This window comes from Nicotiana tabacum, chromosome 11, assembly GCF_000715075.1.
Source record: "Nicotiana tabacum cultivar K326 chromosome 11, ASM71507v2, whole genome shotgun sequence".
Lineage (NCBI taxonomy): Eukaryota > Viridiplantae > Streptophyta > Magnoliopsida > Solanales > Solanaceae > Nicotiana > Nicotiana tabacum.
The window spans coordinates 158820761-158892849 of NC_134090.1; the positions used below are offsets into that span (position 1 = coordinate 158820761).

Genomic DNA, 72089 nt, shown 5'->3' on the forward strand with positions numbered 1-72089 from the left:
CAGGTGTAATAAGGGTGGATTGATATGGTGGAATAAAAGTGAATTCATATTGCACGGTGAGATCGGGCTGCACGCCACAACAAGTAGAATAAGGGTGAATTAATATGGTGAAATAAGGGTGAATTATGATTCTGATATTGACATATGGTGGGATCGGGTTGCGCCGCGCAACATATTTATATTATTTGCTGTTGTTGATATTATTACGGTAAAATAAGAAAGGATGTGTGTTGTCTGGTGGGATTGGGTTGTGCGCCGCAACAATCTATATGTTTACATTACTTGAGTTGTGTTGGCTTATGTTATTTGTTTGAACTCTTAAGAGATTGGTGATTCTGGTCGGTGCTGGTTTATTCTTGAGGCTGTGATTATTATTTCAGTTAGTTGTTTAAATTCTGTTCCGTATTCCTATTTCCTATCATTTTTATATACTGTGTGCAGGTTATAGTAGAGGTGATCCGCCTTAGCCTCGTCACTACTTCGTTGAGGTTAGGCTCGGCACTTACCAATATATGGGGTCAGTTGTACTGATACTACACTCTGCACATTGTGCAGATTTTGGAGTCGATCCCAGCGGCGGTTATTAGCTTGCCTCGATTGGACATCGGCAGAGACTTGATGAGGTACGGCTGCTCCGTGCCCGCAGCTTCTGGAGTCCCTAGCCTCTTTCTTTTTAGATGTATAACTTCATTTAGACAGCTTTGTACTTATTTCAGACATTTATATGTATTACTTTAGAAGCTCGTGCACTCGTGACATCAGATTTAGGGATTTGTAATTGGTATTGATTGGTTTAGCTTCCGCAAGTTTTTCCTAGTATATTTCAATACAATATTTAAGAAAAATTAGGTTCTCTATATTTTTTATTGGAACATAAGTTACTAACAAGACCAAAAGACTCCTATTGACCGATGGAAAAATTAGGTTGATGATTTCCCATTTTGCCTTTTAAGTATAGTCTTAACTCACGGTATTTTTCTCTATGCTTTGAATATTATGTATTCTTCATAGAAAAAAGAAGAATTACTTTTTAATCTAATTAAAAATAACTAAAGTGCTCGACTTTGAGTTAATTAAAAGGGAAAAGATTGTAGTACACAATACTAACAAAATAACATAGGAAAAAGACTTTTTGGACCCAAAAAAAAACATGAATAGAGTTTGTGGCAGACGAAGAAAACAATTGATTAGGCCAAGAAAAAGAGAGAATAAAACAGGAAAATTACATGTAATACTAACATTCTACGTTAAACCTGAATTGCAGCACAACCAAGAAATTAAGGAAAACTTTCTTCCACTAATATTCTGAGATCATTCACATCCTCAAATTCTCAAACAGAAAACTATCAATAATGTCATTCATTTCACTATAAATAGATGCTTTCATTTTTTGCAAAATTTCAAGCCAAAGAGGATCAACAGCCTCTTAAATAATTAGCCCCAAAAAATCATTAATTTCAAATAAAAGAGATAAAAATAATGGGGGTGAAGAAACTAGCTATTGCTAGTGTTGCTTCAATTCTTCTAGTGGCTTGTGTGGTGGCTGCAGCCATCTCATTTACCAAGAAGAATGAAGATAAGTCATCAAATTCTACTGATTCTCGTCTTTCAACTTCTACTAAGTCTGTCCAAGCTATTTGCCAACCCACTGATTACAAAGAAACTTGTGAAAAAAGTCTTGCCAATGCTAAAAACATCAACGATCCGAAAGAACTTATTAAAGTGGCGTTTAACGCCACAATCAACGATCTCTCTGACGTTATAAAAAATTCTGCCTCATTAATCGATGAAGCTAAAAAAGATCCTAGGACAAAAGACGCGTTACAAACGTGCCAAGGTCTTGTTGATGTTGCAATTGATGATCTTACGAGGTCTTTTGACAAATTCGACAAATTTGAGGTCAGTAAAATCAAGGATTATACCGATGACCTAAAAACGTGGCTCAGTAGCGCCATTACTTATCAAGAAACATGTTTGGACGCTTTTGAGAACACGACTGGTGATACTGGTGAGAAAATGAAAAAACTTTTGAAAAATGCAGGGGAACTCACGAGCAATGGTTTAGCTATGGTTTCGAGTTTTGGTGAAGTTGTAGCCAACTTGAATATCCCTGGTGTAAACCGACGATTATTAGACGCCCACGAAAGGATGCTCTCTGATTCCCTTAAGCCAAATGTTGTAGTTGCAATTGATGGAAGTGGACAATATAAGAGTATAAATGAGGCACTTAATGCTGTTCCTAAAATGAATACTCAAAGATATGTCATTTTTATCAAGGCTGGTGTATACAATGAGCATGTTGAAATTCCAAGGAAAATGAACAACATTGTATTTATTGGTGAAGGCCCAACCAAGACTAAAATTACTGGTAGCTTGAACTATGCTGATGGCACTGGCACTTTTAAAACCGCCACATTTGGTAAGTCGTTTCGTTCGTATTAATCTCTCCGTTTCAATTTATATAAAACTTTTTTCCTTTTATGATGCTCTAAAGAGTTTATCATTGTCCCTACATCCGGCCACAAAGTTTCACATTTTCTTCAAATGTTAGTAAGCATGATGCATGAGTCAAACTAACGCATTGAATTCTTTATTCACTCAAATACAATCACATAAAAAGTTTAACATTGTTCCTATATTCGGCCACAAAGTTTTACATTTTCTTCAAATGTTAGTAAATATGATGCATGAGTCGAACTAACGCATTAAATTCTTTATTCAGTCAAACACATCACATAAGACAGGACGATGATAGTACACATATTTGTTCATTCTTGACATTATATTTCATGCAGCTGTCAATGGAGATTATTTCATGGCTAAAGATATCGGATTCGAGAACACAGCAGGACCAGTGAAGCACCAAGCCGTAGCACTTCGTGTCTCAGGCGATATGGCCATTTTCCACAACTGTCAAATCGATGGTTATCAAGACACACTATACGTCCACTCCTATCGCCAATTCTTCCGCGACTGCACCATTACAGGAACCATAGATTTCATCTTTGGTGACGCTGCAGCCGTTTTCCAAAACTGCAAAATGATAGTAAGAAAACCAATGGATAATCAAGCTTGCATGGTAACAGCACAAGGCAGAAAAGATCATCGGGGAGTCGGTGGAATAGTCATGCAAAATTGTCAAATAAAGGCCGAACAAGGTTTTCTTGCTGCTCAACCACCAATTAAAGCATATTTAGGACGACCATGGAAAGAATTTTCAAGAACAATAATTATGCAATCTGAAATTGATGGGTTTATTGCACCAGAAGGATGGTCACCTTGGGTTGGTAATTTTGCACTTGACACTTTGTTTTATGCTGAGTATCAAAATAGAGGTCCAGGATCAATTACATATAGTAGGGTTAATTGGAAAGGTTACCAAAAGACAATTGCACCTCAGGTTGCTGCACAATTTACTCCTGGTGTGTTTATTATGGGTGATGAATGGGTTAAGTTGAGTGGGGTACCATATGAACCTGGCATGATTAGGGTTTAATTTAATTCTATTTTGGATATGATTTGTAATATTTAAGAAAAATTTCTTCTCCAATAAAACATTCATTTTGTTGGACTATTGGACTACCTTTTTGATAGAGTTTTTACTTTTATGTTCGTTTACACTATCATATTACCTAAAATAATAATGCGAGTAATAGTCCATAAATTGCATTTTTGGTAGACAAATTGACAAACTTCCGAAAAGAAAAGGAAAAAAAATTAAACTTTTAGGCAAACTTTTGAAACGTCTGCCTCAATGTGTTGGTGTATATATATATATATATATATATATATATATATATATAATTGAGGGACTGGAGAATCTATAGCAATGAATTTCATTGCTATAGATATTTGATTTTGAACTCAATTACAATTATTATTGTAATATTTACTTGAGGTCACTATAAAAATCATAAGCTTCAAAATTTGGATCCACCTCCGCTTACCCTAATTCTAAATCCAATTATTGTTTAAAGATAGAAGCTTTTAAATTTGGATGGCGAAAACTTCAGAATCTAGGGAAATTGAGTCCTGAAAATTAATAAGTTTAGTTCCAGTAATGGATAGTGCTATTAATTCTCCCAACTTATGAGCAACAACAATGACTGAAACAAGCAACAACATAGATGATAAGTGGGGTTAATTTCATATGGGAACTAGTTGTACCAATAAAATCACAAAAATGACTAAAACAAGCACGTTTTGACTTTTCACGCTCCTTAAGAAATAATAAATGAAGTGCATAATTTATTATGATACTCATATTAATTGATGCATATTTTATTGGATTTGAGAAAATGATTTGAAATGAGTAATAAATATTGTGGGTATAACAGGAAAAAAAATTTGTCTTCTCTTGATATGCGTAAATTGACAAGTAAAATGAAAATCTATTTTTAGTATACATGTCAAGTAAAAGTGAACGGAGGGAATATCAAGTTTACACCGTTAGAATTTTAAAAAGTCCTTCCCCGTTATCTTCTTGTCTATCTTTTGATCGGATCGTCTCGCTTATTTCTAAACTAGCTTGAAAGGCTTGCTTTCATAAAAGATACTTTCTTTATTAAGAGTCCTTTAAGAAGCTAAGCTACTTCATATATTAAAATTCGCTTAACTTCATACTTTTAAACGCTCCTGAGTCGTGACTATCATCCAAAAGTCACTTTGCTTTCCTTTTAGACTGAAAAAGGAAAACAGAAAAATTTCCGGCAAACATGTAATCACCTAAGTTCTGGCTTTTATATCATTTTCTCTTTAACTCAATCACGTGAATGATCCAAAGATGGAAATTACAGTGAAGCTTTTGTAAGTTAACTACAAAAAGCTCTGCAATTGTCTCTTGTGAAAGTCCTCGTCAGTGAACCCAAAAACATTCAAAAATCCAATCATCCAACCACTTCCCCTGTATTATTATTTTTGTTTTGGCCTCTCTAATCATTTATAAGGACCATATATTTATTTTGTACATTATTACAAATCATGTGAACCTCTGGCAGATGAGGCAGAGGCGGATCTGGGATTGTAAAAACATGGGTGTACCACTATAAAAAAACAAGGAAAAAAAGAATTTAGCAGGAATTGAACCATCTTCCTTTGGTAAAATAATTCTAACATTTAACAGCTTAAATAACTCAATATTTAACCAAGCGTACAATTTAGCCTTTTTGGAATGCACGAGCCATCAAATAATATTAGATCAGTTCTAGGAAATATGTACATAAGATACTTAGTTTGATAGAAAGATCATGAATTCACGCGCACCGTAGTTTGGGTCTAAATCTGCCCCTGAGATGAGGAACACCATTTCATACTCTTTGAATTGTACAAGAAAAAAGAACATTCATCTTTTTATTCTTCTTCTATTGTATAATGCAAATGTTAAAATTGATATACAGTTATATAAGATTAAATATAACCACATTCAATAGAAAATGCAAGTAGTGAGATGACCCGATAGGTCATTTAGAGTTTTAAACCAAAATTCCGTATTTCAAAGCCTTCAATAGTTTCTTTAAGCCTTTCTCGGGTTTCGTGCGCAGTTTGCGTATTTTTCGGAAAGCTTTTATATTAAAAATTGATAAAATATAAAATTTTGCCTTAAAAATTCAATTGAGTTGGCTTGGATCAACGTTTTGAACAAACAAACCCAAATCTGTATTTTGACGTTCCCGATAAATCCGTATCGTAATTTGGGGCTTGACCGTATGCCCGAAATCGAATTCGGAGGTCCCTAGCTCGAGTTATCGCCTTTTGTCGAAATTTGAAGTTTAAAGGTTTAATGAATTTAATGATTTGACCAATGTTTGACTTTGTTGATATCGGGTCCGTATTTTGGTTCCGAAATTCGGTATAGGTCCATTACTATATATATGACTTGTCTGCCAAATTTGGTGAGAAACGGAGTTGGTTTGACGTGATTCGGATGTCTAGTTATTAAAATGGCAATTCTAAAGTTTCTTTGAAAATTTCATTTGATTTGGTGTCCGATTCGTAGTTCTAGATGTTATTTTGGCGATTTGATCGCGCAAATGAGTCTGTATGATGTTTTTGGACTTGGGTGCATGTTTGGTTTGGAGCCTCGAGGGCTCGGATGAGTTTTGGATAGGCCGTAGAATGAATTTAGACTTAAAAGAAATGCTGGTGTTCATCTATTCTGGTGCAGGTCTCTGATCTCGCAATTGTAAGGTAAGTATTCGCAATTGCGAAGGTCCCAAATTCCTGTCATGATCGCAATTGCGAAGTGGGACTGGGTCAACAGAGTTCGCAGTTGCGATCATGACGGTCACAATTGCGAGAAGTCCAAGTTCGCATTTGCGAACAAACCATTGCAATTGCGATGACAGCAGAAGTGTGAAGACTTCGCATTGTAATTGCGACATCTGCGCCTGGACTTAAGCTGAGTTAGATGAGATTTCTCTCATTCTTTCAAATTTTCTAACTTAGAAACCGTAGAGGTGATTTTCCCAAGAGCTCTTCTTCCCTAATTCATTGGTAAGTGATTTTAACATACTTTCTTTCAATTTTCTATTACATTTCATAAGATTTCAACCTAAAATCTAGGAATTTCATAGTAAAAATTGAGGGTTTGGGTAGAACGAGGGATTTTTGGTAAAATTTGAATTTAAACCTCAAATTGAGGTCGGATTTGGAAACAAATTACATAACCGGGCTCGGGGTGAGTGGTTAATTGGGTTTTGGTCCGAATTTCGGGTCTGGATCAAGCGGGTCCGTGAGTTGACTTTTGTTTACTTTTTTAATAATGACCTAAATTGAACCTTTTTCATTCGTGGGTAGTTCCTAAGGCTTATTTTGAATTGTTTGGTTGATAATTTGCTAGATTTGGTTGGTTTGAAGGCTTGTTTGAAAGGAAAAGTCGTGGTTGAGCTTTAAGTTGATCTTTGGAGCGAGGTAAATATCGTGGTTAGCCTTAACTTGAGGGATTAGGACTTGTTTGCCTATTTTCTACTTGATTAAATGTTAGATACGACGTATATGTAAGGTGACGAGTACTTATGTGTTATTTTTGGGTCAAGCATGCGGGTGAGACTTGTTTCTTATAATTTACTTCTTTGTTTGATCGTGATATCCATACTTAGACTAGTTAATTATCAAATTGATCGTTCCTTCTGCATTTATGGGCTATATGTGATAATTGAGTATTGTTTTTGAAGTTGAGGTTGGAATTGTGGAACAATTATTGACGTAAGGTTTGTTCTTGTTTGTTCTATCTTCTTATTGTTATATGTTCATTGTTACATAGTAAGGGGGAGTGTTAAAGCAGGAAGGGTGATGTCGTGCCGTTGTCACACCTCCTTTTTCCGTGCCCGAGGGGCGCAGGGGAGTTTTTTCCAATTAAAGGACAATCGAAACGGGATTTATTTGTTTATTTCAGAGTCGCCACTTGGGAGTTTTAGGGTGTCCCAAGTCACCAATTTTAATCCCGAATCGAGGAAAAGAATGACTCTATATTACAGTCTGCGTACCAGAAATCCGGATAAGGAATTCTGTTAACCCGGGAGAAGGTGTTAGGCATTCCCGAGTTCCGTGGTTCTAGCACGGTCTCTCAACTGTTATATTCGGCTTATTTATCTGATTTTAAATACAATATGAACTTATGTGCAAAAATTAATTTTAAACCGCTTTTATCATTTACTGTTATTTTATAAGACTTGCAACGTTGTGAAAGCATATCTCGAACCACGTTGCATCAATGCACCCGTGATTGTTGACATATTTCGACTTGGTTGGGATTTGGATTTGGGTCACATCAATGTGCACCCGAGTTTAAGGAAATTAAATTATTAAAGGCGCGCCTAAAGCGACTAGCGTATTTATTTTGGGTAGGACCGTGGAATTTTACTAAACGGTCCATCCCGAAGTCTAAGCAATTTTTAAGGCAAATATTTACTGAGGGCCCCGCAATTTGTATTTTATTTGGCGAGGCTCATCTCATTCCCTTTTTTTTTTTAATGAAATTGCAACGTCATGGACACGCATCTCGAACCACGTCACAATCAATGTACCCATGATTAGAAATACATTTCGAATCCGTCGAGATTTGGATTTGGGTCACATAAATGTGCACCCGAGTTTAAGAAGGTAAGGTTTATTAAAGCGTGTCCTAAAGAGACTAACGTGTTGTTATTTTAGGAGGGTTGTGAGATTTGCAAAACAACCCGTCCTGGAAACTAAATGCTTCAATAATATACATTTAACAAGGGCCCCGCATCTGCGTGTTTTGTTTATTTTCATCGAGGCTCATCTCGTTCTTATTTTAAAAGGATATCCTATAGCAACTACGTTTCTTGTCGTGTTCGTCTCTATCAATTGAAAACGGTAGATAGTCCTAATTAATTACATGCTTGCAAGTTGTTTGTAATGGAATTCGGAAATGCTTAACAACAAAAAAAAAAGTCGGGACCGAAGCTGCGTGCACAGTCGGCCAAACAAATAATCCTGGGCCCAAATCCAGCCCACGCGCGGTTGGCCAGACCTGGGCCACTGCTCGCTCGATGCGGGCCTGCCTGATCTGTCCTCGACCTGGGCTCGACCCTTGTGAGGTTGAGGCCGTGAACTTGTTCTGGGTTCTATTGGCGTGGTTTATCAGTTATAAAAGGATCGCCTATTAAAGGGAAAGAAATTAACTAGTAGTGGATAGTTTTCATGTTTGGCCTACATTAAAGAATATACTGCACAGTTAAACTAAGTCTAAGATACAACCTATTACATTGGGAATATTTTCACCTAACAACATACATATATAAACTAACATTCAGCTAATCTACATTGATATATACTGGGCATACAGGCTACTTCCATTATCAAAACAGGAATGAAAATTATTATACAGTACATGATATCTAATGTAACAATCTATGTATAAAAGTCACTTTTCAGGTCTTTTCTTTTGTATTCATGCTCAACTTTCCAATTACATTTGACAGAGTATTAGTCATGTACCTGGTATAGAGAAACAAAAGAAGAAGGAAATGATCAGCTGAGTGGTACGTAGCAAGCACAGCAGCAGCAGATAAATGGCACAACACAGCAACAACCAACAGCCACAAAGATGAAGTTCACACGTTGGTCGAGCAACAGACTAATAATCCCAGGAAGACAGGATAGGAAACAAAACCAGTCGAGAAAGGAAACAGAATATTTTGTGCTATAGCCACAGAAGTTCAATAACCACCAAGGCTCAGCAAATAACCAGCACAGTTTCGACAATCAAGGAGACTAAAACTCAAACCAACAGCACACAGAAAGCTCAGTGTAGCAACAATCACAGCAGAAGAAACACAGACTTCTCTTAATGGAACAAAGAACAATCCCAGTTAGGATAACCAACTTGGTTTCTTTGTGCAATTCTTGGACAGTGTTCAGTTACAGTATTTCTGGAAATTTCTTTCTGTTTTTTTTTCAGTTTTCTTCAACTCACAAGACCTCTCTTCAAGACTAAAATTTCCAGCCTTTTCTCTCTTTTTCTGAAGACTAAAAGTCCAGCCTAAGACTCAAAACTCCAGCCCTCCCTTATGTTCTAAAACAGCTTATTTATAAGCTAATCGACCTAGTGCAGCTAAGCTTCCTGCATCCTCAACTTTGCAGTCTGCCCATCCCTATTAAGCCCATCCTAAGCATCTTTTGATGCCAGCCCTTTTGTTCCCCACGCCTGGCTTTCTTTAATCAAGAGTTATGGGTTCATTTTAGTATTCATTTTAAATTCCCATGCTCTTATGTCTTGTTCCCCATTGGCATTAATTTAATCCCAAATTAGTACCCTACTTGTCAGCTCGTTTAAACTAATCATTTTTGTTCTTTTCAAACCCCAGACTACCCTTGCTAGCCCTTGATTATCACTGCCCTGCCCATTGCAGTATCAGGGCACTTTGGGCTTTAACCATTCGATTTCAGAATTGCCCCAGCCTGGCTTTTTTAATTGTTTACAAGGTAGTTACAAACTAATATTCATAGGCAATGCCCAATTCAAACCACAATACAGGCTCATTAGTCATGCGACATTATTAGTTCGTTCGTTTCATTAGTTATAGAAAACTAATCGACGACATTTATCGAGTCGACTATACTAATTATAGCAGGTAATAATCAACCGCTCACATAAACAATACATTTAGGGACCTAAAGGGCATCAGACAATTTTTGTTCAATTACTGGGGCCTATATGAGTTAACTTATCTGACGATTAAACTAATCGACGATCATGTTTGTCACAGAGTACATTCAGAATCATACACAGAACACAATCGACCAAATAAAAAGGTCTTTACAGAGATGAAAGAAATCCGAATGAAAAAATAACAAAAAATAACAAACAAACATAATGACACATGCTGACCACTTAATCAAAACTATCACAAAAGAAAGGAAAACTTACCGAAAATGTTTAAATCAAACAGACCCCAATCTGATTCAACTTCGAACTTTTGAGGCCGAACAAACTTTAACCAGGGTGTTCTCACATGAGAACACCTTGATTAAGGTCTATTAGACCTCAAACCCTTGTCAAGACTGGCCGGGTTCCCCAGGTGTATGTGTTTCAAGTTCTGGATTTTCAGATCTGGATTTTTAGGAGTTGTGGGTAGATTCGGACCAAACCAAGCTTGGTTTGGTCACGAGGAAGGTCAGGGGGTGTCTGGTATGAAGATGGGGTAACTTGGCATAGGTACGGGTTCGACTCAAATCTTCAAATGAAGATTCGAGACGAACGAAAGTGATTCGAGGCAAATGGATAGTAGATCCATGTTCAGGAGAGGGAGGGGGTCTTAGGGTGTTCAGGAGGCGGTCACCGGCGTTCGTGCCGCCGGGTTCTGGTGAAAGGGAAGCTAGGGCGGCTGCTAGGGTTTGGGGGGCTTCAGTGTTTGGATGAAGACGATGAGTGGGGGGTTAGAATAGGGGGCGTGGGGTATGATAGGAGGCTTATATACGGGGAGGCTGATTCAATCCTGGCCGTTGGATTGATTAAAATTGATGGCCAGGATTGGGGAGGCTAGACCATACGGTGCCGTTTGGTTAATCAAGGGGTCGGTCAAAAACGGGAATGGGTCGGGTCATGAGGGCTAATAAGGGCCATCAGATCACTGGAAATGAACGGCTCAGATTAATCATCCCTGAAACGACGTAGTTTTGGTGTTGAACTACGTCGTTTTGATGGCCTGGGGAATGGGTCGCTTGGGCTGCTGATTTGGGCTGCTTTTGGGCTTAGAATATTCAAAACAAATAGGCCCAAGTCCGGTTAATCTTGCACTATTTTCTTTTTGTTCCTTTTTCCTAATTTTAAAATTAAATAAATAGAAATTAAAACAATTATTAATTTAAACCTTTAACACAGTTATCACTCGCATATTGAAATATTCAAGTAGGTTTAAATCACCACCTAGATGCATTTCATATTTTTTGTGGATTTTCTTTTAACGACCGAATTTAATTACCCTGACATACACGCTTTGTATTTTGATCGGTAAGACTAAATGCAAAATGGACAGACCCGCAAATGATTAACAACACATGTAACGGAAAACTTGAAACATTGTATAGCGCAGTCATTTGTCGCTATTTTTTATTTTCTTTTTGGAGCGATTGCCGGTAAAGCAAAAATCACGTGCTTACAGCTGCCCCTCTTTGCCCGAAGACACGAAGGGTATTCGTGCAAAGATAAAGCGAGCGATTTTTGCCCGTCCGAATACTCCGTGTGAAGCATTTTTTTTTTGAGAAAGATTTGACCGAACCTTTGCTTCAGAGGTTTTATGGTGAGGTTGAGAGTAAAAGTACGAAAAATAATGCCATGCAATTTTATTCATTATGTTTATTCGTTTTACTAGTTGGATGTTTATTGACTGTTTCTTATTATCGTTCCCTTATGTAGTTATCGTATCTTGTACCCCTTTCGCATGTGCCCTCCCAATAGTACATGCTTAGCCTTTATTTGTTGTTATGTTGTACGTATATTGTTGTATGCACAGGTTTATTTACGTGGGTGTCCTATCATAATCTCGTCACTACCTCGTCGAGGTTAGGCTCGACACTTACGGAGTACATTGGGTCGGTTGTACTCATACTATACTCTGCACTTCTTGTGCAGATTTTGGTGCTGGTTCCAACTGGCGCATCAGCTCGGATTGGCATTTGGAGACTCGAGGTAGATCTGTTGGCGTTTGTTGACCTTGAAGTCCCCTTCCTCGTTCCTTATTTTACTGTTCATCTCATTCGAAACAGTTATATTTATTTCAGACTTTATATGTAGAACCTCTAGAAGCTCGTGTACACTTGTGGCTCCAGATTCGGGTTGTACTAGATATTAGATTACTACACTAGTTCGTATTTTATTTTGGACTTCGTTTCTGTTTAGTTGGTTAAATTGTTCGAAGTGGTTAAAATTTGTAAAGAATTACTCTAACGTTAGCTTACCTAGCAAGTGAATGTTAGGCGTCATCACGTTCCTTAAGGTGAAAATTTCGGGTCGTGACACTAGCACACATAAAGGCGGATAAAATAACATAATGTCGGTTGAAATGATCTGATCATTTCTTGCTTCAACCTCCGGATTCATTAGCTTATAGCTGAAATTATAGTTATTGAATACGTTAAAAAGGGACGATGTAGACCTATGATCACGTACGTGCAAAGAAATTATCTTGATAGATTGCTGTCTCTTACAAACCATCTGATTTTAACTAAAAGTATGCTGGACGAAAGAAAAAAATCCGTATCATTAAAACAAATTAGTTGGTGTTGATGAGTTTTAATCATGTTAGTACATTTAATTTAAGTCCAAAAAATTAGTTGATGTTGAGTTTTAATGGAGTATTACTAATCTTATATTTTGAAAAACATAAAGAAAGACAAATAGACAAGACCATTAACTAGAGTTGCCCAATACCAACGGCCACTAACTAGCCCCCAAAGGCGCGCTTAATTCATTTATATTTCACTTTTGACTTCCCTTTTCCTCGCTCTTTTCTTCAGCTTCCTTTCCATTCTTCACTTTCCCCTTCCCTTCTACAAACTTAAAAAACCTTTTGCTTCTCAAAGAGGAAAACAATATAAATCAATGTCAAACAAGTCCTCTATTTTCCCCGTTGTAGTACCTCAATACTTCACTGGCAATGGCTTTGATCCTCGAATCGATTATTTTCAGGTAAATACCTTATCTTCATCTGTAACTTTTAACGTAAACTACTGGTCTGAGTTCAAGATCAGTAGTACGAATAACAAAATAACGTCTCAATTCCAATTTAGTTGAGATTGACCAGGGCGAAGCCACATGAATGCAAGGAGGTTTAATTGAATTCCTTTACCAAAATTCATATATAAATTGAATTCATATATAATTCAAATTTTACTTTAGGTCACAGGTATGAGTTCTATTTATAACTGTAAACATATGAATTTCCTTGAATCAAAATCACAGTCAAGTTTAACATATTTTATATTCTATTGGGAAGAATCAGAAGAATATTATAGAGGCCTATTATATTGTATCTTTTATTGTGTCTCGAAATCAAATACTTCAATTTGTTACGTTATTTCATGTATTGATTATTTTTCCTAGACGCAAAATTTTGTTGTTACAGTACCATTATTGCTTCATTTATTTTCTACTCTCTTTGACATAATTCTAACTACTGATATTTATTTTATTTCATTGGAACCGTTTTATTCCAACATTCAATATTTTGGGATATTAATACCATTTATGAATATGACAAAAAACAGATCAAGAAAAACATCCACCGGAAAAGATGGTGGAGAAATGCTCTGTTCATCTTCAAGTGGAATAAAAGGAAGCCTTTAAATGAAAGTACTAACTACGGCAATTTTCACCGTCGGAATGTTGTATTAAGTGGATCAATTTCTGGGCCGGTGTATATTACAGAAAGTAGAACTGGGTCAAACACGCCTCGCCGGAAAACCCGACGGCCGTTCTCCGGTTCACTGGCCGGAAGTTTGATTCCGAGCAAGAAAGGTGATTTGGAGATACCATACGTTAATCTTAAGGAGTTTAACACGGACAGGCAGCAGACAACTTCAGCTAATCCCATCTATTTGGTCACATGATGAAAGTAAATTCAAATCAAGTACTAGACACTGTTAATTACTCATGTAATTTCATTTTAAAATATTCTTAATCAAGTATTGTAACTTGTAATATTTTTTATGTAATTTTTAAATATATAATTTATTTATTTATTTATTTTGAAAAATCTGTATTCAAATTCACATTTAAAATCAAGCTACCCTCACCCTCGTACTTCAAATCTCCCACATGAAATGAGATTTTTTTATAATGATGGTGTTTCGATCAACCGTGGCGGAGCTAGAAGGCTGAACGCGGGTTCGGCCAACCCAATAACTTTTACTCAAATAATGTATTTATGTTAAAAAAAATCACTTCCTCCGTTCCAATTTATGTGAACCTGTTTGACTGGGCACGGAGTTTAAGAAAAAATGAAAACTTTTGAAATTTATGGTCTTAAACAAGTCAAAAAGAGGACCTAGAGTATTTGTGTGGTTATAAAAGCTTCTCATTAAAGATAGAATTGTAAGTTTAAGCTAAATTGTTTTCAAATATAGAAATGCGGCATTCTTTTTGGAACAGACCAAAAAGAAAATAAGTTTACATAAATTGAAACGGAAGGAGTATAAAATATATACAAATATTAAATTTAGAACCTAATTAATAGCTCTTAAAATTGTTGTTCCGAAATCCAACCCATAAAGTTAACTTGTGGCTCCGATTCTGCCGATCAATATGTGCATATTTTTAACTATTTTATCAGACACTTGTCAGTTATACCAGTACGTACGACGACTAAAATGTTGGCCATTAAGTAAAGGAAAGAAATTTTGAAGTGCAAATAATTAAGTAGGGAGATTAGAAAGGAGACCGCTCCATTAACTCCCTCCACTTTATTTTATTTGATATTATTTTTTATTAGTTTCTCTAAAAAAGAATGACTTTTCTATTTATAAATAAAAAAATTTAGTTTAAACTTTCTATTTCACTCTTAGTGATATATTTTTATGGTTATAAATTTCTTTTTTTTCTTAATGATATATTTTCATAGTCATCAATAATCTAATTTTATGTTTAACATTTCAAGTTTTACAAAAAATTATTAAACTAATTACCTAATCAAATTACTTTCAGAAACAAAAGGAGTAATTTTTTATAGTTGGAAAATGTTTTTTGTTTTTGCTCTCTTTGTGTAAAATTAAACTTAAAAAAGTTTTCCTCTTTCCTTGTGAATTTTATGTGTTCTGATCCTTTGGGAGTCCGTAAGGAGTCGTTTGGTTGGAATACGATTTATATCGGAATAAATTATGACGGTATAAGTTATATTGAGATAAGTTATGATGGGATTAGTTATGTGCTGGGATTGTTGTTTATTTATTGTTTGGTATGTTATATTAAGAATGACAATTGCATAATTTCTAAGAAGAAGGTATAAGTTATACCTGTGCTAATTACCCCACCTTCTATAAGGTATAAGTTATCCCAGTGTTAAAATTAATACCAAGATAACTTATACCTAATTTACTAACCAAACAGAATATTAAGGTGATATTAAATTTTTATATCACCTTTATACCTTCTTGTACCTCGTACCAAACGACCCTAACTGTGTAATGAGCTGGTACAGCTGCTACAGTTTGCGTTTGATTTGACAGAAGCCCTATTCTATGCTCAATTGAACATAGAATAGGGCTTTATTATTGCAATTTTAGTCAAAGGTCGATATCAAAAAATAAAAAGTATATTACTCATGTAACTCTTTTTTTAAAATAAGTATTTAATATTCAAAATGTACTAATTCGATTAATTTAGATTCATATTGTACTTAATATTCAAAATTTACTGATTCGACTAATACATATTCGCATTATACATTATTACTTAAAGTGGAGCTCTCCCCAACATTTATTTATCTATTTCAGCTCTCGAATTCGATATTTCTGGATAAGAGTGGGAGAATCTCATTCACATTTACAACTACAAAACTTGAGCTTACCTCTCCATTTTATAAAGTTGGAACTTTGAGTTTTCAATGATGCGGTATAAAAAAAATGTATTAATAACCATGGTAGATCAGGTTTAGTTCCATTACTAGGGAAAAAGCTTAGATGGTTTTTTCTAATTATCTAAAATTTAGAAGGTAAAGTTATTTGATACTTGTACTAATAAAAGATAATACTATTACACGAACTTACAGGTAACAGGTCCGAGCTGTGTAAGCAACCACTAATATTTGCATTAGAGAAGTCGTCTACATTACACCTTTTAGTGTACGACTCTTTTCCCGACCTTACATAATTGCGGAATATTTTATGCACTGGCTACGCACTGATACAAGATAATATAGATAGTCATTAAAATATTTAACGTACACGCAAATTATTCCAAACATCAAGCTTCGGAGTAGCAAATACTACTTAATAAGGTATAAGTTCATATGACGGCGGCAATAATATTGAGATCCGTTGGGCGCAAAGTTTGTTAATTGTCTAGTATTTGTGAGTTGGTTACATTAATATGATTCGGACACAGTAGTGGGGAGTACACGTAATATTGTAGCACGATAGTATTAAACAGTGGCGAATCCTGTATTTAAATCATATGAGTTCAATTTTTAAAGTTTATAGCATTAACACATTATGTTTTTAAAGTTATAAATTCATATCTATTTTTATAAATTTACCGAATTTTTATATATAAAATTTTACTCCGTACAAAAAAGTATGGGTTGAACCCATAAATACTACGCTACATCCGCCACTGGTATTAAAGTCTTGGTGACCGTTCGTGCATGTGGGGTCGACTTAAGCTCCAAATTTTGGTTTATTATTTTGTAATTGAAAGGAGAAGTCGTTTTCTAGATGGGAAAACCATGCCAATTAGGCAATCCAAACCAAACTTTTATACAGAATACAAATATATAAATAAAGGATTATTAAAATTTAAAAAATATTACTCTCTCCATCCCTAATTTTTGTAATATTTTTCGTTTTTCGAGAGTTAAACCAAAAAATCTTGACTGCGATTTGTTCATTTGCCTCTAAATATTTTAAATTATTAATTATTATTAGTTGTAATACGTTTTAGTAGTTTCTAAATATATAAATTATTTTCAAAAAATTTAAAGATAATATATCTGAATTTACAGTCAAAATAAAAAAAGTAACTCTCAAAATCCGAACTGTGTGATATAAATTAGGATAGAGAGTACTTATTACTTTTGAATCCATAATTTTAAAAAGGTAATAAAAAATCATATATTAAACCCATTAAATTAAGATTCAGAATTCTCAATTAAACTAGGGGTGAAATTCAAAAATAGCCAGATTTACAGGTGGTAATTGAAAAATAGCCAAAGTTTCAAAAGTAATCGAAATTTAGCCACTTTTCGTGTAAAGATAAATCTGAACAAAAACATTGTTTAAAATTCGTTAAATATTCCAGCATAATATATTGGAGTTTCGGTATAATATACTGGACTTCCATCATAATACACTGGAGTTCCAGCATAATATATTGGTCCAACATAAGATGATGGAAGTTCATACACAGGTTCTCCAATCTCCAGTATATTATGCTGGAACTTTCCGTGTATTGGAGTTCCAGCATAATATGCCGAAAGTCAATATAGAGGTGCACTAATCTCTAGTATATTATGCTGGAACTTTCCGTATTACAACAAAATAGTGGCTATTTTACTTTGCAACTGCTAACTATTTTTTAATTTTCAGTCCAAAAACTGATTAGCCCGTGCTATTTTCACCACCTAAATTAGGTCAGAAACGCAATATGGCCAAGTGTATTGCTGCTATTTTCAACCTCACCACTCTTGAAGCAATTTCATAACGTGGTCTGCTCCAGCCAATTTGGAATGGAGAAACGCAAATGTCATGATCCTAATTTTCCTTCGTAGGATGTCGTGACGGCACCTAGTCTTTAAGACTAGGTAAGCCTAAATAAAAATACGGAATAACTGAAATAGTAATTTAAAACTCAAACCTCAACAATTATTTAAAAAAAAAATCTGTAACTCAACATATACATTTTCCAAAACCCGGTAAAATGTAAGTCATAAGCTCCAGATACAGTACTGAAATACTCTGATACATCATTGTCTATAAAGATATAAAGAAATAAGAAAAGAACAAGATAGAATGGGACTCTGAGACCTGCGGATGCGAGTATGTGTACCTTGTAGTCTCCAGAGCAGCAACACAGCACGCTAATACCGAGGCCAATAGCATGTACCTAGTTCTGCACAAAACATGTGCAGAAACGTAGTATGAGTACACCACAACGGTACCCAGTAAGTACCAAGTCTAACCTCGACCGGTAGAGTAGTGACGAGGTCAAGTCAAGGCCTTACTGGAGATAATAAGAACAAGACATGAGATATAATGATATAATAAGAATAACAGGGAAGTGAAACAATAAGGAATTTACGGAAAGTAACCACGAAAATCAAGAAAAAAATACAACACGAAAGGAAAACAACAACCAAACAATACACCAAATAGAGAAGATCAACGTAGGCACTCCTAAGGTACCGCCTCGTAGTCCCAAATTATAAATTAACTCACAATAATTGAGAGTACGCATAATATTGTAGCACGATACTATTAAAGTCTTAGTGACCGTTCGTGCATGTGGGGTCGACTTAAGCTCCAAATTTTGGATTATTGTTAGGAAAGTGAAGGAGAAGATTTCTAAATGGAAAACCATGCCAATTAGGCAACAACCTAACCGGTTCAATCTAATCCAAATTTTTTGATATGGAATACAAATATACATATGTGTGTGAAATTTTTTATCAAAAAATTTCAAAATAATATTACCTTTTGTGTCTAAAACGATAATGAAAGAAAAATTCAAATATTAAACTCAACAAATTAGAATTCAGACATTTAAATTAGGCCAGACACGCAATATGACCAAGCTTACTACAATACACGCAAAAGGTGGAGCAGTGGTTTTTATAAGCCTATCATTTGGTTTAAGATTTTAAACCAGGTTATCCCACAATATATTATTCAGAAATTATAATCAGGATTGAAGAAATTTCACCTTTTATATGGAATAGACTATTCCGTTATTCTGTATAATATTTATCTGCATCAATAATTTATCTCATATTGCTACCTCCCTCTAATGGGTTTCCAGCTTGGTTCTGACATTTCTCACAGTGGACATAGACAACAAAAGATTTAAATTTACCCTAAGCTATCAAATTTGATAGTTTATATGAGTTCACTTAACTATAGAGAGACCGGGTCCTTTTATGAGTTCCCACTGAGAATACTAATAAAACAATAAGTAAATAAGACAGGGAGTTTTACGTGGAAAAATTCCTGCTCAAGGGGATAAAATCACGACTTACACTAGTAGGATTTCAACTTCACTATGAGTAACTTTTAGATTACACCCTATGCAATCTAGGAATTAACTCTTAATCCCTCACTAACTTGTAATACACCTATGACAAGCCACTTCGTAATACACCTATTACAAAGACTTCAACTCATGACTAACTCTAGTCACGACACAAACACTAAGGGTTTATGATTTTACAAAAGGGTTTCTAAGCAACGCTTCTAGCTAAGCAAATTAGGAATTACAATGAAGAACAATTACAAAGTTACAACTCAACTAAAGACAACAAAATACTAGATTTAGGAACTGGTCCGTAGTAGCGTTAAACATTGTTCTTGATGCACTTGAGAATTGAATGCTCGAATATCATATGGCTTGAATGCTTGAAGTGGATTCTCAAGTGTTCAAATGATATTTTGTTGTAATACTCTTGTTAATACAACTTGGATGACATCACTTGAATGATGTAATCACTTGGTTGGTCAAAGGACAAGTGATTGCAGAACTGGTGCTGCACTGTTTCTGTGTACAATACAGGCAGTCACTTTTCAGTTGTACATAGTTGACTTTTCGTACTGCTGTCAGGGAAACACAAAGGATCAAGTCCCTATTTTGGTTCTCTATCTTCTGAAGTTGTAGCAGTTTACATTAGTTGAAGTCCATTGATTAGCAATGTGTACTAAGTGTGTCAAGTTCCCTATCTGATTCTCTGACAGTAAGTTTGTTAGGTCATCATAGCTTTACATTGGAAACCCATCAATTTTCCCCTTTTTGATGATGATAAACTTAGACATTGATAACATATTTTTGGAACAAAAATAACCAGATGAAGCAACAGGAACTTCACAAGTTCCCCCGGACTTTATATTTCCCCCTTAATCAGATCTCCCTATTTCAATTATACTTCCCCCTTTTGGCATCATTAGCAATACACAAGCAAGCAATCAGCATAAAGAAGTCTAGCCGAGCTAAATCATGCCACATATGTGCACACAACATGATAGAAGAGAAAAATAAAGAAACATAAGCATTAGAGAGCAAGAAAGGATAGTTTTTATATATAAAACATATGCCTTTGCTTATACAGCAAATGCAAAGATTGGAATGTTTTCAATGGGAGCAGTACAGGTGCATCCCATCCACGTCACAAAAAAAAGAAACAAAAACATTTGCCAAGTCATCAAAACAAGAACACAAAATCCAGAAATTGGTCACTGAAAAGGCTGCCTAAAGGACACTAAGAGGAGAGGGTTTGGAAGCTACAACAAGGGTTTGAAGAACAAGATCTATTCGGGCATTTGCCGATGTTTGCTCGGTGAGTAGTTTCTCCTTCAGGTTCTCTACTTGTGCCCTAAGATCAGCATTTTCTTTGGTCAAACGAGTTATCTCCTCATTTGACCTTGAGGCCCCTTGGGCCTGCTGACCTTCCAGGATAGCGTTCTGCGCCTTCAACTTTCGAATCTTCTCAGTTGCACTGTTTTGAGAATTGATGAGCTAAGAGATTGTCGAAGTACTGCCTACCCCTCCTTTCTTTTCGATACACTCATATTCCTCCAAAGTTGTTTGAGAGAAGGTCTGCTTCTTGGTTCCCACCTTGCATTGTCCCAGTGGTACTTTGAAGAACATAAAAACGTGTGTAAGAAGAAACCCATATGAAAGACTATGGTTTCCATCCTTAAAAGTCGCCACTTTCTGCATATGCTCAATCATGATGGCAGGCAAGTTCACAGGTGTAAATCTATCTAGTGCCTCTATCGGATACAAGTCGGACCTGGAAGTCATGGACCTCCTCTCATCACGGGGTAGAAGAACCTTGTTCACCAGCTCGAAGAGTAACTGATAAACAAGGAGCAAGGCTTTCTTGTGAACATGTTCCACTTTTTGGTTTGCATTATCCTTCACGATAACATTTCTGAAGTTTGACTTACACACATCCTTCACAGCAGAAATACCAAATGTAGGGACTTTTAGAATATCCCCAAGCAGAGCAACATCAAACACAATATCCACCCCATTAACTAAAGCACAAATATGGTCAGTATGAACAGGAAAGAGGTCGCCATAGAAGCTTTGGACCTCATTCTCATACACCTTGGGCGTATCAATTTGGAATAAATGTCCGCACCATTGAAACTCAACCATCTCAATTACTTGTCTCATGCCAGCCATATCAGAAATTGCTAGGTCAAAAGTGCGACCCAACAGGACCTTTTGGTGCCTTAAACTTTCGGTAGCAGACCTAGTCTCACTTTTCAATTTCTTTGTAGAACCAGGTTCCTTCACATGTTCCAAATTTCTCTTGCCAGACTTCACAACACGTGATTTTTCTTTTCAACTAGATTTGTCCAAAATATCCTCATCAGAAAATGATGGTTCACTCATAACATCTTTCGATTTTCTACTTTTCACAACAGCTTTCAATTTGAATTAGGGGTTGTAACATTTTCCACTAAAGCAGAGTGCTTCTTCTTTTGGGACCTTTTAACCAAGGAACTAGGTTCCTCTGTTGCTTCCTCATCAACTTCCACCACAAGGACGTCCTTGTCACATACTACCTCTCTATTTTTCACCAACCTCTTCTTTTTCTTCTTACTACTCCTTTTGCTCTTTTGTAGGGCAAACTCATAAGCCTCTTTTGCTTGTAACCTAGTAGTAGGTCGCTTGGTAGAAGACTCAAGAGTGATTACTGGCCTTCGCTTGACGATAAATGTATCTAGAGCAATGTTGTCTTGATCTTCCTCATCACTAGACCTCATCTTAAGAACCAGAATTTTCAAGGGCTCAACAACAAAGTGTGGAGAAGGTGCAGGAGCAGAACTGACCTGGGAGGGGGGTCAAGTCCTTCACGAGAAGTCCTAGCAGTTTTTGCTGGTGCAGAGCCTTCAAACAGCACCACGGCTCCTTCTTCCACTAACCCCTATGTCTCATTCCTTTAAGACTTGGGTACACTAGAGACTACCTCATGCACTATTCCATCTGCAGATACAACAAAAATGGTTGCGATGATTTCCTCTTCTAAAGACTCCATGGACACCACAGAATTTGAAGTAAGAATGGCGGAAGGTTGATCAATCCTAGCCCCTGAAACCTCTAAAAATTTGGAGTTTTACCCTATTCTCCACCCTTGCCTTGGTTGGTGAGAATCTCAGTCGATAGAGATGAAGGATTATCGATTTTTGGGGTTTTTGAGTCCTCATCATTTGGAGGGAGAGAGAGGTCTGAGATAATCGCATTAGAATAGGAGGGTGTAGGGAAATCTGGGTTGGAGGTGTTTTCAGTGGTTGAGACTGGAATGGTGACAGATGGTTCATCAGGGACGGAAGACTCATGAGTTTTCTCTGGATTAATTTCTACTGAAGAAGGGATTTTCGAGTGATTGTCGGCCATTACAGAGATAGAGTTGAGAATTTTTGGAGAAGGTCTGATGAGAGGAATATGATCGGTCAAGAGAAGAGAGGGTTTCAATAAGAGAGGATAATTATGAGGGAGAGAGATAGAAACCGGTTCTGAAACGACGGTAGTGTGTGGGATGTTGCAACGTTTCAGAGGGAGATGGAAAGGATTTGAAATGAAAAGACATAACAACAGAGTCTGAAAAGGTGGATGACATAACAGTTGATATTTGTACCTTTTTAAGATGTGTATGAAAGAATGCACATGACTACTAACCTTTGGTACAATAACCAAGTTCTTGACCTATCTTTGAAAATTCCAATCCTTTTTTACCGCCCATGCAATGCATCTACAGCTTCTATAATCATCATGCGTGTTTACCTGCAATGGTATTGAAGTGAGTTAGACTTGGCCGGAAAATACTTTAGCTAATATTACCTGAAGATGACTTTCATAGCTAACTGATGGGAATCAGGTTCTCAATTAGGCTTCAATAGCCCCAGCTTCACCCTATTTCTTTCAAAATTCTCCCTACTCAATGCTTTGGTGAATATATCTGCAATTTGGTCTTCTGTACTGCAGAACTTCATACAGATAAGTCCTTTCTCTATATTGTCTCTTAGAAAATGATGTCTCACATCAATGTGCTTGATTCTTTTGCGTTGAACTAGATTTTTGGCCATGTTGAGTGCACTGGTGTTATCACATAGAGGAGGCACACAATTAATATACACACCAAAATCTTCCAAGTATTGTTTGATCCATAAGAGCTAAGCACAGCAGAAAGCTGTGGCTATATATTCTGCTTCAACTGTTGAAAGAGCCACTGAGTTTTGCTTCCTTATGCCCCGTGAGATGAAACATGATCCTAGAAAGTGAGCCATTCCAGAAGTACTTTTCCTATCGAAAAGATAACCTTCATAGTCAGCATCAACATACCCAATAAGATTAAAACTGTCACCTGAGGAGTAGTACAGGACTATGTCCTGTGTTCCCTTAAGATATCCCAAAATTCTTTTGGTAGCCTTCATATGAGATTCCTTGGGATTTGACTGAAACCTTGCACATAGCCCCATACTGAAGACAATATCATTACTGCTGGTAGTAAGGTAGAGAAGAGACCCAATAATGCTTCTATACATGGTTTTATTCACAGAAGAGCCAGATTCATCCATGTCCAGTCGAGTGGCAGTGGCAATGGGAGTGTTTATCACTTTTGATGTTTCTATATCAAACTTCTTCAAGAGCTCCTTGATGTATTTCTGCTGGCAGATGTATGTACCCTTTGAGGACTGCTTCACTTGAAGACCCAAGAAGGAATTAAACTCACCCATCATGCTCATTTCAAACTCATTTCCCATGATTTTTGCAAATTCTTCACACAGTAAATTAGTTGTAGCCCCAAAAATGATATCATTAACATACAACTGAGCAATGAGCAGGTTCCTCCCCGTTTCTTCAGGAACAAGATGTTGTCACGTTTTCTTCTTGTAAAGTCATTTTCTAAGAGAAACTTTGACAGCCTTTCATACCAAGCTCGAGGAGCATGCTTCAACCCATACAATGCCTTGTCTAGTTTAAACACATATTCAGGGTGCTCATGGCATTCAAACCCCGGCAGTTGCTTTACATAGACTTCTTCCATAAGAAATCCATTCAGAAATAAACTTTTGACATCTCCATTTGGAACAAAGTGAATTCCATATGGGATGCAAAGGCAATTAGGATTCTAATAGCTTCCATACAAGCAACCAGAGCAAATGTCTCATCATAATCAATTCCTTCCTCCTGATTGTAACCTTGAACCACTAGCCTAGCCTTGTTCCTTGTAGTGTTTCCATGTTCATCAAGTTTGTTCCTGAATACCCACTTGATGCCTATGATGGTTCGTCTTAGGGTCTAGGTACCAGGAGCCATACATTGTTTCTTTCAAATTGATGCAACTCATCTTGCATGGCTGTAATCCAGTCTGCATCCTTTAGGGCTTCCTTGATGTTTTTGGGAGAAAGGCTAAGAAGGCAAGTGATTTTCTGGATTTTGATCTGGTTTGCACTCCGGAATCTAGAGGATAACTATGTTGTCAAGAGGATGAGAGCTTTTGTGTTTCCAGTTGGGCATTTGAGGCTCATTTGTAGAGGAGCTGGGTAGATCTAATTGGTTCCCTTGTGTCCTTCTCTCAGCTACTTGTGGAGTACCTTGCACTGCATCAACCACTCTTTCTTCAGCTTCAGTGGTTGTAATTGTGGTACCTGGTTCCCTTGAGGAAGAAGCTGCATTGTCTCCACTTGGCTCCTTCACTTGACTCATTATGTCTGCCTTTCCATTTGTCATGTCGATGACTTTACCTAGAACCAGTAAGGGTTCCCCATCTTGATCATCCTTGTGGATTTTCTCACAGGAGGGATATGACTCGTCAAAGATTATGTGAACACTTTCCTCAACACATTGAGTCCGCTTGTTGTATATCTTGTAAACTTTGCTTTGAGAAGAATACCCCAAATAGATTCCTTCATCACTCTTGGCATCAAATTTTCCAAGTTGATCCCTTCTATTATTGAGAACATAACATTTGCACCCAAATGTTCTCAGGTGAGTCAGCTTGGGCTTCCTTCCATTCAGCAACTCATAGTGGGTTTTGTTCAGGAGAGATCTGATCATGCACCTATTCACCAAGTAGCAGGCAGTATTGACATCTTCAGCCCAGAAGTTCTTTGCAATCCCACTGTTGATCAGCATAGTTCTTGCTATTTCCTTAAGAGTTCTGTTCTTCCTTTCCACAACTCCATTTTGCTGGGGAGTTCTTGGGGCTGAAAAGTTGTATGTAATATCATTCTTGGTACAGAATTCATCAAATTTGGCATTGTCAAACTCTATTCCATGATCTGATCTAATGCATGCTACTCTCTATTCCATCTTCACTTGGATTTTCTTTACAAAGGCTACAGATACTTTAAAGGTTTCATCTTTTGTTCTAAGAAACAGAGTCCATGTAAACTGGAGTAGTCATCCACAATCACAAAAATGTACCTTTTTCCTCCCCTGTTTTGCACTCTCATAGGTCCAAACAGATCCATATGAAGGAGATCAAGTGGTTTTGAGGTGCTGACATCTTTCGTTGACTTGAATGAGGACTTCACATGCTTCCCTCTAGCACAAGCATCACAAACTTTGTGCTCTTTGAACTTTGACATGGGCAGACCATGAACCCGGTCCTTCTAAATTAGTTTATTCATAAGAGAGAAGCTTGCGTGCCCCAGTCTTCTGTGCCAGAGTTCAGCATCATCATCAACAGCTTTCAGGCAACTCAGATTACCACTTTGTATAGACTCGAAATCAGCAATATAGATGTTCTTGTATCTTTTGGCCACAAGTACCACTTCACCAGTTACCAGATTTGTAACAGTGCATATATTGGACAAGAACTCCCCCTTGTTTTCTTTATCACAAATCTGAGAAACACTCAAGAGACTGTACTTAAGACTATTGACATAGTACACATTCTTAATTGAGTGAGTGAGTGACTTTCCAACTTTTCCAACACCAAGAATGTACCCCTTTTGCCCATTTTCAAAGGATACACTCCCTCCTTGCAGGGCTTTTAGTAAAAGAAAGTCCATAGTATTTCTAGTCATATACTTGGAGCAACCACTGTCCATGAACCATTATTGACTGCTTCCTTTCACTTTTCCCTATACAATGAAATCAAGGGTTAGATTTAGGAACCCAAGCAAGTTTGGGTCCCTTGTAATAAGCAAGAGGATAAATAAGTGCTCTTTTAGTCCATATAGGTAACATGCGCTTTTTATGAGTGGCACCTGGTCCTTTTTCAGTAGTTACTTTCTCAGCAAAAACTTTATTTTTTCTTCAGAGATTGAACCCTGGCTTGGAAATTTTCTTTGAAATACCCATTGTTCCCATAGTGGATGCAAAACCAATTATCGGGTATAATAACATATTTGTTGTGAAAGTTATAAGGAGTTTTCTCCTTTTGAAACGCCATTCCCTGCCTGTTACCACCATTATTAACATACATGGCAGTAATAGCTTCCGAAGACCAGGTCCATTTAAGAGACTTCTCAAGATCATTCTTTACTCTTTCTAGTTCTACTTGGAGCTGCCTATTTTTCTCAAGTTTAGCACCCAAATTAGTTCTCACAACAGCTAACTCTATTTCCAGCTTAATGTGTGTCTCACTAGCTATCTCTTTCCTTTTTTCAGAATTTCTATGCCTACACTCATCTCCAAGTCCCTCTATTGTTTCCTTTAAGTCTATAATCACTACTAGAAGGTCATCTCTCTCCTTGCTCAATGGCATTTATTTTTTCCACTAAGACCTCTTTTTCTTTACTGAAATTCTCAATGGGATCCTTATAATCAACAGCTACAACCACCAAGTCATCTCTTTTATGTTATATACTAGCAATTTTTTCAGTTAAAACCATTTTTTTCATTTTCCAATTCGCTTATGGTTTCCTTCAGATCAACTACACACACTACCAGATCATCTTTAATTTGTTCAGCTTCTCCTAGTTCTAAGGTCAAGGCATCCTTATCCTCTACAAGACTATGATAGGCATCAATTAAAACATTTGCTAATGACATGAGTTTCATAGGGGAGTAGGATTTCAGATTTCTCTGAACATCCCTAAAGTTTACCTCATCATTGTCATCTTCTTCATCATCGTCTGAATGGGCCATCAAAGCAAATCTAGAATCATATTCATTTCCTTTACTTTCAACTATCATCATGGAACTGTCACCTGCATCGATTTCTTCTTCAGACTTACTGGAGGAATCTACCCATGCTGCAAGAGCTTGCTTTACCACATTGTCAGCAGATCTCTTCCTTTTGAAGTGTTTGTCATGAACCGGATTCCTCTTCGCTGCTTTATCAGGGTTGTATTTGGAGTGTTCTTGCTTTATGAGAGGGTAATCTTTGATGAAATGCCCCTACTTTCCACACTTATGGCAGAGATCGTAGTTCTTTGGTCTGCTGGAGTTTCCCTTTTTCAGTATTCCACCATTTCTTCTGAAACCTTTTGGTTAAGTAAGCCATTTCACTGTCCTCCTCACTTGAGTCATTGCTTTCAGTTTTGAGTACCAGGTTCTTTTCCTTCTTTGGTTCTCTTCTTTCAATATCTATCTTCCTCTTCATTTCGTAGGTTTTCAGATTTCCAACTAGCTCGTCTATGGTCAGCTCCTGCAGATCCTTTGCTTCAGTAATAACATTCACTTTACTTTCCCATGAACTAGGCAGGATGCTAAGAATTTTCCTCACAAGCTTGTTCCCGAGAATGACTTCACCAAGTGAGTGTAACTCATTTATGATGGAAGTGAATCTTGTGTGCATGTCTTGAATAGATTCATCGTATTTTATCCTAAAGAGCTCATCCTCAGTGGTAAGCATATCAATCTTAGATTGTTTTACTTGAGTGGTTCCCTCATGTGTTGTTTGCAAAGCTTCCCATATCTCCTTGGCGGTTTGACAAGCCGAGATTCTGTTGTATTCATCAGGTCCTATTCCACACACCAAAATTTTCTTGGCACGAAAATTTTTCTCCACAGCTTTCCTATCTGCATCTGTGTATTTTTTTCTAGTCTTTGGCATCATCAATGGAAGATCTCCGACATTCTTTGTTGGGATATAAGGACCATCACATATGACATCCCATAACTTAGAGTCTTCTACCATGATGAAATCATGCATTCTCATCTTCCACCACCCATAGTATTGCCCATTGAACCTGGGTAGTCTATACGTAGATTGACTTTCTTCAAAATTTGGTGGAGCAGCCATAAGGATCCTTCCTAGGTGTTAGCCTGATAGGAGGAACCCGCTTTGATACTAATTGATAGTTTATATGAGTCCACCAAACTATAGAGAGACCAAGTCCTCTTATGAGTTCCCACTGAGAATGCTAATGAAATAGTAAGTAAATAAGACATGGAGTTTTACGTGGAAAAATTCATGCTCAAAGGGATAAAAAATCACGACCTACACTGGTAGGATTTCAATTTTACTATGAGTAACTTTTATATTACACCCTATGCAATCTAGGAATTAAACTCCTAATACCTCACTAACTTGTAATACACCTATTACAAACCACTTTGCAATACACCTATTATAAAGACTTCAACTCATGACTAACTCTAGTCACGACACAAACACTAAGGGTTTATGATTTTACAAAAGGGTTCCTAAGCAACGCTTCTAGCTAAGCAAATTAGGAATTACAATGAAGAACAATTACAAAGTTACAACTCAACTAAGGACAAAAAAATACTAGATTTAGGAACTGGTCCGTAGTAGCGGTAAACTTTGTTCTTGATGCACTTGAGAATTGAATGTTCGAATATCAGATGACTTGAATGCTTGAAATGAATTCTCAAGTGTTCAAATGATGTTTTGTTGTAATACTTTTGTTAATACAACTTGGATGACATAACTTGAATGATGTAATTACTTGGTTGGTCAAAGGACGAGTGACTGCAGAACTGTGATGCATTGTTTTTGTGTACAGTGCAGACAATCACTTTTTAGTTATACGCAGTTAACTTTTCGTACTGCTATCAAGGAAATACAAGGGATCAGGTCCTTGTGTTGGTTCTCTATATTCTGAAGTTGTAGTAGTTCACATTAGCTAGAGTCCGTTGATTAGCAATGTGTACCAAGTGTGTCAGGTTCCCTATCTGGTTCTTTGATAGTAAGTTTGTTAGATCATCAAAATATAAAGCTAAGATATTGAAAACCCATCAAAATTAATATATATATATATATATATATATATATATATATATATATATATATATATATATATAAATATATATATATAATTAAAATTTTCCAAATATATTCATGGCTTCCATTAGATCAACCAAATTAGATCAGGTCAACTTTCACCATGGATTTATTAGTTAGAAGGACGGAGTATAACTAAAACAAAAAAAGAACGACAATGTTATGAATATCATATTGTAGATAGGGGCGGACTACATTAAGGGTAGGGGGTCATCGAGACCCGTTGTCTCAATCACTTCGATAAAGTAGCAGTATCTATCGATTCTAACAACGGTGACTAAGAATTTGTACTTTGTTAATAAGTTATCATAATCGTTAGATTTTAAAGAGTTGCACGCTAAAATTTATCGCTAGTAATTGGCATATTTAAAAGTGTGCTCCCGTTGCACTCAAATCATTGGTTCCTCTTTGATTGTAGATGTCCATTATTACTTCTATAGCTTGTCGAAGAAGCTTGCAGTCAAACAAGTAGCTTACAAACATGCAAACAACTTACAAGCAGCTCTAGAAAAGCCTTGCAGCTAAAGTCTCAAAGCAATTTCTTTTCTTCTACAAACTGGGAATCAAAATAATTTATTTGTACATCAGTTTGAAGTCGAATAATATTCACTCTCTCTTTAAATTTCCTTGTCATTATTTACTTTATAGACAATATTTTATAACAAATAAACATTTTTATGAACGGCAAAATAAAGAAAAAAATATACTACAAAATGGATAGTTAAGAGGTAATAGTGAGACCTTTTTCTTTTCAAAAACTTTGGAATATTATTGTTGCTCCATCTCGTACACCAAAGACCACGTGACCAATTAGGGGTGGCAATTTGAGCCCAAACCCGTCCAATCCATCCAGAGATTAATGGATTGAGTTACAAATATTTTAGTTCATGAGTCAATTTGGGCTGAGTCCAAGTTAACCCATATTTTTTATAACTCATTCTGACCTATTAAGCAGCCCAAATACAGCCATGAAACTCACCCAAAATAAAGGGATTTCAACCCAACGTATCTAGAAATTTACTTAGTTGCCCCAATTTTACTTATTTTTTTCAATTTTCTGTTCTTTTATTTTTTTCATCACCCACCCACCCTACCCCCTACACCGCAAACCCCCTCAATTTTTTTTTCAATTTCTCTTTTTTGTATTTTCAATTTTCAATTTTTTGTTTTCTGTTTTTTTGTTTTTCTGCACTACCCCTATCTCACTCCACCCGCAAAATATTTTTTAACTTACACATTGTAAGGTAAAAGGCTTTTATATGCAAGATGAACATGTTTCTAAAACATAAGTCAAGTTGGACGGATTGGATCATGATTCATTGTTTAGTCCATTTTGACCCAGCCCATCTTAGCCCAAGTACATTTTGGGCTGAGTTGAGAAACGACCAATTTATTGACCTAACCCACCTTGACCTGCCCAAATTTAACCCAACCCGCCTATTTGCCGCCCTACGACCAACTATAGGACAAGTTTGGCCGTCTGTTTTGTATTGTATCAATAATGAAGTAATAATAGTAGTGATATTGACAATGACTTCAATAACAACCACAAGAATCATAGCCAAACCTTTTCTACAGTTACTTGGATTAGTCGGCATTTGCCCGCACTAAGTCAAAATAAATACCCAAATTTGTCACTCAGAGGGACTCAGAAACATTGAAAAAACAAAAATGGAGAAGATAGAGCACAAGATGGTAGCTGTTAATGGCCTACAAATGCATGTAGCAGAATTAGGCCAAGGTCCAACAATCCTCTTTCTCCATGGCTTCCCTGAGCTTTGGTATTCATGGCGCCACCAAATTCTCTACTTAGCTGAACGTGGCTATCGTGCTGTGGCACCTGACCTAAGGGGTTATGGAGATACTACAGGTGCTGTTAAATTTTTCGTACTCCATCTTATTTTACCTAACATGTTTTTCTTTTCAGTCTGTCTAAAAAAGAATAAGAATGATATACACTAGGACCTCTTTATAACAATATTCTTATATAACAACGCTTCATTATAAAAGTCAATTTTTTTCGGAAACAAATTTCATGTTCCGTTATAATATGTGTTTTCTATAACAGCAGTTCGCTATAACATACAAAAATATATAAAACAAATGAGACTGTTATAGAGAGGTTTGACTATTAGTTCTCTTATAGAAAATTAATTAATCTTAGTATTTCTATTTTATCATAGTGGCTTGACTTGTTGGGATCCGCTTGATATAAATATTTATTCTTTTATAAGAAAAGTGAAATAAGAAAGAATATATAGAACTTTTCCCACCACTTATTTAAAAAAAAAATTGGTACTTTGTCTAAATTTGGGTTATATATAAAAAATTTGTTTTATTAATTTCTTAAATTTCGTGTCTTATAAGAAATCAGGACAAAAGGCGTAATATATATGAAGTGGAAATTGTTTCACATCGCAAGGCAAAACTAAGTTTTAAGACGTTATTTTTAAAAATACTTCGTAGTTTCGATTTTATTGTGTAGTTTGGACATAAAATATATTTAGAGTTAAGTTGAAAAATGATATTTGAAATTTGAAATTTAAAATTATATTTGGACATGCATTTCATGCAACAGTTTTGTGAGTGAGTAAAAGAAAATTTCTGAAAATTTTGAAAAATAATGGTTTTCAAAAACTTATTTTCGAAAAAATCCCAAAAAACGTATAAAATTTTCATGGACAAACTCATATTTGAAAAAAAGAAAAAACTATGGACAAACGGGCCTTAATATTTGAATTTAACTTTTCATGAAATAAAATAATCTTTTTTGTAGTTCTCTTTCAACTCTACAAAATTTAGACCTTTTATGAGAAATGACTAAGTTAATTTGAAATAGAGTGACTTTGTTGTATCATAAAGGAAATTATGAGACGCGGAGTGAAGATATGAAGGTTATGGATTCAGAGTTATAATCCTTTTAAGTTATTAGTTCTATATCAATAATTAGTACATATTCAATGTATTTTATAAAATAAACACAGTATTTGGACGAAAGCTATTGGGTTCGGCGGAACCCGTAACTCACCCCTGACTATGAATAAACACAGTATTTGGACGAAAGCTATTGGTTCGGCGGAACCCGTAACTCACCCCTGATTATGAGCATTTTGTCGAACAGTATACAGGCAATATCCTCTCCAAGAAAAGTTGCTCTCGCTCTTACAATCTTTTTTCTTCATTTTTCTTTTTTGTAACAGGTGCACCCATTAATGATCATACAAAATTCAGTATCTTTCACCTTGTGGGTGATCTCATAGCACTTATTGAAGCCATAGCTCCTAATGAAGATAAGGTGTTTGTTGTGGGTCATGACTGGGGTGCTTTAATTGCTTGGCATTTATCCCTTTTTAGGCCAGATAAATTAAAGGCTTTGGTGAATTTGAGTGTCCATTATTTTCCAAGGAACCCACAGATGAATACTGTTGATGGACTAAGGGCTATATATGGTGATGATCATTATGTCTGGAGATTTCAGGTTCTCTCTGTTTTAGTTTGTGTATCTGTATAATTTGTGTTTGAAGGGATTTTACAAGTTTTATGGGGACTATCGAAAAATTGCATCGGAAATTTGACATCTTTAGTATGAAGTTGGACTACTAATTAGGGAAAAAAGAAAAAGACTTCATATACAAAATAAATGAGTATGTGGTTCGGGGATGTGCCGAACCACCGTAAACTATGTTGTTCGGACTCTCTGAAAATATTATTGGGTGCGTGTCGGATCCTCCAAAGTAGTGCATTTTTGGAGGATCTGACATGGGTACGACAACATTTTGAAGAGTCCGCACAACATAGACTGTGAATCTATCTTACCTTATATTTTTGCAAGAGGTTATATTTACAGCTCGAACTCGTAACCATCTGACCACACAGCAATAACTCTTACCGATGCAACAATGCTCTCCTTCTCCTTTCCGAAGGAAGTATTTTTTTAATTTGATAAAAAAGGGTTGTTCTATAGCACAAAGAAATTATCTCAGTAATTTGTTTGGAACAATTTACATAACATTGAAGAGTTTTTTGAGTGGTTTATAAGGGCATAGGTTAACAGTGGGAGTTATGCTGAGATTAAATTAGAAAGTTCATCTATAATCTTACCTGCAGGTACCAGGAGAAATTGAAGCTGAATTTTCTCCAATTGGTGCTAAGTCTGTTCTTAAGAAATTTCTCAGATTCCGCGGCTCTGAACCAATTTATTTTCCTAAAGGCAAAGGCGTTGAGGCTATCCCCGATGCTCCAATTGAGCTTTCATCTTGGCTGACTGAGGAGGACTTGGATTATTATGCCAGCAAGTTTGAGCAGACTGGCTTCACTGGTGGAGTTAACTATTACCGAGCTTTTCCCATGTAAGCATTCGTCACCTTTATGATATCGTAAACTCAGCTGCATTTGTTTTCCTCGCGTTACTTGTATGCTCCTTTGCTAAATATTTGTGTCAACTAGTTGGCGTTAACGTTTATTTGTTGTTTTTACAATTGCATTAGGTTTGATCTTTGTCAAGAGACTTTTTAGAGACTTGTATGTATGCTCGTATAGAGATAAGTATGAGATTTAGATAACTTTTACCTTTAGAAATCCTCAATTTGAAACAGTATGTATGATCGTTTGAGTGAAGTATGAGATTTGGAGAACTTCTACTTTTAAAACGTCCCTAATTTGCCTTAAAAGACGTTACTTATCGTTAGAATGAAGCAGACCTGAATAAGGCGGGATTAATACAATGAATTTGTATGGCCAACCCAACTAGTTTGAAATTGAGGTGCAACCAACTGATTGATATAAACTATCATGTTTTCTAGGAAGTCAAGAAAGTTGTGAAATTCATGAGACTATCAATTAGTTGCTTACATAATGTTATGATCAATTTTTTCATACATGGAAGCTAGTAAGTCTCAGTCCTTTGTCAATTACTTGGACTCTAATTCCTCCTCTCCAGTCAAGAAAATGTCATTTGTGGTATATAAAAGGGTAGTCCGATGCACAAGGCATCCGCATTCAAGCAGGGTCCAAAGGGAAGGGCCACTCCCCGAGGGGTGTGATGTAGATAACCTACCCTAGTGCAAGCATTAATAGCTGCTTCCACGGCTCAAACCGGTGACCTATAGATCACACAAAGACAACTTTGTTGTTTGTGGTATATATTTGGAATTTGAAATCGAATTGACACAATTTGAAATGCAGAAGCTGGGAATTCACAGCACCGTGGACAGGAGCTAAAGTTAAAGTTCCGGCCAAGTTTATCGTCGGAGAATTAGACTTGGTTTATCATATACCAGGTGCTAAAGATTACATACACAATGGTGAGTTTAAGAAAGATGTTCCATTGTTGGAGGAAGTGGTGGTTTTAGAAGGTGCAGCTCATTTTGTTAACCAAGAAAGACCAGATGAGATTAGCAAGCATATATTTGACTTCATTCAAAAGTTCTAAACTTAGTGCTCCTTCGCTTTGTATTTCCTGTTGTAATAAATGGAAAATAAAGGAGGAATAATTTAGATTTGAGAGGCAAAAGCCAAAATAATATGAAATTCATTGTCTTTTGTTTATTTTTCTGTTAGCAGATAATACATGAGAGAAAGACTATTAAAGATACAAGATAGATATAATTTTGACCGACTTCTGGATGTGAAAACTACAATAAGGTAATTCAAATAAGGCTGAAAGATATTTGTAAAATGTAACAAAATGAAAAAGAAGGGTTTTTAATATAAATAATTAAAGTCGCTAGCCAAATATGAGCTAATTTTATTTTTGGAGGTGGTTATTATCACGATCCCAAATGCCCCGGTCGTGATGACGCTTATTACAATACTAGGCAAGTCAACCCAAACCATTAACCACGGTAAATTCCTTTTAGTAAACCATTTTGCTAATACTAATTAAGTTTCAAATTTGCATAAGAAATATCTAAATCCCTGAAATGTGCGGAAAGAGAATATAACAACAACCAAACATAGCCCAAACATCTGGTGTCACAAGTCTAGAGCCTCTAAATACAACCAGTCCGACTGTCTAATACGTAATAAGCCTAAAAATGCAGAAAAAACAAGGATAGGAAGGAGGAAAGCAGGGTTGCGGACGCCGTGCAGCTACCTTGCAGTCTCCGACAAGCTTCGATAATGCTGGGGACCCTCACTCTGCCGCTCGGGCACCTGGATCTGCACACAAGGTGCAGGGAGTAACGTGAGTATGCCAACTCAGTAAGTAACTAAAGTAAATAAGGTCTGAGTACAGTGACAAGCAGTTAAAAATCATATATAAGAGTATACAACAGAGTATCAAATCAAACTCAACGGTTTAAAAGTCAATTACTTCGTAAAAACTTCAGTTTCAATTGAAATACTTTGAAATCATTTACTTAGGAGTTTTCAATAAAGGCTCATTATAAAAGAAGAGTGAAATTAGAAACAAAAATGACATAAATGGGCCCCTCGGGCAAGGTATCACTCATAATTATAGCCTCTCGGTCACTCGTGACTTAGCTCTCGCCACACGGTACTCACACTCAGCACTCTGACTCAATAATGTCTCTTGATAGTAATAATCATAATAATTGCTGCGGCGTGCAGCCCGATCCATAGTTTATAGTCGACTACGCTCACTGGGGGTGTACAGACTCCGAAGGGGCTCCTACAGCCCAAGCGTCATATCACTACGGCACGCAGCCCGATCCAATATATATATCGCTGCGGCGTGCAGCCCGATCCTTATAAGCATCGCTGCGCGCATGCAGTCCGATCCATAATATATTCTTAAAATATTGCTGCGGCATACAGCCCGATCCGTAATATATATAATCCTCACCATTAGGTTCTCAACCTCTCTCAATCATTAACCTCACAGCCACTCGAGTATAACAGTGAAAATTAGGATAACTTAGTCCAAACAGTTTTCACATTTTAAGAAGTAGAGTGATAAAAATCAAGTTTAAACAATAAACAAGTAAAACATGACTCAGGATATGTTTTCAAATAAATAGAGTGAGGAAAACAATGAAAATGTCCCTAAGGGTCTTAACAGGTCGGCACAAGGCCCCAAACATGGCATACATCCCATAATATAGTATAAATCTCTAAAGTACGTGATATCATAAGATTTCAAATCAAATACGCGGCTTAACAGTCGCTACGAGACGGACCAAGTTATAATCCATACCGGTGCACGTCCACACGCTCGTTACCTAGCATGTGTGTCACCTCATTTGTCAAAACATTACGAAACACCGGGGTTTTATTCCCTCAGTTCCAGATTTACAATTGTTACTTACCTCAAACCGGATGAAATACTACTCCGCGACGCCTTTGCCTCTCACCTCGGCCTCAACTCGCGCCGAATCTACCCAAAATCAGAATCATAACATTAGAATATGCTAAGGGAACGAAGCCTATGCGAAAATAATGAAATTATACCAAAAATCCCGAAATTGGCCAAACCCGACCCCTGGGCCCACGTCTCGGCATCCGACAAAATTTACATCAATGAAATCCTTATCCTCCCACGAGTCTATTCATACCAAAAGCATCAAAATCGGACCTCAAATGACCCCTCAAATCCCCACTCAAAGCTCTCCAATGTCAAGCCCTAATTCCTCAATTTTCTTCCTTAATTTCCACTAATACCATGATTAAATAATGGAAAAATGATCATAAACTCAAGTAATGAAGCTTAGGTAACTTGCTCAACTGATTCACTTCGATTTCCTCTTAAAATTCACCGCCCTAGCTCATTTTCCGTCTTCAAAAATGGAGAACTTAGCAAACATTCGCGAAGGAAACCTTATATACCTTATGACCCAAGGATTTCGCACCTGTGGTCCATTTCCCGCTTCTACGGTCCACCTTTTGCGGTCTGGCCCTCCACATTTGTGGTTCTCACTTTTAGGCTTGGGACCGCACCTGCGGTCGCTCACTCACACCTGCGCCATCGCAAATGCGTCCAGGCATCCGCTTCTGCGGCTCCTCACGTCTCACCTCTTGGCCGCTTCTTCGGCTTGATTCCGCATCTGCGGGAGTCACATTTGCGGCCTCCCAACCGCAGATGCGGTTATGACAACAGCCATAAACTTCAGTTGCAACTCCAAATTCCTAACTTTCTGTCAACCATCCAAAATCACCTCGAGGCCCCCGGGACCTCAACCAAAAGTACAAACAAGTCACATACCAATATCCAAACTTATAAAAATCTTCAAAACACCTCAAATAACATCGAATCAACCAAATCACATCGGATTCAAGCCTAAGGTTCCAAAATCTTTCGAATTCCGCTTTTGATTAAAAAGTCTGTCAAACTACATCTGAATGACCTGAAATTTTGCACACACATCCCAAATGACACAACGACCCTACTACAACTCTCGGAATTCCATTCTGACCCCTATATCAAAATCTCGCCTATCAACTGGAAAACGCCAAAATTCCATTTTCGCCAATTCAAGCTTAAATCTACTACAGACCTCCAAAATACATTCTGATCGCACTCCTTTTTCACATAAGTCAATGTCCGGTTGACATTTTTAAGCTCAAGCCTATTCAAAAGAGACTAAGTATCTCAAAACTTACAAAAACCTCTCCGAACCCAAATCAATAACCCGATAATATGTAATACAGCTGAACAAAACAATGAGAAGCAAAAATGGGAAAAACGGAGCGGTAACTCATGAAACGACTGGTCGCGTCGTTACAGTTATACTATGTAAATTTTTCAAAATACCGTGCAACTTTTACACCGTAGAAAACTTCACATTATGATATTATAGTATTACATGCCTTGCCGCATTGGTAAGCCAAACTATATTGGCAAAATATCCGTAAGAATATCTTTAACCCCCTCAAGCTCCGTGAGTTATTTGTGAAGTTTGAGGCGTTTTAAGGACACTATTGGTAAAGTATTTTTTGCTAATAAACTATGCCTACAACAATAACATCTCACTCTTGAATAAGATGGAGTTGAGCGTATGAATCATCGATGACTATTTTGCTGAAATATTTAAAATAGGAACAATAGTTAAACACCAGTCTTAAAAAGGACATCTGGTAAAAATATTCTTCAGCAGTCGTTTTAAAAGAAATGATACATTTTTATTTCAAAATAATTTAATTTTAAACTTTTCACTTTACATTTAATGATATATTTTTATAGCCACAAAAATTAGTAGTGTAGCCACCCTATACCAAGGGTGGTCAAGCACACACCTTTTGCCAAGAATTTTTACTACGTATACAAGTTAAATACTACTTTATATGGTTATATTATATTTTTAACATCGTTAACACAGTTGAGTGAAACAGTTCAGTAGTTTAGGGTGTTCAAAGTAACGTGTTGTTCACAGGTTCAAAGTTCTGCCTATTTTATTTGCCAAAACTAAACGGAAACCACTGTGTGATTTGTTTGATTCTTGTTTGTGAGCACGTGATTTTTGTTTCGCGCGACAATCGCTCCAAAAGAAATAAAAAATAATAACAATTGGTCCTGCTGTACAATTTTTGGATTTTTACATGGCACTTTGTTAATTATTTATGATTTTTGCCCATTTTATTTTTATTAAAACAAAATACAAAAATAAATGTATGTGTCATGCATAATTTGAACCGTAATCCGGTTGTTAAATAGAAAATCATAAATAGGCATCTTTGTCCGTGATTTTGTTTTGTTTGATTTTACCTGTTTTAAAATATTTTAATGTGTGTGCAAATAATTGTATTAAGTATTTATTTAATTTTAATTTGACTTACTTAGGTTTTGTTTTTAAAATAAAGAATAAAATAAAATAATAATAATAAAAAAAAATCTTTTTCGGACTTGGGCCAATTTTAAACAAATTGGCCCAAACAAACTCAGCCCAAAAACCAGGCTTGCCCGGTCCGTGACCTGCCTACCCCTAGCCATCCAAACGACACCGTTTAATCCAGTATGATCTGGGCCGTTGATCTCAGATTGATCAACGGCCAAGATCTCACACCCCATAACCCACTAATGAACCCGACCCGTTCCACCCGAACCAACCTTGACCCCTACTAAGCCAAACGACACCGTTCCACTTAAGCCCTCAGATCCAGACCGTAGATCTAGATTGATCTAACGGTTGAGATCAAGCCATCCACCCCGTATATAAACCCTTCCCCCTTCACCCCGCGCCCTAATCCAAACCCCCTCTGCCTTAGTTCGTCTTCACCAGACCCCAACCCTCCAAACCCTAGCCGCCCCTGCATACCTTCGCCATAAAAGTCGGCGGCATGGACGCCGGTGACCCTACCCTTAACACCATAGATGCTCCTCACCGTCCTGAACCCAAATCCACCAACCACACACCTCGAATCCCATCCCACCTTCTCGAATCTTCATTTGAAGATTCGAGTCAAAACTCGATCTACCCCGATCTGCCCTAAATTCATACCAGGCAGTCCCCGGACCCCCCTCGTGACCAAACCATGCTTGGTTTGGTCCGAATCTGACCAGGGAAGCATGAATCCCAGATCTAATCTTTGAAACCTTAGGGTTCCTTGTCACTGGTCCGTATCTCATTTAAACCAAAAGATTAAGGTCTAATGGACCTTAATCGAAGTGTTTCTCATATGAGAAACACTTCGATTAAAGTCCGTTCAGCCTTAAGAAAGGTCTGTCCGAATCCAAGTTAAGGCTTTTGATTTTTCGAGATTTAAGGTGAGTTTTGCTTTTCTTTTCTTATTTCTGTTAGTCCATGTTCGTTTAAAAGGTCTGTTCATGTTTTGTTTTAATCTGTGTTTTGAGTTTTATCGACTGTGTCCTGTCCACCTTGCCTGAACCTTTGTTATTTGATTGAGTTTCTTCTTCTACTTGTTCTGATAATGTGTATGTATGTATTTGTTGTGCGATTAGTTGAATTTCAAATTTGAACTGATTAACTGATTCCTCGGGTACAATTCTGCTTAGTCAATACAATTCGAATCATGTGTCCTATACTGTTAAATGTCTGATTTTGGTTTCGATTGTATGTGTTATAACTAATATAGTCGAGTCGACATGTGTCGTCAATTAGTTTCAGATGTTTGAACAATAAACAAATCGATATGCTTCTGTTGAGCATTGTCTGAATCAGTTAGGAATTGAATTTAGCTACTTATAGTTGTTAATCTGAATCAGAAATATAAAAAGATTGGTTTTGTTTAGTTGCAGTCAGAATTGGAGGGCATGTGCACTTGTGCACAACATGTGCACTTGTGCACAACATGGGCATAAAGGCCTTTGTTACATTTAAAATAGTTTGACAGCATATGCTGTCAGATTATACCATGCTGCCCATACCCTGCTTTAGTTTAAGAAGTATTAAACCTCTTTCAAAAGAGTAAGTCTGCCAGGGAATGTGATGGGGTTCTAATACTTAAATAGCTAAGTGGAACTGAAAAGAAGAGAGCACATGTGAGGGTGTTTGGTGATTGATGAACAGGCTGTTAAAGGGCAGACCTTAGGCTTATAAAAGGAAGAACTTCCATCAGTTTAAGGGGACTGAACATTTTTTGAGAACTAAGTTCTGAAAGACAGAAAACTGGAAAAGAATTCTCTTTGATAACACAGACAGGCAGTATTAGAAATTACATTTTTTGATTTGCTGTTTTGATTTCACTAAATCTTGACCTGTTTGTGCAACACTGATTTCTCCCAAATCCTAACTGAGTCTGCTTGGTTGTTGTTGTTTTACTCGGGAACTTGGTCTAGTTGGGGTCTTGATCCCACTCCAATTGGTTCGTGAGTTGTTGCTGCTGCTATTCTGTTTCCTGTTGCTGCTGCTATTCTGTGTCCTGCTGCTACTGCTAATTCTGTTTCTTGCTGCTGCTGATTTCCCTATCTTCTTCCTCTTCTCCTTTGCATTTTCAGCATTTCCAGGTACACATCTCGAGTCTCACATTGGTGTAGCTAATTGTAACATTGAAAAGCATGAATAGAAAGATTTGAAGGAGTTACAATCACCTGTTATTTACTGACTGCCCCTTCATAAATGTTGTTAAGTTGTGTAAATTTTAGTTTATAGCTAATAGAGAATACATTGGTAAGTTTGTACTTAAGTAAAGTTTATGTTAATCTGAAACTGCGGTATTTGATTCGTTTAGTTAGCATACAGGATGTAAATACGATCCATGGAATGTGACACTATTTATACAATTGTTAAACTTAAACTCATTCTTTTAGCATGTTTGAATAGGTAGGGGCAAATGGCTGTTAAATCTAGCCAAATATAATACAGTTTTGAATCATCCAGTTTCGATTTCTTTAGCCAGTTTATATGACTAGTTTTGAACATCATCAGTAACATCTTTTAATAAGGAACTCTATTAATCCTGTTTAAGCAATTTGATTTAGATTCAATTTAAGGATGTTGTCGGATTAAGTATTGCATTTCATCAATCTCATATGTAATTTCTTTGTTCAACCAAAGCATTTTCGTAAGGTATGACGTCTTTTCACTTTATAAGTAATTAATCAAAAATTGATAGGAGTCCGGTTTAGGCCAAAGCATATACTTCGATTGGCATACATCTTTCTTTCTTCTATTTCTGGAAACAAAATAATAGAAATGTAGTCACTTTAGGATATCCTCTTCTAAAATAATGAGACGAGCCTCGCTAAATAAAAAATGCAAATTGCGGGGCCCTCAACAACTAATCATAATATTTAGAATTCAGGCTAGGCCGTTTAGTGAATCTCATGGCCTTCTCAAAAAATAATAACGCGTTAGACTCTTTAGGCGCGGCTTAATTAAATCATATTCTTAAATTCGGGTGCACATTGATGTGACCCAAATCCAAATCTCAACGAAGTCAAAATGTGTTGACGATCACGGGCGCATTGATTGTGACGTGGTTCGAGATGCATTTTCACGACATTGCAATTCTATTAAAAAATAATAATAAAAGCGGTTTAAACTTAATAAAAGCACACAAGTTATAACATGTATTAAAATCAAATATTTAGCCATTATAACAATTTAAGCGACCGTGCTAGAACTACGGGATCCGTGGGTGCCTAACACCTTCCCTCGGGTCAACAGAATTCCTTACTTAGAATTTCTGGTTCGCAGACTTCATTTGGAAAGTCGAAAATTTCCTCGATTTGGGATTCAAGATAAACCGGTGACTTGGGACACCAAAAGCCAAACCTTTCCCAAGTGGCGACTCTGAATTAAATAAATAATCCCATTTCGAATATTGTCACTTAAATTGGAAAAACTCCCCTCGCGCATTTAACCCTTCGGGGGCGGGCGCGCAAAAAGGAGGTGTGACAGCTCTGACGACTCCGCTGGGGAGGTATTAACCCAGAACCATTGGTTCAGGGTTCAAGAATTCGAGCTTAGAATAATTGTTATATTTGGCTTTATTATCTGATCTTTATTACATGTTTTTGCATAACGCGCTAAATGTTGTCTTTTACCGTTTTGATATTATCTGAACTGTATATAAACTGCGCCGAAACCCTTCTCTTCCTACCTCCGGGGAGAAGCTCGCTGGTCGAGAGTCCCTATTCTGTTAATGCCAATACCTGAAATAAGAAAGAGGTCGGACAAGTTACAAAGCCGGACGATCTCGCGGGTCCCCGGTACGTAGCCCCCTCCTCGACTCGAGTTGTCCGCTCGGGTACACAGTCTAGAACAAATACCCAGGTTACGAACCTAGAATAACTTGACTTCATGCCGGATCCCTAGTAGGAACGCTTATTTGCATCATGTTGCATTTGACTTAGGGGACTCAACACAGGGGTTGGGTCCGTCTAGGACTAGCAACCTGAAATGAAAAGACCATCATGCTGCATTCCTATCTGTTTTGCGCATTTATTTGCTTCGGTTCCGCATGCCGACCGGTTTCTAAAAAAGAAAAATAGTAGCGTAGGGAGATAATTACTTATTTTGGAAAAATAAAACCAATGTCCAAGTAGTGTCAAAACCTCGCCGGAATTTTTCTAAAAAAAAAAAAGAGAATAAAAACAAAATTTGTCTTCTTAGTTTGAGTTGTTAAAAAAAAATATGAATTTTTTTTATCACTTTCACTTCCAAAATCAAAAAAAGAGAAGGTATTTATTTAAAAGTAAAAAAAAAACGGAAATTCATAATTCAAAAAAAAAATGTTGTCTCTTTCGTAGTACCCCTTTTATAAATTCAGACTAATAGTCCAAATATTTCCTAAAAAAAAAATAATATTTTCTTTAGTCTTTATCTCTTTGCAAAAGAAAAAATATAATAAAAATACGTATTCTTGATTTCTAGGTTTATTTAATTTTTTCTATTTACGATATTCGAGAACTACGCCGGTTTGATTCTCACCGGATGTGAGATACGTAGGCAACCCTCATCGGGTCCAACCCCACCTTTTGCTAAAATAGCCAAAAATCAATAAATAAATAAAAACGTGTCAAATTTTAAATTTTGCCATAAATAAGTGGGGTGGTGTCCAACCTTCCCTTTTGCTAAAAATAGCCAAAATATATGTCAAATCATAAATAAGTCGGGTGATGCTGTTTTGTCGTAAATAGCCGAATGTTCCCGAAAGGGACGCCGGAAGGCTGACTTTGCTTAAACAACCACCTTTGGGTCATTTTTTAAGGTTTGGTCCAGTTGACCCACACAACCTTAAAATCTTCGTCACTGAGGCGTTGAAAGGTCGTGTTGGCAATATTGAGTTTTCTAATTTGAAAAAAAAAACGATAAAAAGAGTCATAAATAAGTCAGGTGATGCTGTTTTGTCATAAATAGCCGAATGTTCCCGAAAGGGACGCCGGAAGGCTGACTTTGCATAAACAGCCACCTTTGGGTCTTGTTTAGTATTTTTGTCCAGTTGACCCACACGGCCTTAAAATCTTCGTCCTCAAAGTGTTTAAAAGCCGTGTTCAAAACTTGATCCCCTTTGTAAAATATTTTTGAGTCAAAGTCATTTTTGTTGAAATCACCTTAATAAATGTGCAGGATGAGCACGATGCAAAATGAACATTTTTCAATAATGACCAAAATCCCTGTCAAGTTACGGCTATGGTGGAATGATCTAGGTGCTGAAGGACAAAATGAGGTCAAGAAATATCTGAAAGGTCTTGTGGGTTTGTTGGAAATCCAACCTCGGGGAGATATCATAAGAGCTTTGGTTACCTATTGGGACCCGGCGCACAATGTTTTCCATTTCTCTGATTTTGAACTCACCCCGACTTTGGAAGAAATAGCCGGATACATCGGGAATACTGAACTTCCCTTGAGGCAAAAATACTTGGTCGCCCCAAGAGTTGTCACGGTACATAGGTTCCTAGATTCATTGAAGATACCTAGAACAGTCCACAACCCGGATCTGGCAGCCGGATTTTGTACTCCATGCTTCATATATGATAGGTACGGTCATGAGGGGGGATTCAATAATCCAATCAACAAACTGTGCAGCAAAGGAGTTCGTCAGAAGTGGGACAAGCACAGACGGGTAGCGTTCATGATGATGTTCCTGGGCCTTCTGGTATTTCCAAGGAAAGACGGAAACATTGATTTGAAGATATCCGGGGTCGTCAGCACTTTACTCACACAAAATGACAGTACTCTCGCACCTATGGTGGTATCTGACATCTTTCGAGCTCTTACAGCTTGTAAAGCTGGGGGAAATTTCTTCGAAGGTTGTAACTTGCTCCTACAAATATGGATGACCGAGCACCTCTGCCATCATTCCGAGATTTTGAGCCATGGTTCCCCGGAAAAGACTTGCATAGAAGAATCTTACACGAGAACCAAAGAGATCAGTTTGCCCAAAGGAGTCATGGCATGGACCTCGTTCTTTCAAGCTCTTACTGCCGGCCAAATACAATGGACGCTAGGATGGTTGCCTGTTGATGAGATCCTATATATGTCTGCAGCTAAAACTCATTTCTTACTGATGGGGCTTAAGAGCATTCAACCTTACGCACCCTGCCGAGTTTTGAGACAGTTCGGAAGATGCCAGACAGTACCTCATGAGGAAGATCTTAGCACTCAAGCATTTGAGATAAGTCCTAACGGACAATTCCCAGAAGCGAAAATTTGCCAAATCTGGAGTAAGTGTCAATATTTGAAATCAGATACTTGCGTGCGGGATCGAGCCAAAGGGGAGACGGTGCCAGGTTACCTGGCATGGTATAGAAGGGAACTGGAGCATGAAAGGCCGGCTAAGAGACCCCACATCCTGAATTTCGCTGAAACATCACAAAAACAGTGGGATTGGTTAGCGAAAGAAAGAGGCTATTGCGCCGAAATCAGCAGGTTAAAGCAACAAGTGGAAAGCTTGAAATATGAGCACAACGTGCAAGTTGCTACCGATCTGGGAGAGCGGAACAGGTTAATTCAGGAAAACGAAATGCTCAGAGCCCAGATCAAACAGATAAGGGTAGATACGGGTAAACAGCCAAGGCGTCGATCAGACGAGCAGCTGGTAAAAAGGCTAAAAAGTGAAATCAGGGAATGGCAAGATGGTTTGGAGAAATCTGAAAACGTCATAGCCGAGCTCAGGGCACAGTGGGATACAAGAGTAGATAAGCATCGCCGATACCTGAATCAATTGGAAGGCGACCACGAGAAAACTGTTGCTAAAATAAAGAGAGAAATGGCTGCACTTGAGATCAAAGCAGTTAATCAGGCCAAGGATTTCCAAATTGAGAGCAGATACTGGTACGACTCAATAGCCCAGATGAAGTTGGAAGTACGGCGACTGAAGCATCAGCATGTACAGGATGCTCAAGTCTTCAAGATATGCAGTGATCAGATAAAACGCCTACTCGTAGAGAAGAAGCAAACCAGAGATAGGATCAAGGCCATTGCCCATGCCATCACCAGACGATGTTTACGATGTGAGAACATGTCCAGCGTTACCATCCTCTCGGCAGTAATGGGTCATGTCAAGCAGACTATGCACGAGCTGGAGCAACTTGAGAGGGATCTCACGCCTAGGACCACGGCGAGGCCGAACGATGCCCCGCGGACACCAATTTGCAAAACCATAATGCACTCATAAGTCAAATCTATATCTTAGCATCTTCTGCCTGTTTTTCCCATCAGGGTGATTTTTAGTCTATTTTGAGTCTAGGTTTATTTTCGAAGTTTGCTTTTTCTTTTGCAAAATGTAGTTTGTAATAGACCATTTCAACAATAAAGAGGTTGCTTCTTTTACGCTCATTTGTGTTTTTCGAACTACGTAATGATCTGATTCACGTAGGCATCGTGATACGTAGGCAATCCTCATCGGATCCGGTCGCATTTCTTTTACTGCAAAATAAAAAAAAATAAAAAACATAAAAGAAAAAAAAAAGAAAAAGAAAAATATAATAAAAAGGGGAAAAACTAATAAAGAGGAAAAATGCCGGAATGACGCATGCTCTCGTAGCAAACATGTAGTAATCCACTTAACTGTATAGGTGCATCATGACCAACGTGAGATTAACTAACTGTTATTCGCTGCAAATTAACCGTGCGTTTGTCGTTGAGTATCTCAGGGTTTTGAAAAGACGGTTAGTTTGGTGAAAGTCTGGCCTCGCACTCATACTTCACGAGGTCAAGGAGAAGTGTTCAACTACCTGTTGTTAAGACCAGAAGCAGTACTCACACTTACTTCACCAGGTCAAAAGGAAGTGTGGAAATGTCTTCAGAAATTCCATTACAAACAATCCTTGTTTCCGAGGAGAGCTCGATCTCAGCCGTCCTCACACCTGAATCTGCAACTGCGGAGGAAAATAGAATCCTACGGCTCCGCATGTTGGAAATGCTGGACGATTGGAATAATGGGAAAGAGCCGCCAAGTGTCGTCCCCGGATTCCCTGAATTATTCTCCAGGTCAAGTGGGACTTCTAATGTCCCCATAAATTATCCTGCTACCCCATTCGGGTACCCAGCCACCTCAGCCTTCTCTGCTGGATCGCCTTCTGAGCCTCATCCCCGAATGTTAGCCACCGATGCAAGCATGAACATCTTTACTGCATCGCCTTGCCCGATTACGGCACAGCCCGCCACGTGCAAACCAAGCTTTGACTCATCCTCTTTTACATTCCAAGCACCATCGTTCTCAATGGAACCAACTAGGTTCGCTACCAGCACTAATCCTCTACCGCCTCAGTGCGAGCTTGCACCCGGGCAAGACCAGAACTCCAGAATTGCAGAACAAAATGAGATTGCCAAGAGAATCAGAAGCCTTAAACAAAGTTTGAAGAATATGCAAGGATTGAGCGGACAGAAGAGCGTCTTTTACGCCGACCTATGCATGTTCCCTCACGTGCACCTGCCAGCGAGTTTCAAGACCCCGAAGTTCGAGAAATACGATGGGCACGGTGACCCCATTGCACATCTTAAGAAATACTGCAACCAATTGCGGGGAGCCGGCGGAAAAGAAGAACTGCTAATGGCATATTTTGGGGAAAGTCTAGTAGGGATAGCCTCGGAATGGTATATGGACCAGGAAATGTCTCGATGGCATATATGGGATGATCTCGCCAGAGATTTTGTGAAACAATTCCAGTATAACATCGACATTGCGCCAGACCGAAATTCGCTGTCGAATTTGAAGAAGAAACCTTCAGAAAGCTTCAGGGAATATGCTATTAAGTGGCGTGAACAGGCGTCAAGAGTGAAGCCTCCCATGGATGAAGTAGAAATGGTCACTACTTTTCTCCAGGCTCAAGAGTCTGACTATTTCCAAAACATGATGTCAGCCATGGGTAAGCCATTCGCGGAAGCGATCAAGATTGGAGAGATGGTAGAAAGTGGTCTGAAAACAGGTAGGGTTCTGAGTCAAGCAGCCATAAGGGCAACCTCCCAGGCCGTCCAAAGCGGGTCCGGAGGAATGACCAGAGGGAAGAAGAAAGAAGAAACAACTATGGCAGCCTCGGAAGCAAGGGAGTATCGGCATCCCAGGCCCCGTTTTCCGGAAAGAACCCCACAACACTACTACCCCCACTCTAATTTGGCATATGCTCATCAACCTTATATGGTCATGAATGCCCAACCTTATGCCCATCCACCACAACAAGCCAACCGAGGCCCAGCTCCACCTCCCAGAAATCAGTCTCCTTACCGCAACCACTATAACCCACAACCCCCGCAGAATAACTTCCGCCCTCAAGAGCCACCTCGACGGCGGACTTTCACGCCCATCGGTGAACAATACTCTACTTTGTTCCCGAAGCTAGTCCAATTGGGTTTCTTGCAACCAATCCCTCAAACAAGGCAAAACCCGACGTCACCTTCTTACAAAGCTGGAGTCAGATGCGCCTATCATTCAGGGGCCGAGGGACATGATACAAATGACTGCTGGTCGTTGAAAAGAATGGTCGAGAATTTGATAGAGCAAGGGAAAATAGTGCTAAGGGACGAAGAGATCCCAAATGTGACTAACAAACCATTGCCTGCTCACAATAATGGGCCGCTGATCGGAATGATTTGCGAAGACAAAGAATTCGACCCTGCTCTGAAAGCCATAATTGCCATTGTCGACACGGGGAAGAGGCCCAAAACAGACAAGAAACCAGGAAAGGGGGAGGAGGACAAGGCTATAAAGAAAGAGCTTGAAAAGAAGGTGGAGAAGAAAGTGGTACCGGTAGAGGATGGAGTTCTTTACATACCACGAGGTCGAACTGAGAAGACGCAGAACTTCGCAATCAAAAAGACAAAACCTATGTACGTGCCGAAAGGGGCCTATGTGGTCCGGGGGACGATTCAACCACCTCGGCTGAATGAGCCAGTGGTTATCGGATGCGTGCCACAAAAACCAATGACCAACCCGTCCACAGTGCCGTGGAATTATCAAAAGACTTTGGTAATGTACAAAGGTAAAGAGGTCATGGGAGAACTTCCAGAAAATACTTTCATTGGAAGGTATTCAAATACCCAAGAACTGAACAACGCCACACAAAGGCGCTTCCCACCAAAGAAGCCCGTAAGTGTTGAAGAAGCGGAAGTGTTCTTCCAACAAATGAAAATGCCGGATTACTAAGTGATAGATCAACTGCGCAAGTACCCCGAGCAAGTGTCCATGCTGTCATTGTTAATGAGGTCGACCGAGCATCAAAAGATCTTACTGAAAACTCTGAATGAAGCATATGTGCCAGTTGAAACCTCGGTAGAACAATTAGAGCGGATGACAGAAAGATTCTTCGCCGTCAACCAAATCTCTTTCAGCAAGAACGATCTACCCCCGGAAGGAGTGGCACACAACAAGGCTTTGCATCTAACAGTTAAATGCGAAGACTATTATGTCAAGCGGGTAATGTTGGATGGGGGCTCAGGCGTTGACATTTGCCCGCTCTCCACGCTACAAAGAATGGAAATTGGGACCGGAAGAATCCGACCCAACAATGTCTGCGTAAGGGCTTTCGACGGCATCAAGAGAGATACCATGGGAGAAATAGACCTGTTGTTAGTCATAGGACCAGTCGAATTTCAAGTAACCTTCCAGGTGCTCGACATGGATACATCCTACAATTTTCTCCTTGGCAGACCTTGGATCCATGCGGCAGGAGCCGTGACTTCCGCTCTTCACCAGATAGTGAAGTTCGAGTACGAAGACAGAGAGATCGTGGTCCATGGGGAAGATGAGCATGCTATTTATCGGGACCCATCCATCCCATATCTGGAACCGAGAGAAGGGAGCGAACATACGGTCTATCAAGTTTTTGAGATTGTACTGGCAGAGCAGCACGAAGAGGGAATACCCTGCCCCCAGCCTTTCTTGTCTAACGCCTCGGTTATGGTGGCCAAAGATATGATCCGTCACGGATTTAGGCCAGGGAAGGGGCTTGGACGAACCCTTCAGGGAATAACAGAACCCATTACCTTGCCAGTCACCAAGAAACCTTTTGGACTAGGTTTCAAACCTACTCCAGCAGACAAAGAGTGGGCAAAGAAAAGGAAAAATGAGGGTTGGAAGTTACCTCGACCACTGCCGGATTTATATGCAACTTTCATCAGGCCAAGGTACGCTGAAGAAGAAGATGATGAGGTCTTCACAGCTGAGGAAATCGAGGAGATATGTGGGGCGATGAGAAAGATGCTCTACGAGGTCCACATGGTTCAACCAGGTGAAGGCACAAGCATTGCTGAGATGATGTACATGGGGCCGAACGCCAAACTTCAAAACTGGGAGGCTACGCCATTCCCGACTAGACGGAAGTCCGGGTAGACCTGTCCTGCCACCTTTCCTGTGTCACAAGTTATCTCCAGGACATAACTTGAACGTTTTCTTCTTTTCAATTGTTGTTTTGAATTCCTAAGTTGTAAACATTGTTGTCTTCCAACTTTCCAAAGAAAAAAAAAAAATCATCATTGCTTTCCCATTCTTTCTTTTGTTCTGATTTTTGTTATTTTTTTTTATCTTTCTTTTCAGTCATAATAATGTGGCTTTAAATATGACATGCTTGCGGACTTCACGCCCAGATCACAATGAGCTAGTTAACTGCGAATTAATGAACCCAGAACCAGAATATGATGCGGAAGAAGCTTTTAGGGAGATAAACCGAGAGTTGGAATATTTCGAGAATAAACCTAAGCCAAATCTGAATGACACTGAACCGGTAAATTTAGGAACCCCGGAAGAAATCCGGGAGACCAAGATAAGCATTCACACGGACAAGAAAATGCGAGAGGCGATAATTCAACTTCTTTTTGAATTTAAAGACGTGTTTGCTTGGTCATATGATGACATGCCGGGACTAGGTGTTGACCTAGTGGTTCATAAATTGCCGATTCATCCTGATTGTCCTCCAGTTCAACAAAAGCAACGAAAGTTCAAAACTGAGGTCAGTGATAAGATTAAAGAGGAGATCACCAAACAACTGAAAACGGGAGTGATTCGGGTAGTCCAATATACAACATGGTTGGCGAATGTGGTTCCAGTACAAAAAAAGGACGGGAAAACTCGGGTATGTGTAGATTACCGAGATCTGAACAGAGCAAGTCCTAAAGATAATTTCCCGTTGCCCAACATCCACATCCTCGTTGATAATTGCGCCAAACACGAGATACAGTCTTTCGTAGATTGTTACACTGGGTATCATCAGGTATTGATGGATGAAGAGGACGCCGAGAAAACTGCCTTCACCACGCCTTGGGGCACCTACTGTTACCGGGTCATGCCATTTGGTTTGAAGAATGCTGGGGCTACTTACATGAGGGCCATGACTGCCATTTTCCATGACATGATGCATCAGGAAATAGAGGTGTACGTGGACGACGTGATAGTCAAGTCCAGGACACAGGATAATCACATCCAAGACTTGAGGAAATTCTTCGAGAGATTAAGGAAGTATGACTTGAAGCTAAACCCAGCCAAATGCGCTTTCGGAGTTCCGTCGGGCAAACTTTTGGGCTTCATCGTAAGCAGGAGAGGTATCGAGCTAGATCCAACTAAGATAAAATCCATCAGAGATCTGCCTCCCCCGAGAACAAAGAAAGACGTGATGAGTCTATTGGGCAGGTTGAACTACATCAGTCGGTTTATTGCCCAGCTGACAAGCACGTGTGAGCCTATATTCAAGCTGTTAAGGAAAGATGCGGCGATTAAATGGACAACTGAGTGTCAAGAAGCCTTTGATAAAGTCAAAGAATACCTTTCGAATCCCCCGATCTTGGTCCCTCCAGAATCGGGAAGGCCACTTTTCTTGTATCTGACAGTCTTGGAGAACTCTTTCGGTTGCGTCCTCGGGCAACACGACGTAACCGGAAAGAAGGAGCAAGCAATCTACTACTTGAGCAAGAAATTCACCAGCTACGAGGCCAAATACACTCTGCTGGAAAGGACATGCTGCGCTCTCACATGGGTTGCTCAAAAGCTGAGACATTATCTCCAAGCCCACACTACGTTCCTCATAAGCAGGTTGGATCCTTTGAAGTATATATTTCAGAAACCAATGCCTACTGGGAGACTGGCTAAATGGCAAATCTTGCTTACGAAATTCGACATAGTCTATGTCACTCGCACGGCAATGAAAGCCCAGGCGTTAGCAGATCATTTGGCCGAAAATCCGGTCGATGAGGAATACCAGCCATTGGATACCTACTTTCCAGATGAAGAAGTAAACACCGTAGAAGTGGTCTCGGAGAAAGCTCATGTTTGGAAGATGTTCTTTGATGGAGCCGTGAACGCCAAGGGTGTAGGGATTGGGGCAATTGTGATCTCACCTTCTGGTCAGCATTATCCCGCCACAGCTAGACTTCGTTTCTTTTGCACAAATAATACAGCTGAATATGAAGCCTGCATCATGGGCATGCATATGGCAATTGATCAGGATGTCAAAGACTTACTGATTATGGGAGATTCTGACCTGATTATCCGGCAAGCCCAAGGCGAATGGGAAACTCGGGATGTCAAACTTATCCCTTACCGACAGCATGTGGAGGACCTCAGCAAGCGCTTTACCTCAATAGAGTTCAGGTATATCCCGAGGTGTCACAATGAACTGGCAGATGCACTTGCTACTTTGGCTTCAATGCTACCCTACCCGGGCAACGCCCACGTCGATCCTTTGGAAATCCAAATCAAGGAAAGACACGGTTACTGCAATGTAATCGAGGCAGGATCAAATACGCAGCCGTGGTACCATGACATCAAGAGGTTCCTAAAGACACAAGAATACCCCGAGCACGCTACTGGAGATCAAAAGAGGACCATTAGGCGACATGCAAGTGGTTTCTTTCTAAGCGGTTAATTGTTGTATAAGAGGACCCCGGACCTCAATCTTCTAAGATGTGTCGATATCGAGGAGGCAAGAAAGATCATGCACGAAGTACACGCAGGTGTGTGCGGACCTCACATGAACGGTTATGTCTTAGCAAAGAAAATCCTTCGAGCAGGTTATTACTGGATGACCATGGAAAAGGATTGCTTTAACTTCGTTCGGAAGTGTCATCAGTGTCAGGTGCACGGTGATTTGATTCATGCACCTCACACGGAGCTGCATCCCATGTCTGCACCTTGGCCATTTGTCGCCTGGGGCATGGACGTCATTGGACCAATCGAACCGAAGGCTTCGAATGGACACAGGTTTATACTGGTTGCCATCGATTACTTCACAAAATGGGTAGAAGCTGTCACTCTCAAGTCTGTCACTAAGAAAGCTGTAGTGGATTTTGTACACTCAAATCTTATCTGTCGTTTCGGTATTCCTGCGACTATCATTACAGATAACGCAGCAAACTTGAATAGTCACTTGATGGGAGATGTATGCGAGCAATTCAAGATAACGCATAGGAATTCTACTCCTTATCGGCCGAAAGCCAATGGTGCTGTGGAAGCGGCGAACAAAAACATCAAGAAGATTTTGAGGAAAACGATCCAAAGTTCCCGACAGTGGCATGAGCAGTTACCATTTGCATTGTTGGGGTATCGCACTACGGTACGCACATCAGTAGGAGCGACTCCTTATCTTTTGGTTTATGGGACCGAGGCTGTAATACCGGCAGAGGTAGAAATTCCTTCGTTTCGAATCATTGTCGAAGCAGAAATCGAAGACAGCGAGTGGGTCAAGACTCGGTTAGAGCAATTGACTTTGATTGATGAAAAGCGAATGGCCGCAGTTTGTCACGGACAGTTATACCAACGAAGGATGGCCCGTGCTTACAACAAGAAAGTCCGACCCAGGAATTTCGAAGTAGGTCAGCTGGTACTGAGGCGTATTCTGCCGCATCATGACGAAGCAAAAGGTAAGTTTGCCCCAAATTGGAAAGGCTCATACATCATAAGGAAGATATTGCCGAGAGGAGCACTGTATTTAGGTGATATCGAAGGAAATGACCCCGACACAGCAGTAAATGCGGATGCAGTCAAGAGATACTACGTCTGAATTATACTCCAGTAATCTTGACGCATTCGAAATGACAAAGGTTTTATTCCCCACTACTCCCCAAACACTACCCAATTCTCTCTACAAACCTTCGAGCCGCGCCAAAAAAAAACATTGATTGAGGCCTGAACTACGTTTGACTTGATTCCGAAAGGATACGTAGGCAACCTCTCCCTGAGGTTCAGTCACACCAACAATAAAATCCCATTCACCCTGAAATTGAAACCGGGGCACGTCGAGCAGTTTAGAAGTTAGTATCATCTACCTCTCTTTACCAAGCACAAGCCTTCAATTACCAAAGATATTGGGAAACCAATAAGCGTCACAAGTGGAGACCGGCACACTCTGAATTGAGAGAGATAAAATGAGAGAGTCTCGTCGGTGAAAACCTTCGGGCACCACGAGGCGACGGGAGTAGAGAAACCAAAATGAGAGAGCTTGTTTAGTAAAAACTCACAAAGAGTGCTATCAAGCGATTACAGGAAGAGAAATGAGAGAGGTCAGCCGGCGAAAACCCGCAAAGGGCGCTGTTGGCCGAAAAGAATGACTCCACCCCAAGGAGGTCTCGGCAAAGTTCCACCGGTTTGGAATCACAGATCCATTCTGGTTCGGAGAAACGCAAGTTCATGGAAGGTCAGGCGTCCAGTCCAAAGAGCATGTCATGTCATTTAAAGTCAGCGTTATCTTCCTCAGATAAGTCTTTCTCGTCCCAAAAGGGACACTCCCTTCCTGAAATTCGTTTTCTCCTTTCTTTGTTCCTCTTCGAATCCCATTTATGTTTTAACCCCAAGTTCAGGATACACCGGAAAGGGCAGGTGGCAGGTTTGTTTTCACGGAGTTCCGTTTCATGAAGGAAAACACCCCGTTTCGTTGGTACGTCTGTCCAAACTTGATGGATCATGATGTTTGATGGCGTTCGAAGTAAAGAGGAAAAAGAGAAATTTCCCCCAGCAAGTCCGCCTTCGGACGAATCCCCACAGAGTCTCCCCTTGTACAATCCCCCACAGAGTCTCCCCAATATATATGAAAAAAAAAAATTCCCCGTTGGAATTTCCCCAGCACATCCCCAGCGAGTCCCTTTGTAAAAATTCCCCAGCAAGCTCACCCCAACAAATCCTAGAAAACCCGCTTTGAAACAAATATCCGGCATGCCCCGTTGTACAAAACTCCACACAAAGAATCCCCTTTGTAAATATTCCCCCCCCACAGAGCTTTCTTTTGTACAAATCCCCACAGAATACCTCCAATAAAATCCCCGTTGAGAACCTCCAATCAAAACGAAAAAAAAAGAGAGAGAAAAGAAAAAGAGCCTTACGAGGCAAATCATCACAGAATCTGGAAATGCAAGCCTGAGCAGTCTAAAGGGTTCCGACATATGAATCAAATCAATGGCGGGACTTCGCGACAGAAATGAAGACGCAACAAGGCAACCGGGAATGATCAAGATCACCAAACCGACCGTCATTTCCGAACTAACAAATGTTCTTTGTCTGAAAAGTTGAAACAGGTTTAATCCAAGACAACCGTGCAAGAAGCAGGTGTCGCCCAAAGAAGAAGGTACATGGGTACAAGAAAAATTTCGGCAATAAGGAATTCACTCGAAAGGTAAGTTTCCACGAAACTCCCTTTTATCTTCTACTAAAACAAGAAAATTCAAAAAAAGAGGTCAGTTGTTGTTCTCGAATTTTGTCCCCAGCCAGTAGCATTAGGGTTTTAAACCCTAAACTGAGCTTTTTCATGCATGTCAGCATTAGGGTTTTAAACCCTAAACTGAACTCTTTCCTTTAGTCAGCATTAGGGTTTTAAACCCTGAACTGAACTTTTTCCTTTAATCAGCATTAGGGTTTTAAACCCTAAACTGAATTTTTCCTTTTAATCATCATTAGGGTTTTAAACCCTAAACTGAACTTTTTCATTTCAGCCAGCATTAGGGTTTTAAACCTTAAACTGAGCTTTTCCATGCAGTCAGCATTAGGGTTTTAAACCCTAAAATGAATTTTTCCATTAGTCAGCATTAGGGTTTTAAACCCTAAACTGAACTTTTTCCATGCAGTCAGCATTAGGGTTTTAAACCCTAAACTGAGTTTTTCCATTTAGTCAGCATTAGGGTTTTAAACCCTAAACTGAACTTTTTCCATTCAGCCAGCATTAGGGTTTTAAACCCTAAACTGAGCTTTTCCATGCAGTCAGCATTAGGGTTTTAAACCCTAAACTGAGTTTTTCCATTTAGTCAGCATTAGGATTTTAAACCCTAAACTGAACTTTTTCCATTCAGCCAGCATTAGGGTTTTAAACCCTAAACTGAGCTTTTCCATGCAATCAACATTAGGGTTTTAAACCCTAAACTGAATTTTTCCCTTTAGTCAGCATTAGAGTTTTAAACCCTAAACTGAATTTTTCCCTTTAGTCAGTATTAGGGTTTTAAACCCTAAACTGAACTTTTTCCATTCAGCCAGCATTAGGGTTTTAAACCCTAAACTGAGCTTTTCCATGCAATCAACATTAAGGGTTTTAAACCCTAAACTGAACTTTTTCCATTCAGCCAACATTAGGGTTTTAAACCCTAAACTGAGCTTTTCCATGCAATCAACATTAGGGTTTTAAACCCTAAACTGAATTTTTCCATTTAGTCAGCATTAGGGTTTTAAACCCTAAACTGAATTTTTCCCTTTAGTCAGCATTAGGGTTTTAAACCCTAAACTGAACTTTTTCCATTCAGCCAGCATTAGGGTTTTAAACCCTAAACTGAGCTTTTCCATGCAATCAGCATTTAGGGTTTTAAAACCCTAAACTGAACTTTTTCCTTTAGTCAGCATTAGGGTTTTAAACCCTAAGCTGAACTTTGTCCTTTCAGCCAGCATTAGGGTTTTAAACCCTAAACTGAGCTTTTCCATGCAGTTAGCATTAGGGTTTTAAACCCTAAACTGAATTTTTCTTTAGTCAGCATTAGAGTTGTAAACCCTAAACTGAACTCCTTTCATTCAGCCAGCATTAGGGTTTTAAACCCTAAACTGAGTTTTTTCCTTCAGCCAACATTAGGGTTTTAAACCCTATACTGAACTGTTTCCTGTAATCAGCGTTAGGGTTTTAAACCCTAATATGAACTTTTCCTTCAGTCAGCATTAGGGTTTTAAACCCTAAGCTAAACATTTCCCCAGTTGGCCAGTATTAGAGTTTCAACTCTAAAACTGAACTTCTCCCCAGCTAGTCGGTATTAGGGATCCAACCCTGAACTGAGCATTTTTATCTTCCTTCATCAATTTTATGAACTTCCTGGCGAATAATTCACGAAATTTTCCTAGTAAAACTGGGGCAGAAAATTTCATTCGTTTGTTTGTTTTCTCCCGCAGGTCTAACCTCGAGCCACACGATTCGAAATGACCCACGAGATGAGTCTCAACTCAGAATCAAAGAAGAAAAAGACAAAAAGAAGATGTCCCGAGAATATCAGAGTAAATGGAAGGCGGATCGACTTCAACATTTGACTAAGGTCCTGAACTCTGCCAGTCGCGTTTCACTCAGTATCCCAAAGATTGAACAAATCGCCACAACTCGCAAGCATCAAGATTCGGATCAAAGTCTCCAAGCACAATCAGCTAAGACCCAAGATCAAGTCGCAAAAGAATCATAGATAGGAATCTTGTAACTCGCAGTTGACATGCATATAAGTAGTTAGTTCAGTTCCAATTTTCCTTTGGTTGTAATAAGGCGGTCAGTGACGCAACAGTGACAACAGCAACAACAGTAACAGCAAGCATTGCAATCCCATGGTAGTCCCAGCTACCAAAGCTTCCCGAACTACATTGACCTGATTCCTGTTTAGCCCAGGATATGTAGGAAATCTTTGAAGCAAGATTCGGTCAGATCTTTCAAAAACATGCTTCACACAGAGTAGTCCATAGGCAAAAATCGCTCATACACGCTCACTTTATCTTTGCACGAAAACTCTTCGTGTTTCCGAACAAAGAGGGGCAGCTGTGAGCACGTGATTTTTGTTTCGCGCGACAATCGCTCCAAAAGAAATAAAAAATAATAACAATTGGTCCTGCTGTACAATTTTTGGATTTTTACATGGCACTTTGTTAATTATTTATGATTTTTGCCCATTTTATTTTTATTAAAACAAAATACAAAAATAAATGTATGTGTCATGCATAATTTGAACCGTAATCCGGTTGTTAAATAGAAAATCATAAATAGGCATCTTTGTCCGTGATTTTGTTTTGTTTGATTTTACCTGTTTTAAAATATTTTAATGTGTGTGTAAATAATTGTATTAAGTATTTATTTAATTTTAATTTGACTTACTTAGGTTTTGTTTTTAAAATAAAGAATAAAATAAAATAATAATAATAAAAAAAAATCTTTTTCGGACTTGGGCCAATTTTAAACAAATTGGCCCAAACAAACTCAGCCCAAAAACCAGGCTTGCCCGGTCCGTGACCTGCCTACCCCTAGCCATCCAAACGACACCGTTTAATCCAGTATGATCTGGGCCGTTGATCTCAGATTGATCAACGGCCAAGATCTCACACCCCATAACCCACTAATGAACCCGACCCGTTCCACCCGAACCAACCTTGACCCCTACTAAGCCAAACGACACCGTTCCACTTAAGCCCTCAGATCCAGACCGTAGATCTAGATTGATCTAACGGTTGAGATCAAGCCATCCACCCCGTATATAAACCCTTCCCCCTTCACCCCGCGCCCTAATCCAAACCCCCCTGCCTTAGGTCGTCTTCACCAGACCCCAACCCTCCAAACCCTAGCCGCCCCTGCATACCTTCGCCATGAAAGCCGGCGGCATGGACGCCGGTGACCCTACCCTTAACACCATAGATGCTCCTCACCGTCCTGAACCCAAATCCACCAACCACACACCTCGAATCCCATCCCACCTTCTCGAATCTTCATTTGAAGATTCGAGTCAAAACTCGATCTACCCCGATCTGCCCTAAATTCATACCAGGCAGTCCCCGGACCCCCCTCGTGACCAAACCATGCTTGGTTTGGTCCGAATCTGACCAGGGAAGCATGAATCCCAGATCTAATCTTTGAAATCTTAGGGTTCCTTGTCATTGGTCCGTATCTCATTTAAACCAAAAGATTAAGGTCTAATGGACCTTAATCGAAGTGTTTCTCATCTGAGAAACACTTCGATTAAAGTCCGTTCAGCCTTAAGAAAGGTCTGTCCGAATCCAAGTTAAGGCTTTTGATTTTTCGAGATTTAAGGTGAGTTTTGCTTTTCTTTTCTTATTTCTGTTAGTCCATGTTCGTTTAAAAGGTCTGTTCATGTTTTGTTTTAATCTGTGTTTTGAGTTTTATCGACTGTGTCCTGTCCACCTTGCCTGAACCTTTATTGTTTGATTGAGTTTCTTCTTCTACTTGTTCTGATAATGTGTATGTATGTATTTGTTGTGCGATTAGTTGAATTTCAAATTTGAACTGATTAACTGATTCCTCGGGTACAATTCTGCTTAGTCAATACAATTCGAATCATGTGTCCTATACTGTTAAATGTCTGATTTTGGTTTCGATTGTATGTGTTATAACTAATATAGTCGAGTCGACATGTGTCGTCAATTAGTTTCAGATGTTTGAACAATAAACAAATCGATCTGCTTCTGTTGAGCATTGTCTGAATCAGTTAGGAATTGAATTTAGCTACTTATAGTTGTTAATCTGAATCAGAAATATAAAAAGATTGGTTTTGTTTAGTTGCAGTCAGAATTGGAGGGCATGTGCACTTGTGCACAACATGTGCACTTGTGCACAACATGGGCATAAAGGCCTTTGTTACATTTAAAATAGTTTGACAGCATATGCTGTCAGATTATACCATGCTGCCCATACCCTGCTTTAGTTTAAGAAGTATTAAACCTCTTTCAAAAGAGTAAGTCTGCCAGGGAATGTGATGGGGTTCTAATACTTAAATAGCTAAGTGGAACTGAAAAGAAGAGAGCACATGGGAGGGTGTTTGGTGATTGATGAACAGGCTGTTAAAGGGCAGACCTTAGGCTTATAAAAGGAAGAACTTCCATCAGTTTAAGGGGACTGAACATTTTTTGAGAACTAAGTTCTGAAAGACAGAAAACTGGAAAAGAATTCTCTTTGATAACACAGACAGGCAGAATTAGAAATTACATTTTTTGATTTGCTGTTTTGATTTCACTAAATCTTGACCTGTTTGTGCAACACTGATTTCTCCCAAATCCCAACTGAGTCTGCTTGGTTGTTGTTGTTTTACTCGGGAACTTGGTCTAGTTGGGGTCTTGATCCCACTCCAATTGTTTCGTGAGTTGTTGCTGCTGCTATTCTGTTTCCTGTTGCTGCTGCTATTCTGTGTCCTGCTGCTACTGCTAATTCTGTTTCTTGCTGCTGCTGATTTCCCTATCTTCTTCCTCTTCTCCTTTGCATTTTCAGTATTTCCAGGTACACATCTCGAGTCTCACATTGGTGTAGCTAATTGTAACATTGAAAAGCATGAATAGAAAGATTTGAAGGAGTTACAATCACCTGTTATTTACTGACTGCCCCTTCATAAATGTTGTTAAGTTGTATAAATTTTAGTTTATAGCTAATAGAGAATACATTGGTAAGTTTGTACTTAAGTAAAGTTTATGTTAATCTGAAACTGCGATATTTGATTCGTTTAGTTAGCATACAAGATGTAAATACGATCCATGGAATGTGACACTATTTATACAATTGTTAAACTTAAACTCATTCTTTTAGCATGTTTGAATAGGTAAGGGCAAATGGCTGTTAAATCTAGCCAAATATAATACAGTTTTGAATCATCTAGTTTCGATTTCTTTAGGCAGTTTATAGGACTAGTTTTGAACATCATCAGTAACATCTTTTAATAAGGAACTCTATTAATCCTGTTTAAGCAATTTGATTTAGATTCGATTTAAGGATGTTGTCGGATTAAGTATTGCATATCATCAATCTCATATGTAATTTCTTTGTTCAACCAAAGCATTTTCGTAAGGTATGACGTCTTTTCACTTTATAAGTAATTAATCAGAAATTGATAGGAGTCCGGTTTAGGCCAAAGCATATACTTCGATTAGCATACATCTTTCTTTCTTTTATTTCTGGAAACAAAATAATAGAAATGTAGTCACTTTAGGATATCCTCTTCTAAAATAATGAGACGAGCCTCGCTAAATAAAAAATGCAAATTGCGGGGACCTCAACAACTAATCATATATTTAGAATTCAGGCTAGGCCGTTTAGTGAATCTCATGGCCTTCTCAAAAAATAATAACGCGTTAGACTCTTTAGGCGCGACTTAATTAAATCATATTCTTAAATTCGGGTGCACATTGATGTGACCCAAATCCAAATCTCAACGAAGTCAAAATGTGTTGACGATCACGGGCGCATTGATTGTGACGTGGTTCGAGATGCATTTTCACGACGTTGCAATTCTATAAAAAATAAGTGATAATGCGGTTTAAACTTAATAAAAGCACACAAGTTATAACATGTATAAAAATCAAATATTTAGCCATTATAACAATTTAAGCGACCGTGCTAGAACCACGGGATCCGTGGGTGCCTAACACCTTCCCTCGGGTCAACAGAATTCCTTACTTAGAATTTCTGGTTCGCAGACTTCATTTGGAAAGTCAAAAATTTCCTCGATTTGGGATTTAAGATAAACCGGTGACTTGGGACACCAAAAGCCAAACCTTTCCCAAGTGGCGACTCTGAATTAAATAAATAATCCCATTTCGAATATTGTCACTTAAATTGGAAAAACTCCCCTCGCGCATTTAACCCTTCGGGGGCGGGGGCGCAAAAAGGAGGTGTGACATTGTTCAATCTAAAATATTTCCTAATAAAATAACTCTTAAAACATAGAATCTGTATAGAAATTGTCACGCCCCAAAATTTCCACCTTTGGGACTGTGATGACGCCTAACATTTCACTTGCGAGGCAAGCCAACGTTAGAATAATCTTAACCATTTTTACACAAATCAAATTCAACGGATGTCGATTATTGAAATGAAGTGAGGAAGATCATAACAACCGAATCATCCAAATACATCCCCGAATCTGGTGTCACAAATTCACGAACTACTAGAGTAATACAAATAAAGGTCTAATAAAAGTAATGCTGTATGAAAGAGAGTACACAGCTAACATAAAGTATCAAGGGACTTCAAAACTGCAGACGCAGTGGAGTTATACCTCAAGTCAGAATCGAGCAAGTCTTTGGTACGCCGCTAGACCAACTCCAAAATCTGCACAAGAAGTGCATAGTGTAGTATGAGTACAACCGACCCCATGTACTCCGTAAGTGTCGAATCTAACTGATACACCTCCTTTTTTTTGAGGAATATGGAGTTTTTTCAATTAAAGTGACATTATTCGAAATAGGATTATTTATTTAATTCGAGTCGCCACTTGGAATAATTATTATGGTGTCTCAAGTCACTGATTTATTTTAAAATCCAAATTGAGGAAATTTGACTGTGTTTTAAAGTCCACGAAAACTAGACGATCGGTTAAGGAATTCTGTTAACCCGGTAGAAGGTGTTAAGCATTCCCAGATTCCGTGATTTTAGCACGGTCGCTTTAATCACACCTGACTTAATTAAATTGTTTAATTACTTAGTCTTAGAACCTATGTACATTTACCTTTTCATCGCTTTTAATTATGGCATTATAGATTTATCTTTGAAACGGATCACATGTGCGTAAGTCCATTTTATTCGGAGCGCATAAATCATTTCACGCGTACGTGTACACAATTAATCATATTTTATTAATTATCAAGATTGTTTGGCCAAAGTCGCGCGAACGCATACTTTAATTTATTTTAAAAAATCATAATTATATTACGCGAACGTATACATAATCACGAAGATAAATTAAAAGGTAAAGCAAACTACAATATTTGTGAAGTAATTATTTTCCTAAGGCTTGAGTCTTTGAGATCATTGTAGTAAAGGTCCAAAATGTTGACAGTTGGAAAAAGATGTATGTTTTAACTTTAAGGAAGACCGGCAACGTTGGTTGATCGAGCCAAACAGCAGCGTCTATTAGACTTTGCTTCATACGTGGATGTATTTGGATACAAAGGATGTTTTATGGGCTGATTTGGGTCATCAGAAATAACAGTAAAAATAGCACGATATAGCCAATTTTTGGACCGATTATTCAAAAATAGCCAGCGTTTATGAAGTCAATGAAAAATAGCCACTATTTTGCTGCGACAGAGACCGGTCCAGCATAATATACTGGAATTTGGTGCACCTATGTATGAACTCCAGCATATTATGCTAGACCGGTAAACTTTGCTGACTCCAGTATAATATGCTGGAGCACCGGTGCTACAAACTCCAGTATATTATACTGGACAATTATACTTACTGAAACTCTAGTATATTATGCTGGAGTTCCAACATACTTATGCTGGAACTCCAGTATAATATACTGGTGTATTTTCCGAGTATTGAACAGTGTTTTCGCTCAGATTTATCTTTACATAAAAAGTGGCTAAATTTCGATTACTTTTGAAACTGAACTATTTTTGAACGACCAGTTGTAAATCTGACTATTTTTAAATTTCTCCCGAAATAACAACAATTTGAATCAGGCCTAAGCTCGTGTGTCGGCCCACTACAGAAATGAAGAGCCATTTTATTAAAAAAGCGTGGGCCTGACCAAATTGGGCTTGGGCAACCCACTTCATTGCCATCAATTAAAGTCCAATCCACAAGGTGTTCCAATGTGGGCTGAATAGTGGTCGGGCCCAAAATTTTACAAAGCAATAACTACTATAACAAACAGATTCTTCCACAAGAATGAAACTCAGCATGCGATAAACTTGACAAAATGCCAGGAAGAATTATATCTGTACTTTACTACCATAGTTAAAGCATTTCAACATATTTAAACACTAAACTCATACTGAATTGCTATACAACAGCGTTCCATGGTTTGAAATAGCTATCAATCTACTTAATTTACACAACTATATTCACTAATGGTGAACAAGATTATTACGTTTCTGCATTGTTTAGTGTTATATTCAAGACTAATAGAATGCCTGAAGAGTGGAGGTGGAGTACAATGGTCCCATTGTATAAGAACAAAGGTGATGTCCAGAGCTGTAACAACTATAGGGGCATCAAATTACTAAGTCATACCATGAAAGTTTGGGAGAGAGTGGTAGAAATGAGAGTGCGAAGGACGGTGTCTATTTCAGACAATCAGTTCGGGTTCATGCCGGGACGATCTACCACAGAGGCTATCCACCTTATTAGGAGGATGGTGGAACAATACAGAGATAAGAAGAAGGATCTCCACATGGTGTTTATTGATCTGGAGAAAGCATACGATAAGGTTCCTAGGAAGGTCTTATGGAGCTGCTTAGAGGATAAAGGGGTCCCGAGTAACTATATTAGGGTGATTAAAGACATGTATGATGGAGATAAGACTCGGGTTAGGACAGTAGGAGGCGACTCTGAACACTTTCCAGTTATTACGGGGTTGCACCAAGGGTCTGCGCTCAGCCCATTCCTATTTGCCCTGGTGATGGATGCACTGACTCATCATATTCAAGGGGAGGTTCCATGGTGCATGCTATTTGCTGATGACATTATTCTAATTGACGAGACAAGAGGCGACGTCAACGAGAGGCTAGAGATTTGGAGACATGCTCTTGATTCTAAAGGTTTCAAGTTGAGTAGGACGAAGACGGAATACCTCGAGTGCAAATTTGGAGTTGAGCCGATGGAAGCGGGAGTTAAAGTGAGGCTTGACTCTCAAGTCATTCCCAAGAGAGGTAGTTTCAAGTACCTTGGATCGGTTATTCAGGGGATCGGGGAGATTGATGAGGATGTCACACACCGTATAGGGGTGGGGTGGATGAAGTGGAGGTTAGCGTCGGGAGTCTTGTGTGACAAGAAAGTGCCACCGTTACTAAAAGGTAAGTTTTATAGAGCAGTGGTTAGGCCTGCCATGTTATATGGAACTGAATGTTGGTCGGTAAAGAACTCACACATCCAGAAGATGAAAGTAGCAGAGATGAGGATGTTGAGGTGGATGTGCGGGCATACAAGGATGGATAAGATTAGGAATGAAGATATTCGAGAGAAGGTGGGTGTGGCCCCCATGGAGGACAAGATGCGGGAAGTAAGACTCAGATGGTTCGGGCACATTCAGAGGAGGAGCACTGATGCACCGGTGAGGAGGTGTGAGCGACTGGCTGTAGTGGGCACGCGGAGAGGTAGAGGAAGACCTAAGAAGTATTGGGGAGAGGTTATCAGACAGGACATGGCGCGACTTAGGATTACTGAGGACATGACCCTTGATAGGGAAGTATGGAGGTCGAGCATTAAGGTTGTAGGTTAGGGGAGAGTGTGAATATTTCTACAGCACAATAGAGTGAGACTATCCAGTTAGGAGTTAGACTAGGAATGTCATTGGTCGTCTATTGATGCAGGGCTTTACCTTCTAGTTGTAATATACCAGCCATCTATTTCATATTTCGTATTTCGTATTCTGTATTTCATATTTCATATCTCTTATATATTGTTGTTATTTTATTACGCATTTTTATGGTACTAATATATCATCTCCTATTGTTTTTTTGAGCCGAGGGTCTCCTGGAAACAGCCTCTCTACCCTTCGAGGTAGAGGTAAGGTCTGCGTACATATTACCCTCCCCAGACCCCACTTGTGGGATTATACTGGGTCGTTGTTGTTGTTGTTGTTGTATTAGGAACAATACTAAACTAGAATTAAGCTATTACAAAAATGACCACTTTCAAGTGGTGGAACTTTTAAAATCAGCCGAAGCACTGGTCAGATTTCTAAATTCGTCACCAACACTTTTGGCGTGTTACTTCTTAAACCACAGACCTACAGGAAAATTTCAGAACTTCATGCGTAGGAAATCCACCAATAGCAACTCAAACCTTGACAAACAAAGATTAAAAACAGAATTGATTTCAAGATTGTCTTTACTACTTATGTTTCAAGCATGTATAGGCATTTGTCACACCAAACATGTCAAGCTACACTCAAATTAGCAGTCGAATCATGAAGGAACATTCAACATACATACAAGTTAAAGATAATGGAGATTTCATAAGAATACCACATCCTTACACCAATTACATAACTTAAGATCAGAACATGTACCTTGAAATGCAATAACAGAACTTAAAATGACCAAATAAAGGCTAAAGTGGAGAATAAGCTCAGCTACACAACAAGTAACCGCCACAACCAAATACGCCAAAACAACTTCAAATATACACCAAGAAATTCTAAAAGAAAAACTCAAAAGCTGAAGAGCCCCTTTCTTTTTTGGTTTGAAGTTTTTGTCTGTATCCAATTTGAATCCCTTTTTAGTGTTTTTCTTTTGAGAGAAGTTAATATTGAATGAAAAAACGTGAGTCTTTCTACCCAAAATTCCCTCTGTTATATAGAGTGTAGGAGTTGTACTATATGAGAGAAAATGGGAGAGGATATAGGGAATATGTTAGCTAAAAATTAGGGGGGAGGGCATATGTTTTTTAACGGAAAATGGGCAACTATCCTATTTTAGCATCTTATCTAACAATTGTCCCTATTAACTTCTAAGTATGAACTTTTTTTACCCCAATCTGACCTAATTGTTGTATTTTAGTCCCTCTCTTATCTCTAGAACCTTATCAAACAGTTATAACCTAAGATTCTCTCAGATTTAACTAAATTGCTCTTTCAGCCTTCTGTAATTACCCCTCCCTTTTTACTTTCCGACTCAATTACTATTATCTTTTAACCTTTTCTTGTTATTCAATTATTCCCAATTCTTAATCAAACAAACTTGAATTAATTATACTAAGACTGAACTGAATCAGCAAACTAACAAAACCAACGACAAACGATCCAAGCTAGAGACTAAACAACCACAGAATTATGAGCAAATTAATAGCTAAGCAAATAATTTCCAAATGGGATAAACAATGTGGTAATTACTTCACAACTAAACGAACTAAACAAAAACAACAAAAAAAGAGGAAAAGCGCGAAAAAGAAAGTAACTGAACCTTACCAAAAGATCGACGCATGTTCTACGCTATTTGATCACCCCAAAGGTCTTTTCCTCCAAGGAATCTAGCCCGAAATGAAATTTTGGCCGGATTTTCTTGGAAAAAAAGACTCATGAGAGTCAAAACCATCAGTGAAACAAGGTAATCTTGCACAAACAAACCCCAAAAACTCAGATGTTGAAGCTAAAATCTAGGCTTTCTAGTATTCTAAGATCTAAAAACTTGAGGAATCTAGACGTTTTTAGAAGAAATTAGATGGTGATATGGGACAAAGATGAGGTGTAGATTATGGGGTAAAGATTTTGGGTTGTTTGGTTAGTGGCCGCCGATGGAGGAATCTGGGGTGGCTAGGGTTTTGAGAGTGGTGAGGAATGAAGGGGTTTGTTTAAGGTTTGGAGGGCTGGGCTAGGATAGTTATATGGGGGAAGGGTAATTAGTTCTAGGCCATAGGATCAAAGAGGATGGCGGGTGGGGATTAAAAGTGGTAAAACGGGGTCGTTTTGGTGAGTTAAAGGACTGGACTAGATTTAAAGGGGTCCGGGCTAGGATGAATTTGTGATCAATTGGACCAACTGAAGTTACCTGGCCCAATTCGAGATAAAACTAGACAAAACCTTTCTTTATTTCTTCCTTTTCTTTGATTTTAAAATCTAAACAAATTAATTAAACTTCTAAATTAAATCTTAACTTAAATCTAATTTGCAAAATTAATCTTTCTTACCTACTTTCTAACAATTAACTAATTAATTAACTTATCACTAATGACAGAAAATTATTAAATTAAAACTAAAAGCTAAAAAAATATAAAAATGACCATTGTATTTTTGTGCTTTTTATTTGATAATGCATTTAATTAATGTAATTAACTCTAAGTGCAATCAAGATCTAAAATGCTATGTAACGAAGAATTAAACATTTTATGGTATTTTATTATTATTTTAAGATATTAAATATGCACAAAAATGCAACTAAATGCAAATAAATAATTAAAAAGAAATTCCTAAAATTCTATAAAATCAAAAATAATTACAAAAAATCTATTTTTGTGGATTTTGTAGGAGTATTTTCATAAGGCAAAAATTATGTACTCACAGCTGCCCCTTTTTACTCAGAAACATGAAGAGTTTTCGGGCAAAGATAAAGCGAGCAATTACGAGCAATTTTTGCCCGTTTGGATACTCCATGGGAGAAGCATTTTGAAAAAGTTTGACCAAACCTTGCTTCGGAGGTTGCCTACATATCCTTGACTATAAAGGAATCATGTAAGTGTAGGTCTGGAAGGTTTAGTAGTTGAGACTACCACGAAACTGTGATTTCACTAATGTTGCTACTGTTACTATTTGCTGAACTCCTTATTACACCAAAATCAAAAAGAAAAGAAACTAAACAAGCCTATCAGATATGAGTTACAAGATTCTGAAACCTTGATCTTGAGTCTTGACCAGTTCTTCACGCAGACTCTAAACTGAACCTTGATGTTTGCTAGCTGCAGGTGCCAGTTCATTCTTCTATGGCTTCTTCTGATCAAAATGGGAAAGGCAATGCTCGTGACCTCGGTCATGTCTTGAGTAGTCCACATATTTTTATATGCTTCTACATTTTGGATTCTATTCTTTTCCTTTTCATTTATTTATTTCGGATTGAGACTTCTTCTTTTGATCATCTCAAACCCCTGTGCTTCGAGCTAAACCTGCTCAAACAAACAAACAAAATTTTTCTGCCCCAATTTTCACTAGAAAAATTTCGTGAGTTGTTTGTAATAAAGCTCTATACTACTTCATTATTGAAAACATTAAAAGGTTGGGATGGGTGTACCTTGGGAAAACATAATTCTTTGGAAATGATATACCAAGATTGTCTAAATGGTGCCTCAACTAAGGATCAGTGTACCTTATGTTGGGAAAATACGATGAGGGAATGGTTTACCCTGTACTGCTAAAGAGGCTATAGGGTGGAGACCCTATGTATAAAAATAAAATCAACTTGTCATGACCCAAACTGGAGGGTCATGACTAGCACCCGGTCCATACTTGCCGAGCACCAATGTACATTTTATCTAGCCTTCCTTATTATCTTTAAGAGCTGATAAGATCAATATAAATGGTAGATATGGATCATGAACAACCAACAATGAAAGACAATGTCATGAACATACAAAACATAGGACGACAAGACTGTCAAGAAACTATATATAAGGTACGAGCTACCACACTGCCATGAAAGACTATACAACAAAAATCAGCCGACAAGCATACCAAACTATACATGAGTCGACACCTGTCTATGAGCCTCTAAAGGAACATAAATGCTGCAACATTGGCGGAACAGGGCCCCGACATACCCATAGTGTCTATAACAAAAATTCATACCAAGACCACGGCAAGTCCGGAGAAGGGATCTCGCCAATAACTGCTGAACTGGGCAGCATACTGTGGTGGGGAAGCTGCGTCTACCCGTCTATCAGGACTTGCAGCACGACATGCAGCATCTACAAATAAAAATGATGTCAGTACGAATTAAGTAATGAGTATGTAAGGTAGGAAAGCATAAGTATGAACAGTAATATAAATAATGATAGAGAATATACAACCTGTAACACCTAGGTATCTCTGAGGGCTACTGACATGAAATGCATGATACATACATATATATACATAAACTTTTAAAACATACACCTCTGTGTGCATCATCATCATATCTTACCCGACCGTAATAGGCTTGAAAAAAATGTACCCGGCCATCATAAGGCTCGGTAGAATCGTACCCGACCACGTAGAGCTCGGTAAAATCCAACTGATCAGTGGCTGCACAATAGGTGCCGTACCGGGCCGACTATAGCGCGGCTCAGTAAAGTAAAATAGGTATATATATATAATGCATGCTGGACTCAATAGGATCACGTTCTGAACATCGTAGTAAAGTAAGGTCGGTATCCTCCATACACATTATTAGGACTAACTCTTTATCATGAATCTTATAAGTATTAGGAAGTACCAATAACATTGATAACATAAGAATAAGAGAAGCAACATCAACATCAATCGTTCCATAAGAAGGGAAACAATGTAAGTATTGCTAGCTTCTAAGAGTGGGGTATCTTTGGAAGCTCGTTCATTACATTATGTACAATCAGAGTCGTGTAAAAGAAGGAAAGAGATAGCCTCACATACCTTGTATATATTGCCCAACTTCAAGCTATGCAAATGTCATGACTCCTTAGTCTACAATAGGAGAAATGATACCATCGTTACCGTTTAATCATCGGAACTATTTTGTATCGACCACAACCTATTTTACGATGAAACGGACAACACCACCCCTATTTACATGACTTCCCACAAGTCAAAACAATCACCAAACATCCCAAACAACATCAATAATAATCATATTGAGCCTCTCAAAATAGTCCACCATCCAACAATATTACTACCAAGCCTTTCGATATATATTTCACAAGTTCTCGCTTCAAGGACTTAGCTGAAACTTGGATAATCTTAAATACATGTAGAGTAAGAGGTTACATACCTTTAAACATAAATAAAAACTCCAATTTTCCCTTAATTGTTCACGAAATATCCATCCAATGCTGCCACAACAACAAGGAAGCGAAACTAGCAATCAATTAGGGTGTTTTTGGCACTAGAATCACTTTAGAAGGTTTGAAATCACCTAGGGTTGATATTAAAAACTTGAGGGAGTATTTATTGAGCATAAAACCCTTAAAACAACCTCCCACACGAGCCGTAACAACACAAAAATGAGCAACAACAAGAAGAACAAGAAACTTACTAGCGCCATGGGATTCCCGACACTTGATTTGTGTTGTTTGCCCTTTGTTTGGGTCTTGAATCTTGAGAGAACCTTGAGAGGGTGTTTCTGGGGTTCTAAGGTCTAAATATACTAAAACTTAATGACTTAAAGCGGGTTCTAGGCATTATATATATCTTAAACCGACTATGTGGGACCCATAGAGAGGTGCTTGGCGCAGTCTTACAAAAATGCAAATATCTCTCTACTACAATATTGTATTGAAGAACAGTTAAATGAGTTGGAAACTAGACTCATAGATCTTCAATTTGATGGGTAGATCACCTCATAGTTCTAAGTAAAACTGGAGAAAAACTTAGTTACATTTGACCTAAAGTTTAAGTAAAACTATGAACCTAAGTTGCGACAACTTTTGTCGACTTTTGTTTCATAACTCGTTTGACTTCAAGACTTATGGTATGGATATTATATGATTTAAATACCTTAAAACACAACCTATTGTTTCGTTTAACTTAAAACACAACCTATTGTTTAACACAACCTATTACAACATCCTTGTTTCGTTTAACTTATAATACTTGTTAACTACCCTTATACACCTTTATATCATTTAAGATCAATAGGATTAACTTCTTATCATCTCAAAGATAATCTCTTCTTGGATTTACGTCTACTAACTTACAGCATAAACTAACATACATGAATATGCGTTGTAACACCATCCCCCCTTAGGAACATTCATCCTCGAATGTAAGGGTTTATGGGGAGTCTAAATCATCGTAGATTCCAACGGAAATTTCTGGCCGAGTTTCCCCTATAAAATGGACACTAGACAAACTTGCAAGCAGTTAAATCCAATGTATTGCCTCACAA

At 38.3% G+C, this 72089-nt stretch overlaps 2 protein-coding genes and 2 long non-coding RNA genes across 4 annotated transcripts; 3 read left to right on the forward strand and 1 right to left on the reverse strand.

Moving 5' to 3' along the window:
- The first annotated feature begins 1416 nt into the window (after positions 1-1416).
- On the forward strand, positions 1417-3571 carry LOC107806027 (pectinesterase-like). Its single transcript, XM_016630140.2, has 2 exons — positions 1417-2419; positions 2796-3571. Exons 1-2 carry the CDS (start codon positions 1480-1482, stop codon positions 3494-3496), a joined length of 1641 nt encoding a protein of 546 aa, XP_016485626.1. The 5' UTR covers positions 1417-1479; the 3' UTR covers positions 3497-3571.
- A 9438-nt stretch (positions 3572-13009) lies between these two features.
- On the forward strand, positions 13010-14219 carry LOC107806028 (uncharacterized). The gene is made up of 2 exons (XR_012696842.1): positions 13010-13153; positions 13732-14219. It is a non-coding gene; the product is annotated as an uncharacterized LOC107806028 (long non-coding RNA).
- Positions 14220-31143: 16924 nt separating this feature from the next.
- LOC107806029 (epoxide hydrolase 2-like) lies at positions 31144-35144 on the forward strand. Its single transcript, XM_016630142.2, has 4 exons — positions 31144-31467; positions 32798-33075; positions 33705-33946; positions 34782-35144. The coding sequence occupies exons 1-4, from the start codon at positions 31269-31271 to the stop codon at positions 35026-35028; spliced, it is 966 nt and encodes a 321-aa protein (XP_016485628.1). The 5' UTR covers positions 31144-31268; the 3' UTR covers positions 35029-35144.
- Positions 35145-62346: 27202 nt separating this feature from the next.
- On the reverse strand, positions 62347-67856 carry LOC142166413 (uncharacterized). Its single transcript, XR_012696843.1, has 2 exons — positions 67451-67856; positions 62347-62643 (listed from the first exon to the last, which is right to left on the reverse strand). It is a non-coding gene; the product is annotated as an uncharacterized LOC142166413 (long non-coding RNA).
- Positions 67857-72089: the final 4233 nt, after the last annotated feature.

What these genes read in the sequence shown, in the direction of transcription:
- LOC107806027 (XM_016630140.2), top strand. Translation starts at nt 1,480, where the DNA reads ATGGGGGTGAAGAAACTAGCTATTGCTAGTGTTGCTTCAATTCTTCTA. An exon ending in TTTTAAAACCGCCACATTTG is followed by an intron (nt 2,420 to 2,795) that starts GTAAGTCGTTTC and finishes TATTTCATGCAG; the next exon opens with CTGTCAATGGAGATTATTTC.
- LOC107806029 (XM_016630142.2), top strand. Translation starts at nt 31,269, where the DNA reads ATGGAGAAGATAGAGCACAAGATGGTAGCTGTTAATGGCCTACAAATG. An exon ending in ATTATGTCTGGAGATTTCAG is followed by an intron (nt 33,076 to 33,704) that starts GTTCTCTCTGTT and finishes TCTTACCTGCAG; the next exon opens with GTACCAGGAGAAATTGAAGC. An exon ending in TATTACCGAGCTTTTCCCAT is followed by an intron (nt 33,947 to 34,781) that starts GTAAGCATTCGT and finishes TTTGAAATGCAG; the next exon opens with AAGCTGGGAATTCACAGCAC.